General features: G+C 37.0%; 1 pseudogene; it reads right to left on the bottom strand.

Moving 5' to 3' along the window:
- Positions 1 to 19,228: 19,228 nt before the first annotated feature.
- On the bottom strand, positions 19,229 to 64,074 carry LOC143589028 (uncharacterized; annotated as a pseudogene).
- Between the last annotated feature and the right edge of the window lie 8,015 nt (positions 64,075 to 72,089).

Below are 72,089 nucleotides of genomic sequence, written 5' to 3'. Positions count from 1 at the left end.
ATTTAAGTGTAATTTTATCATTTTTTTATTTCTATATTTACGATTATAATTTTAAAAATTAGTTTTTATACATATCTATGTTTTGTTTTACACTTATGTAAATTTGTTAGTACATAAATTTTACACATATGTTAACTTGTGATTAATATATGTAATCAACAATTTATATATAAATTATGATAAGACTATTCTTAAATCATGTTAATACATAAAAAAAATTTAGAATGTTTGGTTGTATAGAGTTCCTAAGAGTTCTTAAATTTTTTAGAGTTCTTAAAGGATACTAACCATATATATATATATATATACATATATACATATATATATACATATATGTTTAAGTTCAAGAAAGAAATCAAATTAATGCGAGAAATGAGAGAAATGAATATGAGCCACTAGTTTTATTTTAGGTTTTAAATATTTAAAAATAAATAAAAAAGATATAAATGTAACAATAAATGCACTCTCTCTCTCCAATTAATACAACTAATATAACCATAATAAATATCACTAATTAATATATCTAACTAATTTAACTATAATAATTAGTAAAATAAAAACACTACTTTAGTTTTTATTTTTTAATTACATATTCTTTATTTTATTCAACATAAATACAATTTATTCATATAATACTATTTCTTTATATTAAAAATATAATTTCCACTCAATATATTAGCATATATCAACGTATTTAAGTTCAATAAATATACAACCTACACAGAGTTATATAACATACACTTGTTTTGAGAAATAAAAACGTACAACATACAAAAAGCATATAACTTACATATGTAATTCGACATCAACAATTATATAAACTACACAAAGATACACATACCCTACACATGCGTAGGTCATATGTTTTTCGTATGTAAGCTATATGTTTTCTTATTCTTAGAACAAGGGTAGGTTATATATTTTTGTGTAGGTTGTATATTTTTTTATTGACATTTAATGCAACCATGTGTAAGATAGTTTTTTGTATTATTCATCACAATGTAACTACGTGTTAATGGATATTGATATGTTGAGTTTGAAGAAATTGGTTTTGAAAAGAAATTAATGTATGAATAAATTTTATTTGTGTAAGATAAAATTTTTGTGTGTAGGTTATATGTTTTTTGTGTGTAGGTTATATGTTTTCGTGTGCGTGTGTATTTTATTGATGATGAATTTTGTATGTAGGTTAAATGTTTTTCGTGTGTAGGTTGTATGCTGTCTTATTCTTAGAACAAGTGTAGATTATACGTTTTTGTGTAGGTTGTATGTTTTTTATTGATATCTAATGCAAACACATGTAAAATTATTTATTGGTATTATTCATCATAATGTAAGTATGTGTTGATGGATATTAATATATTGAGTTGGAAGAAATTAGTTTTGGATAGAAAGAAATTTTAATGTATGAATAAATTATACTTGTGTAGGTTAAAAATTCAAGAACCAAAAAGTAAGTTATAAAAATAAATGAGTTCTTAATATTTTCTAATTATAATAATTTAATTAGTTATATTAATTAAATAAATAAGTATTATGGTTTATTAGTTATATTAATTGAATAAAGAGAATAATAAATAGTTTCTTTATTTAGCTTTAAGCATTTTAACTTAAAACAAAACTAGTGGCCCATACTGATTTCTTACATTTCTTGCAATAATATCATTTCTCTCTTTAACCATCCCCTATATATATATATATATATATATATATATATATATATATATATATATGTATGTATATATATATATAAGGTGTAACACCCCAACCCATAGTGGGCTGACGTGTCACTATTTACAGTAATCAGAAACATAAGACATAATTCTATTTACTTAAAAGTCAGAGTTACAAGCCAGTAGTCCAAAACATTAAGGTCCAAATACATATTAAAGCATTTCACAGATAACTAGCAACTTCAGATAGCATCCTACTATTTTATTTCACTCTCTCCATCCCGCCCAGAGTAACCTATGAACCTGTGTGAGGAAAAATTTACGGAATGAGCCGAATGCCCAGTACGAAATAATAGGCTCAAAATAACGACAACTGTAATTAACAACATAAGCTATAGCATGATCAGTAATATAACAGTAACGAAAACATAATCAGTAATACGATACGATATAGAGCAATTTAAAGAAACAAATTGTACCCGTGAGCCCGAAAGAAACATATAATACATGACGATATACAGGTAGCTACTCATGTATATCAATCACACGAAATGGCGCGGGTTGGCATACCCACAACCATTTCCCGTAGCATAAACCTTAGCATATCTAGAACCGATACATACGCCTCCTAATAGCTATGGGACACACATGCCCTTAAGAGACGTCGTGAACTAATCTCTTCGTCACGATAGGAGCACATGTTGTTTATGCCACAACAACATGCTCGTGGGACACTCCACGAGAAGCTAGAACTCAGGATTACAAAGGAGCACAATCAATCATAACATATATTTAATAAACCATAAATAATAACCATAGCATTGTAATTAGTATCGGAACATGCGATAATGAGCACAATATCATAAAAGATATATCACATGCTATCAAGTCAGATAACAAATCACAATCGGAATATGAATCGAACGGACGGCCAAATGAATCGAGTTGTCAAAGAACGTTAGGAGTTCCAAAGGTGTTTATATATGATATCAATAGGGTTTATGACAAACGAATATAATAACAATAAGGAGGGGGTTTAGGATCCATACCTTGAATGATAATTCACGTTGTTGTTAGACTTGTTCTTTTATGGTGTCGTAATAACCTACGAGTAATTCATGTTTCGGTAAGATTCTAATATTCTAACTTTCAACTTCACATGATCGCAGATATCATCATCGTTATTATTTGTTGTTTACAAAAGAGCTGAATATTAGTTTATTATACCCTATAAAATTTTAGGATATAATTTTTAAGTGTTTCATCAATATTGCAACTTGTAATCTGGTCTGTATTAGGTATTTTTTTTTGTACACACTTATTATATTGGCAACTTATAAATAAATTTGGAACATGCTATATGTGTTTTTACAATTTACGTAAATTTAAAATAATTTAAAAAGAAAAAATAAAATAAAATAAAATAAAGGCTTTGTTTTTAAATATTCCCGTGTTAACCCATTTAGGTGAAAGTTGTAATATGATTGTTTATATTTTGTATTCAATCTTATATAAGAAAATGTTAAAAAGTTTTGTAACTTCTCTTTGAAAAATGTTAGTCTTAAATTACATTGGAACTTCAATGTGAATTCACATTGGGTGGGGTTCTGGAAGTTTACTAGGAATGGGGCTTTAATAGTTGGGATGGTCTACCAGCGTTCTCCCGGATCGCCCTAGTCGATTCCAGGTTTGAATAGTACAGATACTTTAGATTCCATATTAAATAAAAACAAAAACCATCATAATAATTTAGATTCCAACTGTTACCCTAATGTGAAGTCTAAATTTGTTTACTTGAAGAGCCGATGAGCCAAAAGGTCTAACACTTACCACATATATATTAGTAGATGGTTATTTAACATAAAGTTTAAACATAAAAAAAATGATCTTTTTGAAAACAGATAGCAATTAATCCATATCTATGTATTTATACAGAGATTTGAAAAGGGTTTACGGCTACCTGCGGAAATCGTCGGTCCTCAGTGGTGGCGGCTTCAGAAGCAGTGGCGTGTGGCGGCGGCAGTTGTCGTTGGAAAATTTGCAAGGTCGACTACAGTGGTTTATACGGTACTTAAAATGCTCAGATGACGGTACACGGTGGAGTTGACGAGTGGTGACATCCGTTATGGCTTGGTATGTATAAAGGAGGTTGATCGGAGGTGGTAATAAAAAGGTTGCTAGAGGCGAGTCAAGAGTGTTTGAATGTGTGGGTGGTAGGGCCGTCTTTGAGGCATGGCAGGGTAGTCGACGGTCACAGGCCCGACACTCCGCTAGGCCCGAATTTTTTTTTTTCAAAAAAAAATTATATGTATGTTTTATCAAAAACATGTGTATAATCAATGTTTCAACACAATTACATAACCACTAGCTTGGTCTAATGATAAAGGGTATGACATCTAAGAGCATTCTCATCCCACCCCCTATCTCCAAACCAAAAATTACACTAAAACTTACTTTATTTTCTTTCTCCATTTCAATTAAATAATACTTTTTATACCTTTTATCATTACCTTTTCTCTTTCCTTCACTCACAACCACTTTCAAAATATATTAAAAAATTATAGGGGATGAACAGTAACTTTTCAAATATACAGAAAAATCACTATTTTTTCTAAAATATAAAAACTCTTCACTCACAACACCTTGAATCACTCTCTAAATTATAAAAACACCCCTCACATAATATGAGGGGTTGGATGAGAATGCTCTAAGAGCATTCCCATCCCACTCTTTATCCCTCTTTCTATAATTACACTAAAAAACACTATATTTCTCTCTCTTGTTCAATTAAATAATATTTTTTATACCTTTATCATTACAGTTTTTTCCCCCCTCTACTCTCAACCAATCCAACAAATATTAAAAACTAAATAGGGGCAAACAATGTTTCCCCAAATTTACAAAAAATCACTACATTTCTCTCTCCACCCTATAATTTACACTCACAAGCACTCACAACTCCACCCTATAATATGCAAACTCCTCACACATAATTATAGGGGATGGGATGTGAATGCTCTAACCAAAAGGTTGTGGGTTCTAGTCTTATTTGAGACAATATTAGCTTATTTTTATACAAAAGTTTTTTATACAACTTAAATCATAATCAAATAAGCTCATTTATAATTAAATTGTTTAAACCCAACAAAATTTTTCTTTTATTTAAGGCCCAAAAAAAAGTTCGTCTTAGGCCCAAAAATACTTTCGTCTTTTCGGAGCCGGCCCTGGTGGGTGGGGTGAATGCGGTTTTATAGGCATTGCATGTGAGAGTGAAGAAAATATCTAGGGAATCAATAGTCAACATAATGATTTCAAGGGATTGCTTATTTGCTCATCATATCGAGTCATCATATCGATTTGCTTGTAAAAATGGTGTTCAAATCTTGCTTTAGGGGAATTGTTCATCAACAGGAGATATGCAGGTGTTAGGATGTTTTTGGTGTATGAAGATCAGGGTAGTTTAGATTTGTTATTATTATATATATGTTTTAATTTTATTTTATATTATTTTCTTTTCTTTCCTATTATTATTTTTTATTTTGAGATGATAGAATGAGTTATTGCAAAGAAGATGCAAACCACTATAATGTCAAATTTATATTTACACCAAATCTCCATCACTCCTATATTTTGTTTTTATTTATTTCTTTATTATTATTATATTGTTTTTTTTTATTCTAGTGTGTAAGTGTTACTATATTTTTTTTGTTATATTTAAATAATATTTGTATTCTTCGATTGTCTTTTTTTTAAGTTATTATTATTATTATTCGGTTATTACATAAGGGTTCAAATAAGAATAAGGAGTTTCCAAGAAATGATAAGAACCAACAAATTTTTGACATTTGTCATTACAAACTATAGTGAAAGAACAATTCTAGCAAACTACGTCGGTTATAATGGTGAAAGAGTATTTGTAGGAAACTATGACGGTTTTTTGTAATTTTAAATCTCAACCATTGATTGATATGATCCAATGACTATAATTTATTCCTAGTATTCCTACATATAGGGGAGGGTTATCCTAAAAACAAGTAGTTTCCTAGGAATACTAGGAATAAATTATAGTCATTGGATCATATCAATCAATGGTTGAAATTTAAAATTACAAAAAACCGTCATAGTTTCCTACAATTACTCTTTCACCATTATAACCGACGTAGTTTCCTAGAATTGTTCTTTCACCATAGGTTTTAATGTCAAATGTCAAAATTCTATTGGTTCTTACCATTCCTAGGAAACAACTTCTTTTTATTTGAACTCTTTTCTATATATATATATATATATATATATATATATATATATATATATAGACAAAATGGCAAAACTCGTCCTTTATGTTTGCTTGAATTCTCAATGGTCGTCCCTTACAAAGATAAATGCCAACGAACATCCTTTATGTTTAAAATTTGTATCATGTTTTGTCCTTTCGCTCTAACCCAGATAATTTTTCTTGTTAAATCTAGTTATGTGGAGGGTACTTTTGTAATTTTTCATATTATTTAATATAAATAAAATAAAAGAATAAATATTTAACAATAATAATAATAATTCCTCTCTTTTGTTCTCTCTCTCTCTCACACACCCATCGTCCATCCCCATTCCCACCCTTCATCCTCATTCTCTCCATCCACAACCACCACCATCATCACCATCACCATCTCCGGCAACCCTGTATATATACACACAACTCAAACCTATACATACACCATCTCTCTATATCTCTCTCTCTCAGTTTAATTGTAAACCCTAACTTAATGCTGTCACACCCTCAAAATCCACTAACGGAGTTTTACCGTCAGAGAGTGTGAACTAACGGGATCGGAATCATTAGTTATAATCAAACCATAAAAACGTATAAATGAAATTAAGTGCGAAAGCGTAAAAACCAAACGATAAAAGTTGCGTCACGCAAGACGACTCAAAACCCCATAATAACAGTTTAAAATCAGGTTGCATAAACAAAAGCGTTTCAAACAATGCATGATCCTATACCGCGCGCCCGCCTCGGCTTCCTGAGAATAACATACTAAAAGTGTCAACACGAGGTTGGTGAGTTCACAAGTTTATATAAAATAAAGCGTTTTGCGTTTAGCGTTCAGCGTTTTTGCGTTCAGCGTTTTGCGTTCAACGTTTTGCGTTACCAGATAGTGTTATGTCAATTATATATCTATAGGTAGCTAACCTATAAAACAAGTATTACTAAGTGTTCGACACCGAAGCTGATTGTTTATCATTTGCCTTGCCACCAGGTCTATCCCGACCATGGTATGTGTTTAGCCAAGATTACACCCACTCGACCTCCAGTCGAGTTTAGCGTTGGGTGGGGTTTGTCAAACCCAGTAGTACTACTCAACAATGACTCGCTATTATCCAATACTAAACGGTTCGATGTGAATGAAGGACTTTAGTTATTGCGTTTGCCACTTAGTCTTTACAAGTGATATATAATTTATATTAACAAAATCTTAAATGCGTTTTCGGAGTACGTTATCTCCCCAAGTGAAAAGCGTTTGAAAATAGTTTAGAGGGGTAAGTGAACTCACTGTTTGCGAAGAATTCCCAAAATAAATCACCAAAGAATGCGCGTCACAGAAAAACTCTCTCTAGCGTTCTTCCTAGCACCTTAATCTTCAATCAAACTTGAACAATCTTGATTGTATGTGTGTGTATGAGGGTCGATCGCAAGGGGGGGTGGGTCTAGAGGCTGCCGTCGGGTTTGGGAGGAAGAGGGGAAAGAGTTTAGGGTTTAGGTTAATATTAATAATAATAATATAATACACTTTGGTCCCTTAATTTTCAAATGTTACTTTTCTAGCTTAATTAACTAGTTCTAGCACATTGAGTTAACGTTTATAACAATGTTATCACATAACACATAAGTCTAACACATAATTATCACATAATTATTGTTTTGACGTTTTTCGTTTATTCACCAATTGTTTGCGTCAACCCGTTTGCGTTTCGGTGCAATTCCCGAAAGACTACACATGTAGTAAGTGTCAAGCGTCATTTAAACCCTAGTTTAAATGTAATGAGGTGTGCGTTATAGGTTCAGTGATCTAAAGTTTGAATTGACGGAGTTGAGTTAACGGAGTTAACCTGAAATTGACGATTGTCACATCATTCCCATGTTAAAGAATTTTCGTCCCGAAAATTTGAGTCAAGTCGTGATGAGTGTCTGAAAAAGTAAGAAAAAATTTTTCAGTTCGTCATATCATCTCCTAGTAGAAAGAAATTTCGTCCCGAAATTTAATTCATACCTCTGGTGATTTCTGACGGTTTGTCTGGTTTCGCGGTTTTCTGTGTTTGGTCAGCTCTTCAAAAAGGTGATGATACTTTTTCATCATTTGATCCTCGCGTTCCCACGTGAACTCCGGTCCACATCTTGAGTTCCAAAGAACCTTAACGATTGGAATTTTGATGTGCTTGAGTGTTTTGGTTTCCCAATCCAAAACTTCAACTGGTTCTTCAATGAAGCGTAGCTGTTCATCAACTTGCAGTTCGTCCAAAGAGACTACTTGGGTTTCATCAGATAGGCATTTCTTCAAATTGGATACGTGAAAAACATTGTGTACACTGCTGAGTTCCGTTGGTAAGTCCAATCGGTACGCCACCGGACCAACGCGTTCCGTTATCCGGTAAGGACCAACATATCGTGGGTTGAGTTTGTTTCGCTTTCCAAAGCGAACCACACCTTTCCAAGGTGAGACTTTGAGTAACACTTGATCGTTTACTTGAAATTCGAGAGGTTTTCGGCACTTGTCGGCGTAACTCTTTTGGCGATCTCGTGCTGCTGCCATGCGATTTCGGATTTGAACAATCTTTTCCGAAGTTTCGAGTACCAGTTCTGGACCAGTGATTTGGCTGTCACCCACCTCTGCCCAGCAGAGAGGTGATCGACACTTCCGTCCGTACAGCGCTTCAAACGGCGCTGCTTTAATACTTGCGTGGTAGCTGTTATTATACGAGAATTCTACCAAAGGTAAGTGAGGTTCCCAACTTTTTCCGAAATCCAACACACATGCACGCAACATGTCCTCTAAGGTCTGAATAGTTCGTTCACTTTGCCCATCCGTCTGAGGATGGTATGCTGTGCTCATATCAAGGCGTGTGCCTAGGGCACTCTGTAGCGACTTCCAAAAGTGCGAAGTGAAACGGGAATCTTGATCAGAAATAATTGAGACAGGCACTCCGTGTCTAGACACTACTTCCTTCATGTAGACGCGAGTCAATCTTTCCATTTTGTCCGATTCCTTAATTGCTAAGAAGTGTGCCGACTTAGTCAACCGGTCAACGATCACCCAGATGGTATCGCATCCAGTGTCTTAGGTAATCCCGTGATAAAATCCATTGAGATGTGTTCCCATTTCCACATTGAAAGTTCCGATTGTTGTAGTAGGCCAGATGGTTTCTGGTATTCTATTTTGACTCCGGCACAAGTCAAGCATTTGCTCACGTAGGTGGCAATGTCGGCCTTCATATTTGGCCACCAGTAGAGTGCCTTTAAGTCATGATACATTTTATCTGAGCCAGGGTGGATAGAATATCGGGACTTGTGTTCTTCGTCCATCACCAGAGTTCTCAACTCTCTGTACCGTGGAATCCAAATCCGGTTCTCAAAATATCGGACCCCGTCCGATTTGGTTTCAAGTTGCTTGTTCATGCCCCGCATGAGTTCCGATGGAAGATTATCATCTTTCAAAGCTTCAAGTTGGGCATCGCGAATCTAGTCAGGTAAGTTGGTATGAATCGTGAGTTGCAATGCTCGCACTCGCCTGGGTTTATCGGTTTCTTTTCTACTGAGGGCGTCGGCCACTACATTGGCCTTTCCAGGGTGGTACTTGATGGCACAATCGTAATCCTTAAGCAGCTCGACCCAACGACGTTGTCGCATGTTTAGCTCCTTCTGATCGTAGATATGCTGGAGACTCTTGTGGTCGGTGTAAATGATAAACTTGGTACCGTACAAGTAATGCCTCCATATCTTAAGAGGAAATACCACAGCTCCGAGTTCCAAGTCATGGGTCGTGTAGTTCTTCTTGTGAATCCGTAGTTGTCGAGAGGCATAGGCTATAACCTTTTCGAGTTGCATCAGCACACAACCGAGACCTTGTATCGATGCGTCACAGTGTACCTCAAAATTCTCTGTTCCCTCGGGTAGGGCTAGAATAGGGTCGCTACAGAGTTTGGTTTTCAATAGTTGAAAAGCGGATTCTTGCGCGTCACCCCAATTGTACTTAGTGCCTTTGTGAGTCAAAGCGGTGAGGGGTTGAGCAATCTTTGAAAATCCTCGATAAAACGCCGATAGTAGCCTGCCAGTCCTAGGAATTGCCGCACCTCAGTCGGAGTCTTAGGTGCTTCCCAGTTTTTGATGGCCTCTACCTTACCGGGATCGACATGGATACCGTTCTCGTTGATCACATGTCCTAAAAAGTGAACCTCGCGAAGCCAAAATTCGCATTTCGAGAGTTTTGCGTACAGTTGTTCCTCCTTCAATAATTCCAGAATTACCCTCAAGTGTTCTTCATGGTCAGCCTTGTCCTTGGAATAGACCAGAATATCGTCAATGAACACAATCACAAACTTGTCGAGGTACGCCTTGCATACTCGATTCATGAGATCCATGAATACGGCTGGTGCGTTGGTTAGGCCAAAAGGCATAACCGAAAACTCTAGTGACCATACCGTGTCCAAAAAAAGCCGTCTTTGAAATATCTTCTTCGCGTACTCTCAGTTGATGGTAACCAGACCGCAGATCGATCTTCGAGTAGTAACTCGATCCTTGAAGCTGATCAAACAGATCATCAATTCGGGGTAAAGGATAACGGTTCTTGACCGTCACCTTGTTCAACTCCCGGTAGTCGATGCACATGCGGAAAGTCCCGTCCTTCTTTCGGACAAATAAGACAGGGGCTCCCCATGGCGATGAGCTAGGTCGGATAAAACCCTTATCCAACAAATCTTGCAACTGAGTGGACAGTTCCTGAAGCTCCGCCGGTGCGAGCCGATACGGGGCTCGTGCTATGGGTGCTGCACCAGGGTCAATTCAATTTGGAATTCGACTTGTCGTATAGGAGGGAGTCCAGGCAAATCCTCCGGGAAAACTTCCGGAAAGTCTCGCACAATCGGTATATCTTCGATTCGTTTCTCCTCCGCTGGTTTCTCGACAATATGCGCTAAAATTGCCGGATGACCCTTTCGTAGATACTTCTGCGCCTTCATGAGGGTAATAACGCTGGTGGTCATGCCGCTTCTCTCGCCCCGGATCGAAATGATCTCGCCGGAAGGGGTAGTAATGTGGACTATCATGTCATGAAAAATAACCTCTGCTCGGTTCTCGGATAACCAGTCCATGCCGACAACGACATCGAAACTACCAAGTGTAAAAGGTATGAGGTCGATATCAAAAATATGACCTGACAGTTTTAACTTACATCCCGCAAGTACATGAGTCGTTACTATAGTCTTACCGTCAGCTAATTCAACAGGAAACTTCGCATCTAACGGGGTTGGAGTTAGGTCTAAGAGTTGACTAAAGGCTTTCGACACAAAACTCCTATCAGCTCCAGTGTCAAACAATACAAAAGCAAAACAATCGTTCACAGGGAACTTACCAGTCACCACGTACGGATCATTGCGGGCTTGACACGACCCAATAACAAAAGCTCTTCCTTTACCATTGTTTCCACCACCACTGCCACTTCCATTACCTCCATTATTGTCGTTCTGTTTCAGCTTGGGGCAATCTTTCCTGAAATGACCCTCCTGCCCACATTCGAAACATCCCTTCTTCGTCATAGGTGGTTTAGGAGCACCCTTTGCCGCAAGGTTTCGTCTACATTCCTTTGCCTGGTGACCCATCTTTCCGCATCTCAGACACTTGATACGGTCACACGGGCCAGCATGATGATAGTTGCACCTATTGCACTTCGGATATTTCCCAGCATAGCCGCTCGAACCCTGCCCGCTACCGTTGTTATTGTTGTTGTGACCCTGATTGTTGAAGCTTCGGGTGAATTCGGGCTTGCAGTAGTGTTGTTGCTGTGGGGGGTTCGAGGATGAGGATCTAGTATTGTCAAACTTTCTCTTTCCGCTGCTCGGGTTGTTGTTGCTGTTGTTGTCAGTGTTCGGGTTGTCACGGGCTTTAGTGGTTGAACCCCTAGGTGGTAGCGCACCCTGGGTCACTGCTTGATCCGTCAGTTTGTGAGCTAACCGAATCGCTTGTTGAATCGTGGCTGGTCTGGAAGACGTCACCATGCCCTGAATTTGCGGTGCTAACCCATCAATATACATTTCAATCCTCTTACTCGGCGGGTCTACCATCCGTGGACACATCACAGCTAACTCGTGAGAACGGGTGGTGTAGGCTTCGATTTCTGAACCCACCATCTTCAATGACCAAAACTCGGATTCCAACTTTGCAATCTCCTCCCTAGGACAGTACTCTTCTCGCATCATGTTCTTGAACTCCTCTCAGTTCATAGCGTTAGCCAGTTCCAATCCAAGGATCTGCACGTTTGAATTCCACCAAGTAAGGGCAGAATCTTCAAGTGTTCCAGCAGCAAATTTGACCCTACTGGCAGGGGGGCAATTACACATTTCAAACGCCGATTCGGCCTTCTCAGCCCAACGTAAGAAGCCTATAGCTCCCTCGGTGCCCTTAAACGAACTGGGCTTGAAGTCAAGGTAATTCTTGAAGGTACACGTTCCTATTGGACCTCCAGCTTGGTTCTGGACGTGTGCGGCTAGAGCGGCCGCCGCATGGTCGTTCAGCAGAGTTTGGAGTTCTGCTGCAGTCAAGTTGATGTTACCACGTCCGTGTCCAGCGTTTCTTCCTGCCATTTCCTAGAATCACAGCATAAGATGTTGAACATCAGTTTTTCTTTCATATGCAACACGCCATACATGTAATAAAAAGATATGTAAGAAAGAAATAAGAAACAAACATCACATCACAAACACATATTAATCCAAATAATAATTCATGATTAAAACCATTGTATTCGCTACAAAGTATTTAAAACCAATCCTTAAAATCATAGAAAAATAATAGTTTGGATGGAGACAACCTCTCTATCTAGGTGCTATCATCACTGGATGTCATCATCTGAGGACACCTCTGAGTGTGCCTCCTCCTCAGCCGGTTCTTCCTCCGGTTCTTCTTCAGGTTCCTCCTCGGGATCTTCCTCGGGATCCTCCTCAGGCTCCTCTTCGGGATCTTCTTCGGGTTCCTCTTCAGGCTCTGCCTAAGGCTCTGCCTCAGGTTCGGCTGCGTTCTGAGCAATTTGCATTTGTAAGACATCGCAACGCTCTAAAGCTATCTCGGTTCGAGTCCTTGCTACTTGGAGTTGCTCTTGCAAGTCTATCATCTCGGCTTGCATCATTCTCATATTCTTCATCTGTTGATCACTAGCCTCTTGCATTTCCTTCATGGCCGCTGTCATGCGGGAAATTTCCTCCTTAGTTTCGGTTCCATCCTTTAACAGTCCGGATACGTTCGCTCTCGTATAGCGCATGTAACCCACGTCACGCTCCAAACAAGAAACAACAGCTGCGAGCACACGCTCTACAGGTTCGGTTATGGGTGGTAGGGTGTTGGAATAAGCAGGATGGTTCGGGTGAGGTAGCGGGGGAACTTGTTCACGGTAGACCATACGTCTGATCATATTAGGGTACCAATCCCAGCTAACTTCGTTTTCGTACATGCCTCCGGATAAGCGGTACCTCTTCGGTGCGGGAGCTTCTAGTTCCGGGATTACTCGGGGCGGCGATGAGGTGGGTAACTGCGGTTCCTTCCCATGCGCATGAGTCATCTGATCGGATGATGATGATGATGGTGGCGTCGACATCCCTACAGGTAAGCCGTGTACGCGCGCGTATGAGGGAAAGAGGTAAAGAGATAAGATAACAAAGACTACACAAACATATGCAGTGCGTATCATTATAACTAATGGGTCGTCGCGGTTATAGTCTAGCATGCATGCAATTTCTAGTTCGCTATAACCAATGGCTTTGATACCAATCTGTCACACCCTCAAAATCCACTAACGGAGTTTTACCGTCCGAGGGTGTGAACTAACAGGATCGGAATCATTAGTTATAATCAAACCATAAAAACGTTTAAATGAAATTAAGTGCGGAAGCATAAAAACCAAAAGATAAAAGTTGCGTCACGCAGGACGACTCAAAACCCCATAATAACAGTTTAAAATCAGGTTGCTTAAACAAAAGCGTTTCAAACAATGCATGATCCTATACCGCGCGCCCGCCTCGGCTTCCTGAGAATAACATACTAAAAGTGTCAACACGAGGTTGGTGAGTTCACAAGTTTATATAAAATAAAGCGTTTAGCGTTTGCGTTCAGCGTTTTGTGTTTAGCGTTTTGCGTTCAGCGTTTTTGCGTTCAGCGTTTTGCGTTCAGCGTTTTGCGTTACCAGATAGTGTTATGTCAATTATATATCTATAGGTAGCTAACCTATAAAACAAGTATTACTAAGTGTTCGACACCGAAGCTGACTGTTTATCATTTGCCTTGCCACCAGGTCTATCCCGACCATGGTATGTGTTTAGCCAAGATTACACCCACTCGACCTCCAGTCGAGTTTAGCGTTGGGTGGGGTTTGTCAAACCCAGTAGTACTACTCAACAATGACTCGCTATTATCCAATACTAAACGATTTGATGTGAATGAAGGACTTTAGTTATTGCGTTTGCCACTTAGTCTTTACAAGTGATATATAATTTATATTAACAAAATCTTAAATGCGTTTTCGGAGTATGTTATCTCCCCAAGTGAAAAGCGCTTGAAAATAGTTTAGAGGGGTAAGTGAACTCACTGTTTGCGAAGAATTCTCAAAATAAATCACCAAAGGATGCGCGTCACAAAAAAACTCTCTCTAGCGTTCTTCCTAGCACCTTAATCTTCAATCAAACTTGAACAATCTTGATTGTATGTGTGTGTATGAGGGCCGATCGCAATTGGGGGGGGGGGTCTAGAGGCTGCCATCGGGTTTGGGAGGAAGAGGGGAGAGAGTTTAGGGTTTAGATTAATATTAATAATAATAATAATAATAATATAATACACTTTGGTCCCTTAACTTTCAAATGTTACTTTTCTAGCTTAATTAACTAGTTCTAGCACATTGAGTTAACGTTTATAACAATGTTATCACATAACACATAAGTCTAACACATAATTATCACATAATTATTGTTTTGACGTTTTTCGTTTATTCACCAATTGTTTGCGTCAACCCGTTTGCGTTTCGGTGCAATTCCCGAAAGACTACACATGTAGTAAGTGTCAAGCTCATTTAAACCCTAGTTTAAATGTAATGAGGTGTGCGTTATAGGTTCAGTGATCTAAAGTTTGAATTAACGGAGTTGAGTTAACGGAGTTAACCTGAAATTGACGATTGTCACAAATGCTAACTTGGGGGTATTCGAACCATCACCGCCGCCATCTCACCTGCCACTTAGACCAGATTTGTAAACTAAAGGATTTGGCCTAAGGGTTTTCACCTAGAAGCTCATTCGCCAACTGACGAGTGTAACTCCGGCCGAATGGTTCCGACGACATTCTTTTATCCATCTTACTCCAACAGTTTGCAAGTTCCGATGGATTAATTTGCAGATTCCGATGGATTTTTTATCCACTGATGTGGGTCTTCGGCAACAAACTCGTTTAACTGTTGATAATCCAACCAAGTTGCAGGTTCTTTTTCCAGATTTGCAGTTCACGATCAAAGATATTAAAAATGCTCATTAATCTTGATTTTAGAAGAAAAAAGATTTGATGATGATTTATGCTTGGAATATGATACACAATGTACAAGAAAAAAGTTTCAGTTTAAGATAAATTGCTTCTAGATCTATCAGAGTTGTGAAGAAGGGTGACCGGTACAAAAGATTTTGGATCCATATATTTCCCCTTTTGTTGTTGGTAGTGGAGGTGGATGTTATAGAGAGAGAAAAAGATGGAGGCCGGTGGGTGGGGATGGTTGATGGGAGAGAGAGTAAGAATGATATGCAAAATTACAAAAGTACCCTTCATATAACTAGATTTAACAAGAAAAATTAACTAGGTTAGGATGAATGACAAAACATGATACAGATTTTAAACATAAAGGATGTTCGTTGCCATTTATCTTTGTAAAGGACGACCGTTGAGAATTCAAGCAAACATAAAGTACGAGTTTTGTCATTTTCTCATATATATATATATATATATATATGGATTGATTTCTTTTGAGAACCGCTTTGAGTTTTAAGAACTTGAAAGAACTCAACGTAACAAATTTTTCTTGAATTTTTTTTACACATGTGTAATACGTAAGTGTAAGTAATGTACAAAAAATTACAGTATTTTTTTACACGCTAAATCGACTTATTACACATGTGTAACTAACATTTAAACTTGTGTAATCTTAAAAAATACTTAATCTCTCTCCTGATTAATTATTTAATCAAATTTATTCTCAACCACATATTTTATACTCATTTAATTAAATGTGTGGTCCATATTGAGTTTTTTAACTAAGGAAAAAAAGGAAATGAGAGGGAAGGATAAGAAAGGGAAGGGAAAGGAAGGAAATTTTTTTTAATTATGTTTGTTCCTGAGTTGGAAGGAAATTAGAGGAAATGAAATGATAACTATGTTAAAAAATAATTATCTTTAGTAATCATCTCATTTTTGGGAGGATAACTTATTGGGAAAATACATTAATTTAATCCCGCCTAACTCCTCCTACTCATTTCCTTTCCATCCTAAAAAAAACTCAAGAACACCCATTTTTTTAACTATCCTTAGTTTTCATTTATTTTCCTTCCTTTAAAAAAACTCAAGAACAGGGCGTTAAAGTTCTTACAACTTATCAAGGTTCTCAAAATATCTCTCCCATATATATATATATATATATATATATATATATATAGAAAATGGTTAAAATAAAAAGACATAGTTTTGTAGGAAGAGTAGGAATGACATAAAATTTAGAGTTAGGAAACTATGTAGCCTAAATCCTATATCCTAGGAAACTATTTGGTATTTTAAAAACTACCAATCTCAACCACTAGATCATAGATCCAAGGGCTTAGACTTATTCATACTCTTCTTAGAAAACTATTTCTTTTTATTATAACTCACCCTTATATATATATATAGTGAGAGGATCATGAGATAACTTCATTTTATGGAGAGAACTAGAGAACTAATAATGAAGTATTTTTAATTTAATTAAAAAAATATTTTTAAAATTTTTTTTCTTTCATCCTTCTTATATGTTGTTGTTCTTCACCACAAAAAAAAATAAAAATAAAAAAAATTAACGAGTAATGCATATATGCAATACACCGACTTTTTTTATAATGCATATGTGCAATAGTGTGCATTTTAATATTTGAAATAATGTTGAATAGCATATATATAGTTGTTTGTATTGTCTATTTGCAATAATGTTATATTATATACAAAAATTAAAAAAAAATCGATATAGTGCATATGTGCATTAGTGTTGTATTACGTATATGCGATAATGTGTTTTGCATACAATTATTAGTGCCGTATTTGCATATATTCAATAGTGTGTATTGGATAATGCAATTGTGTTGTATTATATGCAATAAAACACTATTGTATATATGCAATAGGCATTAGTGCACATATGCACTACAATACTACACCGACAAGGTTTTTTTTTTTTAAGTATCAATATCATCTTATTATAATGAGGAAAGAAAAAAAATCACAAAATATTTTTTTTTTAAATTAGTTAAAAATAATTCTTTACTAGTTCTCTAGTTCTCTCTTTAAAAGGAGTTCTCTCTAGATCTCACCTATATATATATATAGGATGAAACAACAAATCGCGAATCTTTCCTCCCTAAAATATAATGCCAATTTATATTAATTATACTTGCCAAGTTGCCATAAAATTTTAGATTTTTTTATCATTGCTATTTAACCACTCGTAGATCCAGCAAGTGTCATTTCACTTGTACAACCTAGAAAAAAGTTGAAAACATGAATGATGATAATGTTATCCGCCTTGAGTTTGTTAGATCAAGATTGAACTACTAAACAATCATGAAATGGTAGAAATATTTAGTTATATGGTTGAATATGGGGGTTCAAACAATGGCGGGTATATCATCTATATGATATACACGAATAGCCCTACAAGACGAAACTTTTGCAACTTAACCTTTGTTGAAGCATTTATAGCCATCCGTTAGACCACTTTACTCGGAAACAGCTAGCTCAACCGTATTCATTATGAAAAACAGAACGCACACCACTGTTTTTTTTTTTATTTTAATGATACTCATAAAAAATAATTAAAGTACAGAAACCTCAATCATTGCTGGTGTCGTAGAATTGTCACTAGTGAAACACTATTCCTGCCTGTATGAAAAATGATGAACAACTACATTTGAGTGGAAAGAATGAAGAGATTACAAATCCAATTGTCATCAAAGAAGAACAATGTAATGCTATGTCGGTAGAAAAAAGCCCTCTCATGCCACAAGTAATTCATGCACGCCGAACGAGATCAATCAATCAATCAATCATACCCAGTGGAGTCCCACAAATAGTAAAACTATAAGTAGGGTCTGGAAAGGGTGGGATGTAGGCACACCGTACCTCTATCCAATGGGACAGAGAGGTGGCTTTCAGAGAGACCCTCAGCTCTTGATTACATATGCATGCGGCAATATAAAAAGAAATCAAAGTTCAACTATAGGGTACACGCCGAACGAGATCTGAAGAGTAAAAACCCAGAGGGTACAAGCATACACTTTTAGAAGTGTGGTGCATACTTTCACCTAGTCAGACCAGACCGGGACACATGTTGATTTATAAGTATTCAAGAAAGCCGTCTCCAACAAACTCAAAAGACCAAAGAAGAAATGTTATAGATGAACTATACATCCAGAGGTAGAACAAAATAATCAGGTAACACACTGCGGTAGATACCTTAATGAATAGAAGATTAGATATCAGACCCTGGTTTTAAAAAGCATGAGGCGCTCCGAGACAATTAGGTCCTAAAAGTTGAGGTGCTTGGTTTTAAAAGGCACGCCTCATTTTGGTGAGATGCAACAATCCATAAAGCGGTCAGAAGGCGACCTGCAAAAATCGGTGGTGGACAACTTGTGTTGCGCAGACAAACTGTGCAGGGTCACCGAAGTTGGAGGATCAACGTTGAAGGTTGCATGAGTGAATGAAGGGAGAAGAGTTGAGGTGAGGTAAAGTAGAAAGAATATGAGAAGGCTGGTAAATATGACTGACTAGTCACTTCAGGTGCTTTACTTGTGTATTGTTTTTTGTTGCCAGTATCTTTTAACATGTTTGCCTTGTCATATTCTTTCTAGTTTACATGGGTCTCCTCATGGTGTAAGTCCATCTCCCCTCCCTTACTCAGTGTCTAGTGTTCCAAACCTACGATTTTCTTACTATTAATTTATTGTAAACAACAAGCACATTTTGTATTCAGTCGCACAATTTTCAATCAAGTAGGTCTAAAAGACACATGTTGTTAATCAGAGGTCCTCTAAGAAACAAAGTAATTAGCAAGCATAGGTTGAAGTAAAGTAGATGCAATGATCAAGCGATACCGATTCCCCATAAAGAACATCAGCCACTTTCGATTGCCCACGCCCGTATCCCCTGTATAGGAATTGATCCGATGGGAATAGGGCAGAATGACATCCTTGAGCAAGGAGGCCTGGTGCCCGTTGCTGATGCGATGGATAACCTTATACAAGGGCGGCATTTGGGTCCTGACATATAAAGACATGGTCCCTGCCATTATTCCTCCTCCAAAAAAACGATGATCAACTCCTCCTGCATCTGTTGGTCACTATACACAGAGGCCCCCTCTTTATTATTATTATTATTATTATTACTACCCCCCACGAATCGGGTTGGCCACCAAACTCAAGGAGGAAAAAAAGGGCACGTAAAACAGGTCCGCCTGTTCCGGGTCGAAAACCCTTGTGACATACCCAGAGCTTGATCTTGATTTGTTACTGAGATGAAGAAACAAGTGCCACTCAGCTGCGTGCTGATTCCCAGGGTATTTAAGGGTTGTGAGGTCATCGTCATCGGTGGTGCCACCTCCTCCTCCTCTTGCAATTTCGTAGCTTTTGATGACGCCGTAGGTGAACCTTATGGGCAAGTCGTACATGTAAATACCAACACTTGGGTTGTTAGCTTGTAGTTGGAAGTTGGTGGGTGAGGGTGAATTTGGGATGTAGAAGACGGCGTACAAGGCTAGGATGAACAGAATGGTGCCTAGGGTTAGGTTAACCATGGATCTTTTGCCCATTTTCTGAGAAGATGATGATGATGATGATGATGATGATGATGATGAAGAAATGGGTTTGGGTTTGGGTTTGATGGGTCTTTGGTTGATCAGATTCATGACTCCCTCACTCACTCACAAAGTAATGTTTCTTGTAACTAATAAGTATAATGGGTTATGTTAAGTTATTTTATAATGGTAATAAAAATGAGAAGTGTGAGTAACTATAAATAATTGATATGTGTTAAGTGAGGATCAAAGAAAAAAGTGTATAAAGGTAAATGTACACATTTTTTTTCCACACATGCAAGGCACATGTTAATACCTCCATCATTTTAGAACATTTATAACTTTTTCGTATGATATTTTTTTAAAAAAAAAATTATCATAATAACAAACGTTTTTTTATCTTTAATATGAGTATGATTTTTGTTATATAAAATTTAAAACAAAAATCATGTCATTGTGTTTTTTTGCACACCATTGTGTCTTTTTCGCTTATCACTGTGTCTTTTTACGTCATTGCGTCTTTTGGCACACCATTGTGTCTTTTCGCTTATAATTGTGTCTTTTTTCGTCATTGTGTCTTTTCACACACTATTGTGTCTTTTCGCTTATTATTGTGTCTTTTTTGTCATTGTGTCTTTTCGCACACCATTGTGTCTTTTCGCTTATAATTGTGTCTTTTTTCGCACACCATTGTGTCTTTTCGCACACCATTGTGTTTTTTCGCTTATCATTGTGTCTTTTCTCGTCATTGTGTCATTTCGCACACCATTGTGTCTTTTCACTTATAATTGTGTCTTTTTTCGTCATTGTGTCTTTTCACACACCATTGTGTCTTTTCGCTTATCAATGTGTCTTTTTCGTCATTGTGTCTTTTCGCACACCATTGTGTCTTTTCGCTTATCATTGTGTCTTTTTTCGTCATTGTGTATTTTTTCTTCATTGTGTCTTTTCGCACACAATTGTGTCTTTTCACTTATCATTATGTTTTTTTCGTCATTGTGTCTTTTTTCTTCATTGTGTCTTTTCGCACACCATTGTGTCTTTTCGCTTATCACTGTGTCTTTTTTCGTCATTGTGTCTTTTCTCACATAATTGTGTCTTTTTTCGCCATTGTGTCTTTTCGCACACCATTATGTATTTTTTCGCCATTAATACATGTTACATAATAACTTAAAAGAATTTTGGTTTTTATACTTTTTTGATTTTTGTTTTTTTTATTTTTGGGTTTTTTATGGTCCGAAATGGTTCTCATAGTTTTCAATTTCAAAAAGGTTCTCTCATGATCCTAATCCTATATATATATTTTTTTGTATGAAACCAGAATGAAATATAAGAATTTTGGTTTTTTCACTTTTTAAAATTTTTTTTTTATTTTTTGTTTTATGATTTTTTTAAATATTTTTTTTAAATGTGTTTTTAGTGGTCCAAAATGATTCTCAAAGTTCTCAATTTGCAAAGGGTTCTCTTAGGATCCTTACCCTATATATATATATATATATATCTAAATCTATATAATTACCTAACATAAAATCCTACGTGACGCTCTCACATTGCTCCCCACCCCTCTAAAGTCACCAGATTGCTTGATTTGTAAAATTGATAGCTCTCATTGATTTAGCCCGGTTTGACCCATTTAACCCTCACACGGGTCATAACATCTCAACTAGGATACGAAATCCCTTCAACCTTTCATGTTTCCTTTTGTCAGAACATGTTCATCTCTCTTTCTCGCTCTCAAACAACCCTTCAATCGAAAGTTAATGCTCTCTACACCCCCACTTCAGCCGCACCTCCGTCATTCACGATAATCCATCGATGTCTACCTCCTGCCGCCGTGTCAATGATTTGACAGAGTTGAAGGATGGTGGCTAACCCTCTCGAATTCACAGAGATAGTATATTCTTCTCATCTTAATGTGATTCATATTTGATCACGATCATTCTAATTCGAGTGTTTTTGGTATTGATCGGAAGATTAGGAGGTCAACACCACCACAACTTAAATCGCCACCGGTCATCGTTTCGCCCACTTGAAGGTGAAATTACTTCCCAATTTCTTGCTTTAATGCTTCAATTTTTAGAGCTTTTGTGTGTATGCTACATATACTGTTTTGCCCCAATTAAATTGGTTATTGATGTAGACTTTTTGTTTACCTGCTACTGGTTGTTGATGCTCTCTCCTTCTTTCATGTTTCTGGCAATAATCTATGGCTCTTTTATTGCATGTTATTTTTTGTTTTATCAGCTAATTGTTTACGGCGATAATTGTTTTTATCTTTTTCTCCCATGTATCCGGCAATAATTTTATTTATGGATGAAAATCACCAAACAATTTGTCACACCCCAACCTACGGCGGAACATGCCGGGGCGCGACATTGATTGTATCATAGTTCAGAAGACACTAAGTAAAATACACGTGTCAATATCTAAATTATTCATTCATATATCAAGATTTAAAAGCATAAACATTGTCTCAAAAGAAATACCGTTACATTTAAATATTTGAAACATAAATATCTTAAAGTAAAAGTGTTCTTCATTCATCAATCAACCTAAGGTCTCATCTAACTTCCAATACTTGTTTCATCCGATAAAGCTACTTGCGTCATGCGTGAAAATATATATTTTTGTCAACATAAAGTTGAGCAAGTAAACCACAGTTTTTGAGTATATATAATAATAAACGACAATTCAATGCGATAATTGTAAATCACTACAACCAGTATAACAATAAATAAAATTGTCTTTTCAACCGAATCGTATTGATAACGGTTTACTCCGACGGCGTATGATCATACTAATGAGGATGAGGATGAGATACCAACCATCACAACAAAAAGTAAACACATTGTCACATTCACACATATCAACTAATTGAGCAATTTCAATAACGCATATATTGGAATCGTAGTGTAAATCTATAATAAATTTGGTTGTGAACGTATAACGCCCCCAAAATTATTAAGCGGTAAAAAGGGGGATGTGAATATACTTACCTTATAGAGTAGGATAAACGAGGACGAGATAATAAAAGATAAAGCTAGGATGAAAACGGCTAAGCTCCTTGAGATTCACCGACAAATATTCCTAGATGTTAATAACGAGAATTTAATATAATTACAGTGAAGTACTAATATTTATGACGGGTTTTGAGAGTCGATGTGGTTGTGTGTAATATTAAAATATTACTAGATGCATATTTGTTAATTATAAGGGTATTTATTAATGTTAAAGTTGTTGTGGTTATCCTTATTATTATTAGTAGTAATAGTAATAATAATAGTTGTGATAATAATGATAATGATTTATATGTAATAATAATAATAATAATAATAATAATAATAATAGTAAAGTTAACAAAACTGGGTTTTAGACGACGAGAACACGACTTAAGATTGTCGGTTTTAATATGTAAATGTTTATTAGGGTAAAGGATAAATAATGTTTAAACAATTTAATAAAGTAAAAAGAAAGAAAAAAAAGGCCAAAAATCGGCTAGGTCAGGTTCGAGTTAACTGGTCGGACCAGTGGGTTTGGGTTAAGGTTATAATATATTATTTTAATATCAGAATTTACAGGTTAGACCCCTGGAGTTTATAGATGGAAACGAGAATGGGTTATGGCTTGAGTTTGGGTGGGAATTGTCAAGTTTTTGTAAGTTTGAATAGTCAAACTATTAAATAATAAAACTAAAACAATAAATATACTCAATAAATGTGTCGGTTTTATTAAAAGAGTGACCCGAACCCTTAAACGGGTCGAATATAATTACGAGAATACATAAATGAAAACCGGGTTAATTAGATCAACTATTTACTCTGTTGGTAAGCTATTGGTAAGCTATTTAGATGCTTCATGCTCGAAAATCAAGTTCGGGTTAATTAGATCAACAATTTTCGCAATCATAATCACATACTCAATCCAGTTACACAAGATTGTACAGTTTCACTTCCCGTATATATTATAATAAAGACAATATGCAGATTAACATCAAAGTGTAGGATCTTTAAATACCATTTAATATGTTGCAAGTTTACATTAAATTTAGTACACAAAACATATACTTCTATGGGGTTTTGATTTTGTTTTTTGTTTGGTTCTTGATTAATGATTCCAGGTAATTTCAGCCACCGTTTGAACTGTTGTTGGCTGAGTGAATGAAAAAGGAACAACAGTATCGCAATTGGCAGTCAGTTGACAAAATCATCGCTTCTAATACGGTATTCTATCTTCATCATCCTTTTTAGGTAACTCCAAATTTTTTCTCCGTTGGTGTTTAGGGTTAGTTTGTATACATGCTTGGTGTTTTTGTGAAACGGAAGAGGTTATCTGCCTAATTTCTTTATTCATTTATGCTTTTGTGTTTGGTTACATCCTACTATGTTGTGTATGTATGGGTTTTTGTAGTTACGTTTGGCTCTTGATCACTTCTCGGCATGAACAATTTTAGGAAATTTTAGGCCACCAAATTTAATTCTTAAAACACACTTTTTTGCAGTTCGTATGTTCTGTTATTCATCGTTTTGATTACTAATTTTCTGAATGTAAACTTATCAAAGGCTTTAATCATTTATGTTTTCGATTATAGTGCTAAGGATTGTTTGTATACATGAATTAATTGTTTTAGTTTGTCAATGCCAGCAATATACTATCGTGCACGTCAACTGTTAATTAATTGCCTTTGTTGGTTGCTCATTTTGTGTATTGAGGTTATTTTAAGGTTTGCAGGTGGTTGGTTATATGTGACACTTAGGTACATATTAATACTAATATCAAAAATCATTATTGTTGTTGTTTTACTTTGTGTGCAAGCAGCCGATTCATTGGTTGGCCCTCAAAACAAGTTCTCTTAGTAATAAAAAATAAAACAAAAAAAATTGTGTTAAAAGTATGAAAATGGATAATATGGTTTGGAATATTAGATAATTTTGTTTGGTCCAAATGGATTGGCTCGGGTTTACTACTCACGCTAACTTGGTTTCACCATTATTTATTTGGACTCTCTGATTGTTACAGGTATGCTGATTTTGCCCAATCATAACATGTTTTTACACAGGTTAGGGCCATGCAATGATTTTGGTGATTTTGGTGATTTTGGTCCTTGAATATTAAGGTGCGATTTTGTTCTAACATAATTATAAAGTATTTTCTTTTAGGGAAAACTCCATAAAATAGTAACTAAGTTTCACAACTGTTCCAATTAAGTCACTCTTCTTTTATTGTGTCATAATTAGGTCACTAACTTTTAAAGGCCTTTTAGTTACATCATTTTCACCTATTTAGCAAGTTCTCATGTCAACATTACAATTTTTTTTCTTTTTCTTTTATTTAAATGCTGATGAATTGGAATTTATACATTACTATTACATTAATAAATAATCAAGGAAAATAGATCCATCTTCATTATGCTCTGTATGTTTAACAATGGCTTCTCTTCAAACCCTTTATTGCTTCCAGATTTTGTCACCCATATTCTAATCATAACTCATCCTTTATCCATATCCTTTCAAATAGGCATATCTTTTCTATTCCTTAAAATTGGATCAAACTTTTCTGAAAATCCTTGCAATTTTACCTTTAATTAATATTTTCCGATTAACAAAGAACCAGTGATGCCACCGATGATCGGTCCTTACATATCGTCTTCGAAATCAGGTTCGCATGCTCTTCTGCCTCCGAAAAGTATAAGAAATCAACTTTGGCCTACGATTCGAAGTTTGAGTTCTTCTGGAATGGTGTTGAAAGAGTTTAAAATGGTATTCTTTTGTTCTTAGGTTTTCGATTTGGAAGCTTTAAGAACCCTAACCGTGTTGCAGCATAATTTGAAAATAATTAACAAGGGGTTTCTTAAAAAATATATTCTTTATTATTTTTTTAACCAATAAAATACCAAGTTACAAGATCCTAACTCCACGTCATCAACACTTAAATAAGGAAAACAAATGTGATATTATCATGATAACCTGCTAAATAGGTGAACATGATGTAATTAAAAGGTCATTTGAAATTTAGTGACCTAATTATTAGGACACAATAAAAGAAGAGTGACTTAATTGGAACACTTGTGAAAATTTGTTACTATTTTATGAAATTGTCCCTTTCTTTTACCATAAAAGTATGATAATTTTATATGTTATTTTTGCTATAGGTGGATTTTAAAACAGTACCCATAGAACTATTGGTAACTCATCCAGGATTGGATATCTGGAACTATTGGCCAGTCATTTGGAAATGCAAACAACAACAAAATCAACCATGGAATGAAGCAACTAGCATATTACTAGAAGCAACCACCAAACTATGGAATGAAGCAACTAGCGGACTACAAGAAGTAGTCGCCAAACCATGGAATGAAGTCTAATTACTAATTTTTGAATGGCATCCAATATGGAATACCATGAATAGTTTATGTTTGTAAAAAATACTTTGTATTTTCAAGTAAACGATGGTAGACAAGTATGTATGAACAAAACCGTCATTAATTAATCAATGATATGCCTTCCCTAAAAAATCACCACAACATAAGAAACACAACAAAACATGTAACCTACTCGGTCCGCGGCAGCATGCGGGTACATTTTTTCCATGACACATCTTAACACCGCTATATGAACCAATGATCTTATAGCCATGCAAATCAAATAGTCAATACAGACATTTATCATTAAAACTGCAAGTCAAATAAGATCATAGCCTAGAAATGGTACCAATGCAATCATTCAAAATATCTGAGGGTTATGCTTAGGATTTTAATGCATGTGTTTCATTATGATGTTATTTTTAGGAGAAATTTAATATTTTACCATTTTAGTGCTTGATTTTGCCTTTTAATTTAGTTATGTATTTAGATTATTATGATGAATTAGTCATCTATAACACTATAATTGCTTTAAGGTATGTTTAATGTTGCTAAGAAGCTTCACGAGAGTATCCTCCTAGAAGCTGTGTTGCATACTCCTCATGCATCTAACGATGAAGATACTAAAATTCGTCAAAGTGCATATAACCGGTTTTATACATTGAAAAACACTATGAACATGTTCATAAGTTAAAATTGTTGTATAAATTAAATTAAAATTCAAAAATTATATTCACAATATTAGAAACGACAAATGTAAAACAACCCCCGTAATATAGGGGCTAAAAGCTAGTGTGTGTGTGTGTGTGTTATATATATATATATATATATATATATATATATAATTGCTTACATTTGAAGGCCTCACGTCGCCCCTCTCCCCACGTGCCAGCAGATTGCTTAATTAGTGAATTATGGCTTCCCATTCAACAAATCTCTGTTTAACCAAGGGTTTCAGAAATTCACTCAACAAAGACGATCAATTTCAATCCACCATCACCGGAAAAAAACCTCTGCACCGTTTGCATCATGTCGCCTCTCACTATTACACAAACCCTAATCGTCACCTACCCCTGTTCATTGTTCATTTTTTTGTGGTGATTTGATCTATACCTAACCAGATTCTCTAATCGACCCATCACAAACCCTAACAACAAAAGATAAGGTTTGCTTGTGGTTCGTTTTTAGATATTGTTAATTACCTAAGTTGTAATTATAACCACTGTTTTCTTGTTATGGATTTATTTATTATAACATATTTGAAATAGGGTGTAAAAATCTCACTAAACCTAACTTTAGTTAAATTCATATGTATATTCGATTCCGTTTTTTATGTTAGTTGTGAACATGAAATTGGATTGTGTCCACATATATATTTCAGTTGTAAGCCAAGATTGGGCGAGACTAATGATTAGGTTTATATGAATGTTTGATTATTGTAACTCTTTTTAATAGTTTTGTAAATTGTAAATTAGACAGGTTTTATGCACTTTAGGTGTTTGATGAAATTCTTGAGTGAATATTATGTGATGTTTGTTTAATTTGTTGTCGTGGTTAATTAGATGCGGAGGTCGCCGTACCAAAACATGTTTTTTATCTTACTCAAGCATTAATGCTTTAAAGTACTTAGTTTAATCAGTTCATTAATAAATTTAACAAGTTAATAAATAAAAATATAAAATGACAAGACTTATGTCATAATTGTTTAGTACCACATGATTTTGCAATTTTGGTGTTTAATTAATCAAATGCGTTAAAGTTATGATGTATTTTTTGTGTATTTTAATTTGTTTTTATACGATGGAGTGAAAAATTGAATATGATCATTAGACTAAGTTTGGTTCAGATCTGTTTTGCCAGTTCATTACTGATAATTTATTGAAACATGCCAAGAACCAAAACGTGCTGAATTGCAGCAAAACTGGTCAAAAACACGTTGAAATGAGCATTTTTAAATACTGAAACGAGTTAAAACATGCTAGAACCTACTGATTCGTTGCTAACTTTTTTTTGTTAAAATTTCTGCAAAACACTGTTTAAGTGCTGGACTGCTGATAATTAAAGTGTTTTCTTGCTACGAGCTGAAAACGCTCCGAAAGTGTTGTTTTTGCTGATAAATGTGTTGAACTGTGTGAAAACGTGTTGAAACGAGCAAATTTAAGTGCTGAAACATGTTTAAAAGTGCTGAAATACACTATTTATCTGCTGGATGTTGCTGAAACAAGTTGTTTAACGTGCTGAAATGTACCGAATTGCTGAATCGGACTTATAAACGTACTGTTTTTGCACCAATTTTGCTGAATATGTTGTTAACAAGCTCATGTTTGCAATAGTTCGAGTTCTGAAGTTGTTTAAAGTTTGTTGGTTAACTAGAAAATGCAAACGACCTAAACGAAGAAAAGCCTGACATTTTATGTAATGCAAAACCATAGATGTATGATAACGGATTAATGGACACCACCAAAGGCACATTAATATTATTTTAGGAGTTATAAAGACCAAATAAGAAATGAATAATTTTAGTTTTTTTGCTTTGCATATCGTATGCAAGTTCGAACCATGTATTTCATTTTGAGTTTTATGACACTTATGATATCTAATGTTTTTCTTTTCCTATTGTCGTTATACTGTAGTTTGCAGTTTCCATGTGATTAGTATTGATTATTCTCCAATACTATATTAGATATCGTTATTTTGATTCAAATTTCAATTAGTTTTCTATTGTAACTATTTTTTATAATAATGACATGTTTTGCTACAGGTAAGTCAACTTATGGAGAAAACAGAAAAACTAAAAATTCTGATATCAAATAATCAAATATATATACAGTGACTCATTTCATAACAATATGTTTTAAATATAAAGTTCATTTTCACATAAAAAAATATAAAATATGAAACGTTAGCATTTTAAACGAAATACTTAACTCGAGTGACATAAAAATAGAATGAATTTAAGTAAGGTATTAAGTGGACAATAACTTACCTCATATTCACATGGTTAAAATATTAACATTCAAACATAAAAGTTCATGAGACGGATCGAAATCATATTACGATGTTAACGAACTGATTCTACTCTTTAATGCATCGAGCGGAAATCGGTACAAGATGAAAAACACGATAATATCTCGTTTAAGGCTAAAGTTTATTAATCCAAGTCACACAATTACAAAAGATATGCAAGTTAAGCACACGAGACTTAATGGATCGTAAAATACAACAATAACAGAAAGTGATCCAAAAGCCTAACAAACTAACAAACAAAACAGTAGTAACCCAACGTATAAGTGTATATCAAACGTATAAGTCCATTTCCAACATGCACAACGTGTAAGATTATCCCCGTATAAGTATGACCATCCCCGTATAAGTATTCAGATCCTCCAATCAACATATTAGCCATGCAGATAATATATCAATCAATGTATAAGTCAACATCACATCAACTATATGCCGCATAAACCATATATATTATCACTAATACAAAAATTCCATCACTTATGTGTTAAACCATAGTCGCATAAGTCTAAAACATATACGTACAATCATTATGCAAACTTATACGTGAACAGTAACCTTCAGCTTATTCGGTACACTCAGTAAATCCCGTTAGTTAATCACAATTATCAAACCGACTGTTTTGGACAAAAATCTGCTAAGGATAATGTATCCAAATCTGTTGTGTGAGGTTTAGTGCTAAAATGATAACAACGATTATATGAACGAAATAGAGATGAACACCGTGATTTGATCACGAGGGAAAAAGCCCTTAATTACGATAATCTTACTTCGGTCAAAACTTAACAAGGAAATCTTTAATAAAATGACTTCGGTCAAGGATTAACAAGATAATCTTTGGTCGAATCACTTCAGTCAAGGATCAACGAGGTAACCGTTGGTCAGATAGTATATGATTATAGTAATCTCCGGCACAAAAAACCCCCGGACGGTGAAAACTATCACCATCAAGTTTATTAATGGTAAAAATCGGTTACAAGTGTTGTGGAGATTAGATCGATGTTACAAGAATTGCTAATGTGTACAGAGAGTGTTTGGTTCTGCTCTGAGTGTGTATGTATACAGTGATGAATGAATCTCCTAATCGATCATAATCTCAGTATATAAAGAAAATAATTAATAACTAACTAACAAACAGGTCCTAAAAATCCGCAAATCCTCCACTATCCACTCCATATCTTTGACCACGTGCATAAAGGAGTCTTGTAGCGAAAGTTTAGGCAGACTTGGACCTTGGAGCCGTTAATGTTGATAAATATCAACATTCATATGAGAAACAACCGTTAACAGCATCAAATACCGAGGATCCATGATCCTGACATAGCTCTGGAACTCTTCAGAAGGATAATTGATCCAGACATGTCTTCAAGAATAACATATCCTCAGTACTCAGTTATTTGTGACACAACAAGAAGTCCTATAAATCCGCCACTTCTCCCACTAAAAGTGTTACAGCCATTTGACCACGTGTTTGATAAGTCCAATAGCGAGATATCCGGTGGAATAAGTCTTGGCGCCGTTATACTTATTAAATAACAACCTACACACAAGAAACAATTGTTAATAATACCAAGTACTGAGGACCACTAATCCTGACAGGATCTGTCTAAGGATAACTGATTCTAGAACATATGTCAGGATAACGTATCCACAGTGTCAAATTTCCGTGCCCTAACAATTGCCCCCAAAATGGCGGTTGTGATAAGATCACAACTGTCATTTTGCCTTTGAATTCAAACTTCCTACAAAAATAGATGAGATTTGACAAGCTAGATATAATTATTATATATCAGTAGAGTTTCCATGGGAACTTCCCTTCAAGCTATATATCCGAAACCTCTTATTCTTCCTGCAAATCATGAACAACTAATAATACTTGTTTAACCCGGGTAGATGTTCCATCTTTCGAATGGTGAAATCCGGGTTAAGATTTTTGGTAATTGCAAGTAAGTTTAATAAATAGTATCTTTTAACTATCTGTTGATTGTCTGTTATTTTGAAAGTTTGTCTGGTATAGCTTTAGACTTGTTGAAAGTTTTGAGAAATATTCTTTAGTAAAAAGTTTTTAGGGTAAAATATCCTTGCAAAAATAAACCAGGATCTCAAATCCTTATAAAAATAGATTGAGAATAATGAATCCTTATATCTATGAATATATAAACTGAAATCAAATAAGTGTAAACCGATAAACAGAAATCATATCGTAAGGTCTGGTTAGACCTAAGTTACCAGAAGTATTGAACTCTTAATGTTCCTTACAAGAGTAGTTTTAGGATCCGGGATCCTTAGTTTCTCGATCTTCAGTAATAACTTAGAAAATTCGCTGCAAATAATTCATATTATTAATTGGGATCAAATCCGTTAAGCTGGGGACAAGCCCATAAAATAAACTGGGGACAAGCCCAACAAATATTCTGGGGACAAGCCCAATAAACTGGGGACAAGCCCAAAAAATATTCTGGGAACAAGCCCGTACAACTGGGGACAAGCCCATAAAATAAACTGGGGACAAGCCCAACAAATATTTTGGGGACAAGCCCAATAAACTGGGGACAAGCCCAACAAATATTCTGGGGACAAGCCCAATAATCTGGTGTTAAACTGGCGACATGGCCCTTGAGAAGAGGTGAAAACCCCTTAAACCTTAGGATTAAACTGGCGACATGGCCCTTGAGAAGAGGTGAAAACCCCTTAAACCTTAGAATTAAACTGGCGACAAGGCCCTTGAGAAGAGGTGAAAACCCCTTAAACCTTAGGATATGGTACGTCTACCATAATTCGTAGGATCCTCCATATAGTCGGAGACAACGAAATTGTCAGCCACTAAGCGTGTACTGGTCCCGCTGCCCCAAACTATACGCCGGATAGCGTGCGCAACTGGCGATCGTGAGAAAGGTGAAAACCTTTAAACCTTAGGGGATATGACCATCGGGGGTCATACCCAATCGTGGGCAAGGCCAAGGGAAATAGTAAAGTACCTTATATGTAAAGGAGAGGTGGCCAACCTCTTGATCATTGAACATTTGAGTAGATCCCTGCATTATTACTTAAAACTTGGAAAAAATAGATGTTAAGAATATATTATCCTTAAATTAATAATAAGAATCTGAAATGAATAAGTGATCAGATAGATATTACCAATTTTAGGATCCTTGATCCTTGATGAATGCTTGATTTTCTAAGGATACTGGATCCTGACTAGAGAAAGTACTTCTTGAGATGGATAGCATTCCATGCTCTTGGTAATCTGCTGCCTTCCATTGTGAGCAAATGATATGCCCTTTCCTACTTCCGACTCAATCTGATAAGGTCCTTCCCATTTGGGTGCTAACTTTCCATCGGCCGGATTGGTAGTATTTTGGAAGGCTTTCCTTAAAACTAGATCTCCTTCTTGAAATCTTCTTATTCTGATATTTTTGTTGTACGCCCCAGCTACCCTTTGTTGATATGCTGCCATTCTGATCTTGGCTAGCTCTCTGAGTTCTTCTATAGTATCCAAGTCTTCAAGAAGGATTTCTTCATTGGCTTCAGGATCACGGATGCTGGTTCTCGCTGTAGGAACCACCATTTCTGTGGGAATTACTGCTTCTGATCCAAACACCAAAGAGAAGGGTGTCTGGCCTGTTGCATTTTTGGGTGTAGTTCTGTCTGCCCAAAGAACATAAGGAAGTTCTTCAGCCCATTTTCCCTTCTTGGATCCTAGCTTCTTCTTTAGATTGTTGATGATGATCTTGTTGCTAGACTCTGCTTGGCCATTGGCTTGAGGATGAACCGGAGTTGAAGTAATCATTTTGATGCCCCAACTGTCACAAAAGTTAGTGGTTCTATTCCCGATAAACTGGGAACCGTTATCACAAACAATTTCAGCGGGAATGCCAAATCTAGTTATAATATTTCGTTTAATAAAAGATATTACTTCCCTTTCTCAGACTTGTACAAATGCTTCTGCCTTAATCCATTTGGAGAAGTAGTCAGTCATAGCAAGCATAAAGACCTTTCCACCTGGTGCTTTTGGTAGCTTGCTTACAATATCCATACCCCATTTCATGAAAGACCATGAGGAGGATATATGATATAGAGGCTCCGCTGGTTGGTGAAGGATATTCACGTGTCTTTGACAAGCATCACATTTCCTTGAATACTCCACTGCATCCTTCTTCATTGTTGGCCAGAAGTATCCAGTTCTAAGTATTCTAGAAAATAATGCTCTTCCACTTGTGTGATTGCAGCAATCTCCTTCGTGAAAATCCTTGAGTACTTCTTGGATCTCAGGATCCTCAATGCATCTCAAATATGGATCTGCAAGAGATTTTCTGTATACCATATCATTTAACAAAATATATTGGGATACCTTGAGTTTGAAGGACTTGGGATTTTCTGTGGCTGAAATTTCTCCAGTCTGAATATAATTCTTGATAGGATGGATCCATGATCCTTTGTTGTTTGAGGATAAGGATCCCAGAGCACGATTTCTTTATCATTCGTTATCTCCCCAACTTCCTGTTCTCCTATTGCTGGCGCGAGAATGTGGATTATTGGGATCTTCAAATCCTCAGGAATCTTTAAAGATGAGGCTAAGTTTGCCAAGGCGTCTGCCCCAGCATTTTCTTCCCTCGGTGCCTGTGTAATACTAAATATTTCGAAGGATTTCGATAACTCCTTCACAACATCTAAATATTTCATTAGTTTCTCACCTTTAACAACATACGAGCCATTAAAGTGGTTAGTTATCAATAAAGAAGCTACATAAACTTGAAGATACCTGATCCTCATTTTTTTGGCTAAAAGTTAACCTGCGATAAGTACTTCGTAGTCTGCCTCATTGTTGGTGGCTTGGAATGCACATGCAATGGACTGGGATATTATGTCCCCCTGTGGCGATTTCAGTAGGATATCCAATCCTGTTCCTCTTACGTTGGATGCTCCATCTGTGAAGAGGGTCCAAGGATCCTTTGTTTCTTCTAGTTGCTAAACTTCCAAATCAGCTTCCTTCTGCATGTCGCTACTGAAATCAGCCACAAAGTCTGCAAGCTCTCGTGACTTAATGGTTATTCTAGGCTCATACTGAATGTCATATGCACTCAACTTCACAAACCACTTGGCCACCCTTCCTGACAACTCTATCTTTCTAAGCATATCCTTAACAGAATAGTTAGTTCTCAAATTAATAGTATGGTGTTTAAAAATAATGTCTCAACTTGGTTGAGGCAATAATCAAAGCAAGAATTAATTTCTCAATGTGAGAATACCTGACCTCTGCGTCTAAGAGGTTTTTACTTACATAATATACCAGATGCTGTGGACCTTCATGATCCTTGGCCAGAACAACACTGACTGCATTACCTGAAACGTCTAAGTATAGAGACAACGGCTCACCATAAATTGGCTTCATCAAGGCTGGTGCTGAAGATAGATAACCCTTAAGAGCCTTTAGCGCATCCTCATGATTTTGAGTCCATTCAAACTTCCATGGTCTTTCCTAACTGGTCTTTGAACATCATATTGACCAGTCCTTGATATGTTGCCCCTGTCATGTCTGAATGCTTAAAGGCAAAGGTAGATTTTCTTCGCCCTAAGAAGGATACCAAATCCTCCTCAATCTTGCTGGGGATACTGGATCCTAGGAACACCTTTATGTCTGGATCCTCGGGATTGAAGGATACTTCTTTAACGTCTTTCTCCCGAGCTTCCAGAACGTCCCTAGGATGTTGCTGTGGTTGTTATGCCACAGTCTGCTTGGCTGTCGACTTCATTGACGAAGAATAGTAGTTCTTGGCTTCCACCTGATCACCGTCTATCCTTACTACTCCCCAAGGGGTAGGAAGCTTGATGCACTGATGGTATGTAGAAGCCACTGCTTTCATTCCATGTAGCCAAGGCCTGCCTAAAATAACATTGCAACAAGAAAGGTTATCAATTACACAAAATCTTTGATAAGAATTTAACCCTTCAATGTATATCGGGAGGTTGATGTCCCCCAATGTTTTCTTGGTTTCTCCACTAAAACCAACTAGCACCGATGTTTTTGGGATGATGTCTGGATCTGGTATGTTCATCTTCTGAAGTACATCATGTTGGATGATATTGACCGAGCTACCATCGTCAACTAGGATCCTGCGAACATAATGGTTAGCAATAAATAAAGTAATAATCAAACCGTCGTGGTGAGGATCCTGGATGCTTGATTTGTCTTTTTCATCGAAAAAGATTCTTTTGTCAGTGGTCAGAGTGGTGAATATAACCGGTTGGTCCCCGCCATCCAATTTTATTTCCTTGGCTAGCCTGTTAGCTGCAGAGAAAGAAGTGCCGCATATGTCTGACCCTCCGGAAATGAAATTGATCATGCGAGCATCTCGATGAGGATCATGGATCCTTATACTATCTTCTTGTTTAAAGAAGATTCTTTTATCAGCTATTGACGTAGTGGGGATAAGCGGTCTTTCCCCATTATTCAATTCGGTCTTCTCAACAAGGGTCTCTGCTGTCAGAGAGGAACTTCAAAATATATCTGCACCTATAGAGACGAAGTTGATCACGTGCGCATCTGGTAGTGGTGCTGCTGCTTTCTAAGGGGCTTCTTCAAGATCCTGGATCCTTGATTTCTTACCGGGTGACTCCTATTTTGTTGAAGTACCTAATCTTTTCTAGATCCTTTTATCATCCTCTAGTCTTATGAATCTGAGTGCCCTGTTTCTGACTTCATCTAAAGTCCTGCATGGAGTCATCACAAGATCGTTATAAAATGGGGAGCCCCTTTGAAGTCCCATCTTGAATGCTTCAACAGCTGTAACTATATCAATATTAGGAATCTCTAGGGCCTCCCTGCCAAACCTTGTAACAAAATCCCTAAGGGACTCATCATAAGGTTGGACAACTCTATATAAGTCACTAGTTAACTTCTCAAATTTCCTACTACAAGAAAATTGGATGTTGAACAAGTTAACTAAATGTGAGAAAGAAATAACAGAAAAGGGAGAAAGACTTAGCAGCCATTTTAATGCAGATCCTGTTAGTGTGGATCCGAAACTCTTGCACAGACAAGCCTCCTTGAGTCTCTCGGGAATTGGATTGATCTCCATTTTTTTCTTGTATTGGGCTACATGCTCTTCAGGATCAGTGGTACCATCGTACACTTTCATGTTGGGGGTTCGAAAGCGTTTTGGGATCTCCGCGTCACAGATTGGTGGAGAAAATCTGGAAAGTTTGTGGCTTCCTTCTGGTATTTCAGGAATTGGACGGATCACCCTTGGTACGCTGGAATCATATCCTTGAGTTTCTGTAGTTCCTTAGCCATAGCTTGGTTGATACCTGCATCCTGCATAGGACCACGGTTAACATCTAAGGATATAGGATCATACAAGTTACCTCTTTTTTGCGTGAAAGTCGGCATTCCAGAAGAGTGGCTGATGTAACAAGCGTCTGCTACAGGAGTTGGTCCACCATAAGCTATGGTCTGCATGGGGATTATATCTCCTTCATGGATTTCAGAAGATTGTTGGTGTTGAACTCCTAAGGATCCTTGACCCTGATAGAAGGATCCTTGAGGCTGGAAGTTGTAGGATCCTTGAACATATAATCCGGAGGATCCTGGTTGAAGGATCAATGGTCCTTATTGAAAGGTTGAGGATCCTTGAGCTGGTTGACCCACGGACCCCTGGTGAAGGATATATGATCCTTGCTGAAAAGTTGAGGGTCCTTGAGCTGGTTGACCCATGGACCCGTGGTGAAGGATATATGATCTTTGCTGAAAAGTTGAGGGTCCTTGAGCTGGTTGACCCATGGACCCGTGGTGAAGGATATATGATCTTTGCTGAAAAGTTGGGGGTCCTTGAGCTGGTTGGCCCATGGACCCGTGGTGAAGGATAGATGATCCTTGCTGAAAAGTTGAGGGTCCTTGAGCCTGTTGACCCATGGACCCCTGTTGAAGGATAGATGATTCTTGCCAGAACTGAGCCATGGATCCTGGACTGGTGAAATCCAGCACCCTGGGCATAAGAGGAGTGTGATCCTCCGCTGGCCTCTTAGTCTTCTTGAGATCTTCTATCTCACGAAGGATCCTCTGGTTGGTCTTGTTCTGTTGCTCCATATATGCTTTAACTTGAGAAAACATAGATGAAACATCATTTTTAGTATTAATCACCAGGGCTGCAGCATCGGCTTTTGAGCTCTGGAAGACTGGTAGTTGCGTCTTGCTCCCAGCAACAGCAGTTCGTTGTACTCCCGTGATTGGCGGAGGCATCGGTGGCAAATTTCTTGACGAGAGAGAAACCGATGATGGCATGGTTGATGAAGCAGAGGTTGATTGAGAGGCCATTGATAGTAATATGGGTATGAAAAATCGAAAATTGATGGGATTAATATGGATTATAGCACCAATTGCCCACGGTGGGCGCCAAATTGTTTTGGACAAAAATCTACTAAGGATAATGTATCCAAATCTGTTGTGTGAGGTTTAGTGCTAAAATGATAACAACGATTATATGAACGAAATAGAGATGAACACCGTGATTTGATCACGAGGGAAAAAGCCCTTAATTACGATAATCTTACTTCGGTCAAAACATAACAAGGCAATCTTTGATAAAATGACTTCGGTCAAGGATTAACAAGATAATATTTGGTCGAATCACTTCAGTCAAGGATCAACGAGGTAACCTTTGGTCGGATAGTACGTGATTATAGTAATCTCCGGCACAAAAAACCCCCGGACGGTGAAAACTATCACCGTCAAGTTTATTAATGGTAAAAATCGGTTACAAGTGTTGTGGAGATTAGATCGATGTTACAAGAATTGCTAATGTGTACAGAGAGTGTTTGGTTCTGCTCTGAGTGTGTATGTATACAGTGATGAATGAATCTCCTAATCGATCATAATCTCAGTATATAAAGAAAATAATTAATAACTAACTAACAAACAGGTCCTAAAAATCCGCAAATCCTCCACTATCCACTCCATATCTTTGACCACGTGCATAAAGGAGTCTTGTAGCGAAAGTTTAGGAAGACTTGGTCCTTGGAGTCGTTAATGTTGATAAATATCAACATTCATATGAGAAACAACCGTTAACAGCATCAAATACCGAGGATCCATGATCCTGACATAGCTCTGGAACTCTTCAGAAGGATAATTGATCCAGACATGTCTTCAAGAATAACATATCCTCAGTACTCAGTTATTTGTGACACAACAAGAAGTCCTATAAATCCACCACTTCTCCCACTAAACGTGTTACATCCTTTTGACCACGTGTTTGACAAGTCCAATAGCGAGATATCCGGTGGAATAAGTCTTGGCGCCGTTATACTTATTAAATAACAACCTACACACAAGAAACAATTGTTAATAATACCAAGTACTGAGGACCACTGATCCTGACAGGATCTGTCTAAGGATACCTGATCCTAGAACATATGTCAGGATAACGTATCCACAGTGTCAAATTTCCGTGCCCTAACACCAACCATTAACAAGACGAAAGCTAAAGACGCTCGTGTATCAACAAAACAAGAGTTTTATATAAAAGTCCACTAACATAAAAAAAACAATCCCAAAAATTTCTAGGCCTAAATATATAAAAGCCCACAAACATAAAACACTTATTAACAAACTTAAAAAATATATAACTTAAACCATAAAGTTAAAAGATATCTTCTCAACCTCCTCAGAAATATGTTAAGTATGGAACTCGAGCAAACCACACTTCGGGCAAGGTATTTGGTATCTTATTCGAGTAAAGTTAACTTCAAGATATGCTATGGAACTCGAGCAAACTAGACACTTCGATCAAGTTATCTTATTCGAGGAAGGTTAAGTGTCAAGTTTCGACCAAGTTGCACTTAGTCGAGCAAAGTTGTTCTTCAGTCTAGCACAGTTTGTGTTAGAGCAAACACTTTACATATCAAAACTTAATAAGTTTTCAAGTGATTTGGTGGGTCGAGCAAAGATACAATAAGATCTCAAGCATACTTGTGAGAAGTTAAATAATTTATTATAAGGACTTCTACGAGCATAGTTCAATCTCAAATAAAGTACAGTACCCGAGTATACTATGTTTGCTGGAATAAGTCTTTATATTTTGAATTAAATTTTAACTAGTTTTCTGTTGTAACCATTTTATATAATAATGACATGTTTTGCTGTAGGTAAGTCGGCTTATGGAGAAAACAAAAAAATTAAAAGCAACCCGCGTAGCACGCAGGGATTAAACCATTATACACTATTTACTTCAAACAACAAGAAGATTATCTAGATCTAGCTCGAGTTCGTAAAAGATACGTTCTCTTGTTATGGTAGATTGGGTCCTCTGTATCGTTCAAGTAGCAAACTTGAGTTTAAGCGAGCTTAGATAAGAGATCTCACAAAAAATAAAATCCGCACCTAAGATCCATTATGAAATTGAGTTCAATAATGAAAACAGTTTATCCTGCAAAATAAGTTCAAAATAGGAAATTAAGTTGAAGTTGTAAAAAGGTCCGGTTTTTAAAAGAATGTCATGTTGCAAATTGGGGTTCATCTGCGAGAAATGGTCCGGCTTACGAGAAATAACCCTTTTCCAAGACATGAACTATTTTGCAAGATATAAATTGTTTTGCTACAGGCAAGCCTTTTTGCGAGACATGAACTTATGCTAGATGAGGGTTCATTTGCGATATAAGAATCTCATGTGAGATAGTGTTCATCTGCAAGATGACCCTAGCCTACGAGAGTGTCATATCTAGGAGATAAACCTTGTTTTTGACGAAAATGACATTTTGAGTTTGTTACTTAGATCTATTATTAACATTTTTATCTTAAACACTAGTTCAAGTGTTCGATACACACGAATGACTCTTAGTTAGAAAATTGTAAGGGGATCAAGTGACTTTTAGACCCATTCTCTTTCTTTTTGAATATTTTGGGGCCGGTGTGCATATGTGTTAGGTAAGATAGAGTTAAATAGTTATTATATGTTAAAGCGACTGCTCTATCTTTGTGGCGCGTGTCTGTAATTGCAATTACGTACCTAGATGACTTTGATCATGTCGTGGTCAGGAAGGTTAGATAAATTGACAATATTGGATTGACTTGCTTTAGACATGGTGAAGGAAAGATTATGTTTTGTGCTTCGGGCCTTCAGATGTTATTATTTTAATATAATAACTATTATGAATGTTAAGCTAGAACTCTCTCAAAGTGAGACTAACTTTTGCATGCACATCAAAATAGTAGATGAGAAGTCGGGAGAAGAATAAGGAATGGATGGGACACTGTGGGTTATCCAAGTACAAAGTGGGCATCTAGCGGTTCACTATTGATATGTCCGTACTCCAAATATTCATACCTGTGCATGTTATTTAAGAACCATATATTATGTTTTATTCCGCTGCATTAAGTTAATTCATGGCTTTTCATATTTATAGGAACCACAAACGTTCGTAGTTCGTGTTAGAACTTGTCTGATATGCTAACTATTCTCCTATGTCCTGTCATTTGACATGTATTGATAAATAAGTTGTGTTTGTATTATACGATTTTAAGTGTCTTAACCGATTAATTATTAGGTATTTAACACACATAGGAATTATATTTAAATAAGTAGTCAGAAGATGGTTGTTAATTTAGGCCCGGTACCTAGGGGTGTTCAAAACAATCCGTATCCGAATTATCCGAAAATCCTAATCTGAACTAACCGAAATTTAGCATTTCTGTGATTTTTCAAATAGTTCGTATATCCGAACTATCCGAAATATTAAATTTAGTATTCTTAACTATTAATTTTATTAAAGTATATCTACATATATCCTTCTAATAATACCCAACACTTCTTACTAGTTACTATTGCCGCTCATTTATATTCCCAAATCCTAAGTTAGGTCAAAGCACCACCACCAGATTACCTCCTAGGTTCCGAACCCAAACCAATGCATCACTTCTAAATATCAAATTCGACCCCGAAAACCTTTTCTTCCTCATATGTGGTTTCATGGTTGTGTTCATATTAGTTTGGTGACTTCGATTTAAACATTATGTCTTCATCTGAAACGGAGAATGAGAGGAAAATGAGGTAGTGACGACGCTTGGTGGTTGCCAGCAGTTCGTTGCCGAAGATTGTGGTGGTCGTCAATGTATTGTTGTATTTGAGATAAGAGAACGTGGTGGATCCATGGAACTATGAAAGTCCTTTTTGAATTTGAGATGAGATGTTGTGTGCTGTTTACTCTTGTTTTATAATTTAAAGCTATTTTTAGAATTTTGGATATCCGGTTCACTATCTGAACGGATATTCGAAGTTCGAATAGTGAAATCCACTACCCGATATGTTCGGATATCCGAATTTCGTGTAACAACTCGGGTTTTCGAATTTATATTTTTACCCGACTCGCGGGTTATTTCATTAAATAAATATATTGCATTATTGAGTTTAAATTGATTAATATATTATTATTTATTTAATTATAATTATATCTTTATTATTTTGTCATTTTCAACCCAAGATATAAAGATTAATCCCTTTATGTGCCATTCTCAGACCTCAGGAACTTAAAATGAATATTTTGTTATAACACATCTTCAAAATCTGTATAACAAACCCTTTAACCCGATCCATATTCAGTTACTTATACCCGATTGTTCAATTGATTACTTGGACCAAAATTTTCGCTTTATATTGGACAATTTATCTTGTAAATATCGTAGTTATATTATTTTCGGCCTAACCAACGATCTTAACGTGTTAATAATATCAATTATGATTCGTTTTTTTTCCTAAATACGTGACCGACATCTAAAGGATCTGGTTGAACACGAATCATTGATAATTATTCAATTAAATTAGCAGTTACGATCTCCAAAACCTAGCCGACATTGACCCCATATTTAATTAAGTTTTCGTCATTGTTTGATTATCATTCATCGCCTGTTTTGGCCAGCAACTGTGTTACACATTACACCCTCTTCTGGTCATCCTCTGAGGTAATTAATAGTTGTCACACCCGGCCCTGAACGGCGGAAACAGCCGGGCGCGCGCGAGTGGGGATTGATAATTAAGCACGGGCCATTGCAAACATTCAAAGTAAGATTTTCATTGCGCATGAAATGTTTAATACAAATACATTACATTGTTTAAAAAATTACATAAAAACATCCAAGTATAAAAACTGTTGAAGATTTCCACGCCATATCCCCTTGCGCGGCGGGAACAACCACGCGCATCGAAGGGATAGAACTAAAATCTTCCAAAAAGCTAGTTTTAGATGTTCAGCGTGAGGTGCTCTAAGTGTGACTCCATGCGCTACCTAGTTATCTCCTGAAAGACACGTAAAACATTTGAATCAGTATAAACTGAGTGAGTTCACAAGTTTTAGTAACTTGATAAATCGTATTGCATCATAGTCTTGGCGAAAATCATATTGAAACACATTTCTGATTTCATGTCTAAACATATGCTTGATAAACCGTATGAAAACATAGATCTGACAACATATTTCTGATAGAACCGTTCCGCGGGTTACGCGCGAACGTTTCTGGAAAACGTGCTCGTCCATGCAAAGTGGCGCTGCCACTACGAGCTAAAATAATGTAATACCGTCCCGCGGGTTACGCGTGGACATTTTTGAAAAACCGTGCTCGTCTATGCAAAGAGGCGTTGCCCCTACGAGCTAATCAATAATACCGTCCCGCGGGTTACGCGCGGACGTTGTGCCGGAAAACAAGGCGCTCGTCCATGCAAAGAGGTGCGACCCCTACGAGCGGGCTCAATCCCATAGTACTGCCCCATTCTAGGCACTCGTCCATGCAAAGAGGTGCGACCCCTACGAGTGGGTGGATCAAACCAGCAGTCCCTACCCTTAGAGTTCCACTGGTAAAGTGATCACTTACTCGAATTCTGGCGCACATACATCGTAAACCATAGATAACCGTTTGCATTGCTCATCATGAAACATAATTTAAACACAATCGTTTGCATAACTTGTAAGTATACCATGATAAATCGTAATTTAAGTACGTGTCCCTCGCCCCGAAAACAGTTTAAAAACAGTGAAAATAGTGAAAATAGGGGCTGTGAGACTCACCTGTGGTTTTTGTTAAGGGATTAATCGAGATTCGGGTTTTCTTGGTGTTGGCCTCGGAATTGAAGGTCTAGAATACGATTAAATAACAAGAAGTATATAAGAATTAGGAGAATATAAGGGTTGGAAAGTAGATCTCAAGGTTATAATCTCGGCTTACCTAGTAACAGGAACGGAATTGAAAATCAAACGGATGCTTGGGCGATGATTAGTGCAATTTGCAACTTTAAGAGAGAAGTTTGAAGTGTGTTTTGGGTGATAATTTAGGTTACATATTTATAGGCAAACTCAAGGGAACACAATCCCTTGCTTTAGGGGATTGTAATCTTTTCATATCTAGGTGTAATGATGATAAAGTATGGAAATTATTATTATTTATTTAAAAGTGGAGGAGTGGATAAAAGATTCTGATTTGATTTGGACAGGACATGCAGGTCTGTGGTTGGTGGGAGTAGGGTGGCTGACAGTTGACTTTTCATGTTACAGTGTGCTTTTTCAGGTGCTTTTGTCAGTTGTACAGTAAAAAGTGGAAATCTCTGAAACACGCTACTGTTTCCTTTTGGGCGGAAATAATCTCCTTACATCTGGAGAATAGACTAAGTGTTCTGCGCGTATACTTTGTGCGCATAGCTTTCTGCGTGAAGGACATTTCTTTGCTGCGGGTAGGTGCGTAACCTTCTCGCAGTTAGGGACATTGAGTTTCATTTGTAGATTCTCCAGGTGGTCTTGGTATTTCAACATAGTGATCAGTCATGTTGAAGTCAATTCCATCTTGGAGCTTCAGACAAACTAGCTCTCAATGTTCCCGCCATGCGGGGAGGTTAGTTCCCTTTCCGCATGCGCATAAACGTTTTGGGATGCACCCGCCTTAGCATCATGCGGGACGGTCAACCCATTAGACAATATAAAGTTATGGAAACATAAAACCAAAACACTCGCGCATGGCGCATATAACATATGCCCACGCTGGTTCTTAACATGGCGCGCTCGCGCAGGGTGCACATAACAAATACCCGCGCTGATTCTAACATAGCGCGCTCGCGCAGGGCGCACATAACATGCCCGCGCTGACTAACATAGCGCGCTCGCGCAGGGCGCATATAACAAATGCCCGCGCTGATTCTAACATAGCGCGCTCGCGCAGGGCGCATATAACAAATGCCCGCGCTGATTCTAACATAGCGCGCTTAAAATTCACAATCACCTAATTTATAGGATTGGGAAATTACCGGGTGTCACAATAGTGCATTATGATCACGTTAACGTGATAATCAAAAGCCTTAAGGTTTAAACAATTAAAGATATCAAATTGAATCAATTATAATTGTTAGGGTTTATAATCAAATCATGTTCGAATCAAGTTTGTATTTATTTAACAATCCTGATCCTTGTTGCACGTTGCTGGTTAGCCCACCTGGTTAAGACATGGGTTAGAGGATGGCAGGTCGTGGGTTTCGAACATGATATAATAGTACTAATAATTATTAAATAAATTACTTTATTAGAAACCGACTATAATATTGGTGTTTCTCGCATCTTTCGTCCGTGTATGTACGTATATGTAAATATATATGTATATGAATTTATTCCTATATATATATACATATTGATGTATATAAAATTATACATCTTTTCAACATCAAATAATCTCTAAAAACTGCAACTTCTATCAAAATAAACTAGCTCAAAAGGCTACTTATCACACTAAAATGAAATTTCAGGTAAACTCAAGCCTTAAACGAAGAAACAAGTGAAAAGACGAAGAAAAACGAAAGAAAATCCAAGAAAAACCTCAACCACGCCCCATGCTCCTAGAACCACGCCCCCATGCTTTTAAACACAAGAAAAGACAAAAATCTACAAGAAAAGACAAATATTGGGAACAAAAGCACGAGCCATGCCCAACCAACCACGGGGCCGTGGTCACCTTTAGATAAGAAAAAAAGTAAAAGCACATGTCATTAAAAAGCATGGGGCCGTGCTTCAGAAACACGCCCCCGTGGTGAGTCATCATGTACGATTTGACAGCATGCAACTGGACACCTGGACACGGGGCCGTGCTTCTCCCTCCAGACAGCCTATAAATAGTGGCTCATGTTGACTCATTTGGTGTGCTTTAAGAAGATCTCTAAACGGTTTCTCTTATAAAAACACCCACATTACACTTGTATTGAAGATCTTGTGAGGAGTTTGAAGGCTTGGAGGTTACCATCATCATCCATCATCATCATAATCCATCATCATCATTAAGGAGGGAGATTCATCCATATTTGGTTAGATTGTTCTAGTTTAATCATGTGTTTGTTATATCTTTTATAATGTTCATAAAAATGCTCATTATGAGCTAAACTCCATTTACCATCTAAAATCTATGAAGAAGCTTTGTATTACTTGATGAGAGGCTATTTCCTTTTATGTCATAGGATATGCTCACTTAGAAATGAGGGGCTATTCTATCATATACTATCACGACAGGTTTATCACATGTTTACTTTATAATCATCAAGGATAAATGGAATGGATTCTTGATCTTAGATGGTAACCTTCATATAATTGAACTACTCGTTTAGAACTTCTCTTCTTGTCACCTATACATTATTTATAAGTTTTTATATTTTATAAAAAGTTTGAAAATCAACCCCAAAATGATTAAAACTCTCCGATTGAACTAAAACAAAAATTCATTATTAGAAACATTTGTGTCCACGGATCGATACTTGGTTCTTACTAATAGTATTCTACGTATACGATAGGTACACTTTCTTATTCTGTGTGTGTTTAGTTTTAGTAGAAATCTCTTTATAAATTTAAAACATGAACTTGTGCAAAGCTAAAATCTCCCATCCTCTAACCAGTTATAATATTTTACCACCTCACTAGCACACACACATCAAATTTTTGGCGTCGTTGCCGGGGACACCGTACGTTTCTAAGAACGATCCAAGTTTTAATTTAATTATTGTTTATAATTGTACAAAGTTTTAAGTTTTTTTTTTTATTTTATTTTCTACTATATTATTTTATATATTTTTAAGGCTAGCATAACCTTTACTTTACCTTAATTAATTTATACTTTAATTTAGTTTTAAAATACATTAGACTAACTTTTAGCTTAACTTTAGCCTAACCTTTTAATTTAAATAGTTTAATTATTGATTAACCCCATGTATGTCCTCTACATTCGGACCTGAGCTTGTTTCTCCAACTTCTGAACCGAAATGACTCTTTCGTCGACGAGCACGTAAACAGACTCTAGAAATCGTCGAAACAATCAAAGACGAGTCAGTAGACGCCACGACATCAGGAGGAAATCAAACCGAAGAAATGATGGAAGCACAAAACAATGAACCAAACATGAGCCAGTATGCGAAGCCAATTTTCGAAGGCTACAGCATTGGAGTGGCTCCACCCGATATCACCGAACATTTCAAAATCAAATCAAGTGCCATTCATATGGTGAAATAATCAGTTCAATTTCATGATCTCCTCGACGAAGACCCTCTTTCTCATATATCTCGATTCTTATGAATTTGCGGAACCTTTAAAATTCAAAACTGTTCAGAAGATTAGATCAAACTCAAATTCTTTCCTTTCTCTCTAAGGGGTCAAGCCTTAGAATGGATAGAATCTCTTACCTTTGGCTTCATCACTACTTGGGACCAGATGGTTGAACAGTTTCTCCTCTATTACTTTCCGCCTGATAAAACTGCCCAATATCGATCCAGCATTTCCGGATTCTGGACCGATGATGATGACTCATTACACGCATGTCTTCTAAGAAGATGCCCAAAGCATAGACTGAGCGTATGGTTACAAGTACAAACTTTCTTTGATGCACAATCCAGTTAAAACAAACAGGCCATCGACCAAGTCGCCGGTGGAGACCTGGGATCCAAATCACCTAACGAAGCATTTGAAGTTATGGAGAAGGTAGCAAAGAAGAGTTTCGCTTATAACCCACCAAGAACTACAACTACACATAAGGGATTGCACCACGTCGATTCTAACACTCTTGTCACCGCATAGCTTGAAGCTCTTTCTAAAACATTCGCACAATTTCAAGCTGAACTATCCAAGACCAAGATCACCTGTGACACCTGTGGAGGAACTCATAAGACAAGTGATTGCAAACAAGTCATTATGGCTATGGAAGAAGTCGACTTCATCGCCCGTCAAAAAAACGCTTTTAGCAACAACTACAATCCAGTTTGGATAAACCACCCACCCAAATTTCAGCTGGAAAGACGGAAGTAACACTAAAACCTTACCCGGATTCGAAAAGAGACCGATGAATCAATCTTTCCAGCCTAAACCACAATTCCAAGACCAAAGTTCCAGTAGCCATAAAAACCTAAGCTACTCGAAAATTGAAGAAATGTTGATCTAAATCATGACCAAAACAAATGAAGCAAGAAAGAAGGCCGACTCAAGATCTGTTGATATCAGTGGAGTCCTGTTGAAGCATGAAGCTGACCTTAAAAGTAAACAAGCATCAATATAGAATATAGAAACTCAAATCGGACAAATTGCCCAACAATTATCCGAAAGACCACCTGACACCCTTCCAAGCAACACAATCACAAATCCAAATGCAACAGCTAACGCTGTTACACTAAGAAGTGGCACGACCACTGTTGCCTCACCAATTTCAAAACCAACTATGGAGAAGGAAGCCCCTGACAAAATACAAGATATACTGATTCCAACAGGCACCGTACAACCTAAGGAACCAGTCCGAACCTATGTTCCACCTATTCCTTACCCTAGACAGCTGAAGTAGGAAATATTGGAAGCTCAGTATGGGAAGTTTTTAGAACTCTTCAAACAACTCCACATCAACATCCCTTTCATCGAAGCCATTCCTCAATGCCAAATTATGCTAAGTTTCTCAAAGAAGTGTTGACCAACAAGGGGAAGTTGGAGGAGCTATCACATGTCACCCTGGTGAAGAATGTTCAGCATTCCTCCAGAATAAGCTGCCACCGAAAATGACCGATCCAGGGAGCTTTACCATCCCTTGTCTCATAGGAAATTTATCTGTAGGCAATGCCCTGGCCAACCTAGGAGCTACTATTAACTTAATGTCTTATGCGGTTTTTACAAAACTAGGGATAGGAGAACCAAAACCCACCCGCATGAGCATTCAGTTAGCTGACCGATCCGTTAAATATTCTCGGGGCATTGTTGAAAACATGCTTATCAAAATTGACAAATTTGTTTTACCAGTGGATTTTGTAATTCTAGATATGGAGGAAGACAAAAGTGTACCTTTGATTTTAGAATGACCCTTTCTAGTCACTGCAAAGGCTATCATTGATGTTTGCACTGGCAAACTCACTCTCAGGGTTAATGACGAGGCTATCACTTTTTGACATAGGAAAATCTATGCAACATCAGCAACATCACGATGACACATTATATTGTGTTGACATCATCGATTCTATCGTGAGTTGTTATGCGCGGAAATCTTCCATTAACACCCCATTAGAAACACTAATCATAACTGATACAAACACTAAACCCTCTTTATAACATGATGATCTCGATACTATTGATAACTATCAAGAAACAACAAAAGAATTATGTGAGATCACCGAATGCGACGAAAAATCAAAAACATCAATCGAAGAACCACCAGCCTTAGAATTAAAAGAACTCCCAAACCATCTCAAATACGCTTTTTTAGAAAAAGACTCTCAAGTCCCAATAATTATTTCATCTCACATTTCTAAAGAAGTGAAAGACGAACTTCTTAAGGTTCTCAAAAACCATAAGAAGGCCATCGCATGGAAGATCATGGATATCAAAGGCATTAGTCCTTCCTTTTGTACGCACAAAATCCTCATGGAGGAAGAATACAACCCGTGGTCCAACATCAAAGACGTCTCAATCCCAACATGGAAGATTTGGTGAAGAATGAAGTAATAAAACTTCTTGATGCCGGATTAATTTACCCAATCTCAGATTCACCTTGGGTTAGTCCAGTTCAAGTAGTACCCAAGAAAGGGGGAATGACAGTTGTAATGAACGAGAAGGACGAGCTAATCTCGATGAGGACCATCACAGGCTGGTGAGTTTGCATTGACTACCGAAAGCTTAATGACGCAACAAGAAAAGATCATTTTTCACTTCCTTTTATCTATCAAATGATTGAATGTTTATCTGGAAAAATGTTCTACTGTTTTCTTGATGGATTCTCCGGATAATTTCAAATTCCAGTTTCTCCTGAAGACTAGGAGAAAACCAGCTTTACATGTCCGTATGGAACCTTCGCCTACTGAAGAATTCCTTTTGTACTATGTAGTGCTCCGACCACCTTCTAACGTTGCATGGTGGCCATATTTCATAATATTATCAAACACTCTATGGAATTTTCATGGACGACTTCTTAGTCTTCGGAGACTCATTCAATCATTGTCTGAAAAACCTAGACAGAATGTTAGCTAGGTGTGAAGAAGTAAATATAGTACTCAACTGGGAAAATGCCACTTTATGGTTAAAGAAGGCATTGTTCTCGGTTATAAGATATCTCAAGAAGGACTAGAAGTTGATAGGGAAAAAATCGAAACCATCTCTAAACTTCCGCCACCAACTTAAGTAAAAGTCATTAGAAGTTTTCTAGGTCATGCAGGATTCTATCGTCGTTTTATAAAAGACTTCTCCAAAATTGCTAGACCCATGACCAAACTTCTGGAGAAAGACACACCATTCGTCTTCTCTGAAGAATGTGTTGAATCATTCAACACATTAAAATACAAACTTGTCAACGCACCAATCATGACTACACCCGATTGGTTCCTTCCATTCAAAATCATGTGCGATGCAAGTGACTTTGCAGTTGGAGCCATACTTGGATAACACAAAGAGAAAGATTTTCACCCAATTTACTATGCTAGTAAAACTCTTAATGATGTATAAGAAAATTACACCACAACAGAGAAAGAGTTATTAGCAGTAGTATTTGCCTTTGAAAACTTTAGATCTTACCTAGTTCTTTCCAAAACCATAGTTTACACCGACCATGCCGCCATAAGATACCTCTTCAACAAGTAAGATACCAAACCCAGACTTATCCGATGGATTCTCTTACTCCAAGAGTTCGACATAGAAGTCAAGGACAAGAAGGGAGCAGAAAATGTAGCCGCAGACCATATTTCACGCTTAGAATGCCCAGCTTCAAAAGAACATCAGGAGGAAATTATCAACGATAATTTTCCACATGAAGTTCTCATGCATATCCAAGCAGTCATGCAAGAGGAGGATGAAAGTCCTTGGTTTGCCAATTTCCCAAACTATTTGTAAGGCCCCGTTATCGGTGCCTCACTTTAACGTTGGATTTACTCATAAACACAGTTTTAAATATCAGAGTTAATAAAAAAATTCGCGGAATAATAAAAACATTCAAACCATTTCATTACATAACCATATTTCTTATCTTAACGAGCATTCCAAATCATTTAACATAAAACATTATCTTTAAAATAACATAACATTTCCTTGAGATGCCAGCTTCTTCAAGTCCATGCCATGTGCCTCCCCTCAAGCGATCTTCCTCATTCTACTCACTTGCGTGCATACTAAAAGTCAGCTACGCTGAGTGAGTTCTAGTTAATCATACAACATACAATATGTTCTCATACTTGCACATGAGCCCGAAGGTGTGTACGTTATTCATACCTTGCTTTGCATACATAACTATCCATACTACTTAAAGAGCCTTCCGCCATTAATCTCACAAATATTATAAGGGTCTGGTCCCCAACATCACAGATATTATTAGGGTCTGGTCCCTACCATCACATATATTATAAGGGTCTGGTCCCTATCCTCACAGATATTATTAGGGTCTGGTCCCTATCATCACAGATATTATTAGGGTCTGGTCCCTATCCTCACAGATATAATCGGGGTCTGGTCCCCTTTAATTCATGCTACTGTAACATACCTGTCTTTTACATATTTTCCTTGACAATACGTGCAATCTCCGAAGAGCGTTCACGTACCGTCAACATACCATACTTACTTCGTACTTATTCATTCATACATCATATATATTCATACATACATCAGTCATACATCATATATATAAATCATCACTTTAACTACCACCTGACGGTACATGCAATATCTGAAGATCGTTCACGCACCGTCAAGCAATCATCATTCATACATCATACTAAGCATACACTTACCATTTAAGGTAAGTGTATTAACTATCACATCGAGTATGCACACAACCCCAAAAACATAACAAGGAAGTGGGGCAAGAAACTCACCTGAACGCGGTTACGTTCACCGTAAATAGTTATTCCCTTCTTTAGCTGTGCACGATTAACTGTATAACAATTACACGTATCAATTATCTATCGCTACCCTTATCGTATTTCTAGTTTAACTATAACCCCCAATGAAAGAGGGTCCGGGGGCAGCGCCCCTGGCAGTGGGGTTCTAGGGTCGTTAGCCCCTAGCAGGGTCCAAGGGGTAGAGCCCCTGGCTGGGGTCGAGCTGATAATTAATTTGTCTTATCACATTTTCCATTAACTGTCTTATCACATTTCCATTAGAATTTTGAATCGTTAATTAATTTGCTAACTTAAAAGCCCAATGACTTCTTTGTAATTAAATCATTTTTTTCTAAGTCCAGGGACCATTCTGTCATTATGTTAAACTTCTAGTTCGTTACTTGGCTCTTTAACGAATTGGCCTATCATAAAGAACTGGTTCTTGTAACGAATTGAGCCCTCTAACGAACTGGACCCTTAACGAATCAGTCCATAGCGAACCAGTCCATGTAACGAATTAGTCCATCTAATTCGTTATCTCTTCTAACGAACTGGCTATAACGAATCAAGGGTAATTCGTTACCTTCCTCCCTTAACGAATCAACTAGCGAATCACCTCTAGTTCGTTAACTCCCCGTTAACGAACTAAGGTCAGAGAATGTCAGAACATTCTCTGACATTCCCTTATTCTCGAATCATTTCCGGCGCCGCCTTCCGGCACCGTCGCCGGAAAAACGCGGTTTCGCCGGAAAAACGAGTTTTGACTCGTTTTCACCGTTTTTCTCCCCGTTCGATCCAGATCTGAGCTAGGGTGATCCCTAAGCTCATCTTAGGTTCGGTTTATACCCGATTCCACTCGAATCTCGTGACTTCAATGGTTTAACGGTGTCGGCTCGTCGTTTCGTGACCATATCTAACGGGTTTAAGCTCATACAACATCATACTATAATTACCTTGGGTCGGGATCGGTTCTTCTTCTATGTTTTGGTTAGAGAGAAGGAGAGAAATTAGAGAGAGAGCTTAAGTGTGTGTTTTGGTGGTGTATGGAATATGTGTGAAATGAATGATTAAATGGGTGATTATGACTTATATAATTATGGATCATGGGCTTAAGCCCATGGTATTTCCTTCTTTCTTTCATAACCCAAGTCCATAACCCATATCCATTTAACCCAACACTAGCCTGTCCCATAGTAACTCATATTTTCATTTTATTAACCGAACTCGAAAACGGGATGGTACACTATTTGGCTTGTAGAATCCTGAAAAAAGGGCTAACTCATCAACAGATGAAGAAATTATTTTCTGACCTTAAGTTCTATTTCTGGGAAGATCCATACTTGTTTAGGATAAGTGTCGATCAGGTTTTTCGTAGGTGTGTATCAGGAAAAGGAAGCTTTAGATATCCTCAAACACTATCATAAAGGACCTACTGGTGGGCACCATAGTGCCGCCACCCACGTTTAGGAAAGTGTTTGATGTAGGATTTTTCTGGCCCACCATATATAAGGACACACATGCTTTGATCCAAGCATGCGATGCTTGTCAAAGAGCCGAAAATATCTCAACCAAAAATGAGATTGCTCAAAAGAGCATTCAAATATGTGAGGTCTTTGATGTATAGGGAAGTGATTTCATGGGCCCATTTCCTAACTCATTCAGAAATAAGAACATCCTTGTAGCAGTCGACTACGTATCTAAATGGGTAGAAGCACAAGCTCTTCCAACAAATGATGCTCGAGTAGTTGTACGTTTTCTGAAAAAAGTTATTTTCACGTTTCGGTACTCCGAAAGCCCTGATTAGCGACAGAGGTACTCTCTTCTGGAACGCACTAATGGACAAAGTCTTAGCAAGATATGGAGTTAACCACCGATTGACAACACCATATCACCCTCAGACTAGTGGGCAAGTAGAAGTCTCGAATCGGGGGATTAAGAGGATCCTTGTAAGAACTATAGGAATGAATCGCAAAAAATGGGCGGAAATGTTAGATGACGCTTTGTGGGCCCTTAGGACAGCCTACAAAACCCCCATAGGAACAACACCTTTCACACTCATTTATGGGGAAGCATGTCAGCTACCCGTAGAACTAAAACACAAAGCTTATTGGGTTCTCAGATCAGTGAATTTCGATCTGAAATCCACCAGTAAAAACCGGGAAGATCATATTCACGAGCTAGAGGAACTTAGGACACTGCCTATGAAAACTCTTGGGCTTACAAAGAAAAGACTAAACGTTTACACGACGCACATTTGAAAGGAAACAAGAAGTTTCAAATAAGCGATCGAGTGTTGTTATACAACACGCGTCTACGCCTTTTTCCAGGAAAACTAAAATCTCACTGGACAGGTCCATACGTAGTTGAATCAGTCTTTGACTATGGGACAGTTGAGATCTCAAATTCAAATGGCCGCTGGTTCAAAGTCAATGGACATCGGTTAAAACCATACATCGATGGCCCATTCGAAGAAGTTTCGGAGGTATTAATCCTCCGCCCAAACCAATAAAGATACCAATAGAAAGGTCTGGCCAAGACCTTCGTTAAACTAGGCCTTGTAAATATGTTCCGTTGTTTTCCTAAAAAAAATAAAAAAAATGTGTATATATATATATATTAGTGTTTCTAAAACACGGGGGCGTGCTCCTAGAAGCACGGTCCCGTGCTACAAAGTGCGGGCCGGAGTCTTCGCTGCAAAAATCTTAGTCAGACTGGTTTGTAACATAATTGTCAGACCAAAAACACGGGACCGTGCTTCTACAAGCACGTGGCCATGCCTAAAAACTGGTTGGCTATAAAAGGCCCCCTTTGCCAAATCATTTCTTGCACCAACCTAAATACAAACACTCTCACAACATAAGCTACGGTGGCCACCGTAGCTTACGGTGGCTTCCAAATACCCTACGGTGGCTTAAAACTGCCATACGGTGTGCTTTCTTCAGATCCCACCGTAGCTTACGGTGGCCACCGTAAGCTATGATGGCTTCCATTCTTGCATCCTTGTTTTCTTCATAACTTTTTTTTTGGATCACAATATCCCTTTTATATTTCATAGAAACATCCAAAAGATTTACAATGAAGTGGCAGGTAAGCGGGCAACAAGCTGCGCCACAACCCCCTTTTGGATAGCAAACCCAATCAGACTAAAAACAAAGTTTTGATTCTTATGGGCTGATACATTACTATACACAACTTTCTGAACCCTATTCAAAAGGTCCACGGCATCCGGAGCTAAGAAACCAAAAGTGTCAAAGGCGAAGGGGATAAACACGTGTTGATAAACACATGTTCATAACTTTGTCGTTTCAACTTCGTTTTCTTTGCCGTTTTCTCTCACGTTCTCGTGATTTCATCCTCTATCTCCTTCTACCTGAAATTATATGAGTAACCACGGTCAAATAGTTCAACAAAATAAAACAATTATATGCATGATTATTAAAGGTCTTATATCACTTAAGGGTTGTCCAATGGACCACCCGTCACATTCCCACACTTACCCGTTGCTTGCCCTCAAGCAACTCAATCGTTCAAAGTTAAACATTAACCTATTCAACCAAATGCATTTCGATTAAGGTCCCCAGTGATATCCTATTCCCACATGTTTCGTAATTTCACTATTAAGGCATTTATTTATCAAACCTAGAAACTCAACCATACCTAACACGTTTCCTGTTTTTCTTTCACGCAACACACCCTTCTCAAACTTTCCACTCAATACTTTTCTCAAAGCTAGCATGATGCGCTAGTCCACCCAAATGCACGTGTGCCAATCTACAATAATAAGCTTGTGTAACTATCGAACCTCCACCTAATGAATGTATAGACACTCACACAAATCAAGAGGGCTTATTATGGGTTGTAACGGGGCCAAGTGTTCGGGTACGGAATGGGAATATTGAAAGTAGCTCAGGCATTCGATCCGGCTTATTACATACATTCTAAGAAAACATAAAAATAAAATAAACAACTATATACACCACTAACCTTTTTTTTTCTTTTTCTTTCTCTTTTTTTCTTTCTTTCTTTCTTTTTTTTTTTTGAATCTCCATACTTTAAATAATGAATCTCATTATTTTTTATTGAAATACTCTCAACATTCTAACAAACATAATACCAAATACTCATATCAATTACCAACAACAATACAATTACAAGAAATAACCACTAAGTCGGATCGTTTCGCAAATTTAACAACGGGGTTGATTGATAAACAATAAGTCCAAGAAATGGCTTCTAAAGGAACCAACCCCCCGCTCTGTCGTTAACGACGCTCATATGTATAATGTATGAGGCCAAACCCCCAAAACCACACTCGCACTCATCTAGACGAGGCTATACCTAAAGGCCTCTATCATTTTTGCACTAATGCCAAGCTAAGGTCTCGGAACGCATTCATTACACAAGTTCTAACAAGAAGGGTCACACTGCTATCTTCAAATAAATCCAACCATGAAAACCCGTGGAATAAAGTTCCAGCCTAAAATTTGTTACCGGCATGTTACGTGAAATAAATAACCAAAAACATGTCACTCTTTGCTGAAAATCTATTACCATTTCTTTTAAAACTTGGCAACACTCGCACACGGGAATTATGACCATGAAAATAAACCTTTATCTCAACACATATTTTGAACCACAGACAAAAAATTTCTCAAAAATTTTGAAATTTTCTCAAAAATATCTCCACATCCCCACCTTGGGATACATTGTCCCCAATGTATGGTTTTGGCACATTTTTTTTATTTATTTTTTTATTTTTTTTAAACATGAAAATTGCCCTACACCCAACACAGTGTCGAAGAGAAATCCATAAGAACTTCCCCACACTTGGTTTTTGCTAAGATGGTACGCTTAAAATATCATTAATATCAATCAAACTAGAAATTATAATGCAAAATAAAAATAAAAATATACAAAATGCACAATTACCACCTTTTTGAAACTTTATGACATTCAAGGTGGGTGACTGGCCCACTCCCGTGCAGCCTTCTCGTTATCACCATGCTTTTTTTCAGGCAACTGTTGCCAGTTTTCCAGCAAACCAGGGTCGGGCCCGAACATCCTCAATCTCCACCCTGGATCATTTAGGTTAGGTGGATGTCTAACTTTCGTCTTCCTTGGTCAGCCACCTTTTTCTACCACATTCTCAGTCTGTTGATGCTCAACTTCTTTCTTCTCAACTAACCTATCAATCACAAAACACTCCAATTTTGTGTGATCCTTGCTCAAGGATACACACTTGGTAAAAAAAATCCGCCTTCAGGCTTTCCTTGTCAACAATAGTGTCAGTAGTATTTTCAAATAATAATAACCGTTTATCACGATTCCCAAATTTAATTCCCAATATCCCTTTAGCATAATCAATCACTGCAAGTGAAGTGGCAAGGAAGGGTCTATCCAATATGACCGTGGGTTGCGTGTTAGTTACATTTTTAGCACAATCAAGCACTAAAAAGTCAACTGGGTAACATAAATCTTCCACATGTACCATCACATTATATATCATGCCTCGGGGAAGTGTATGTGTATGATCCGCTAATACCACGGTGGTTTTTACTTTTTTTAGCAGACCAAACTCATAGCAATCATATAATCTACCGGGCATGATACTAACACAAGCTTTAAGATCTAGCAGTGCCCGATCAGTTTTAAATTCACCAATTTGGATTGATAAAAGGGGCACTCCTGGGTCTTGAAGTTTACTCGGGATAATATATTATCAACCCTCTCATCCCTTATTTTGGTTAGTTTGTCATTTAAACATTTATCAAAAGAACAATTTTCACAAAAAGATGTTTCATTCGGTTGTACTTAAGAGTTATTTTGAAAAATTGTTTCATAATTACCCACATTTTCAATCTCATCACAAATATCTTCCACCACCCTCTCAACAAAATGTGGTGTTGGATCACTTTGAACACTAGAAATTTCAAAATTAGGTAAAAGACTTACTGCGTTAATATGCACGTTGTTCCCCTTCTTTAAGCTCGAGCTGTTTTTCTTCTGATTCACCACATCAGTTGCAAGTTGACCCAATTGAGTGGTCAAGGATTGGATGGCTTTGTTCCAGATTTCATCCTTTTGCATGTGCACTTCATCAAGTTGATTTCTCCGTTGCATATCTTGTTGCATCATCTTCACATGTCCATAACTTCATTTCCACTCAATGAACCTTGACCCGCGGACCCACTTTGACCTTGGAACCCTTGATTATTCCTGCCATGAAAATTACCTTGGTTATTATATTGTTGGCGAGGTACATAATTTCCTTGATTTCCTTGAAAGTTCGGGTTGGATTGAGTAGCCGGATTTCCATAACGAAAATTTGGATGATTTCTTAACCCGGGGTGGTAAGTATTGGAGTTCATGTTGTAATTCCTACCACCTCCCCCTTGAAGTGCATTCACATCTTCTACTTGTACTTGACCCACCGCACATACCTCCGAAGCATGACCCAACTCGTTACAATTCGTACAAACATCAATTACTTGATTAGTGGTTTGTACCCCTCCTTTTTCCACGGCTTGCACTTGTGGTCTACCAATCGTCGGTCTTGCTCTTCTTCCGGTTTGGGCCTTTCTCTTCGATGTAACCGCCATTTGTTCCAAATATGCCCAATCATCTTGTTCATAATTGGTACCAAATGTACCATTTGTGATCGACCTCAAATCCCGTTCATCCTCCATACTCAATCCCTCATGAAAAGCATTTAACAACACCCAAAGCGCAATACCATGATAAGGACAATTCTTGATCATCATATTGAACCTCTCAAATGCTTCATGAAACATCTCACCTGATTGTTGTTGGAAAGTTCTCAAACTCCTTCTCGCATAATTGGTCTTTTGAGCCATGTAGAATTCTTCCAAAAATCTTTGTTGCATTTCGGCCCAAGTATAAATAGATGCGGAAGGCAAAGTGTAAAACCATCTCTTTGCCTTGTCTTCCAACGAAAACTGAAAGAGGACCAACTTAACTTCATCCGATGTAAAACCTTGACCCCAAATTGTATTGCAAATGGAGTCATATGCCTCCAAGTGAAATTAAGGTTCCTCCGTTGCTAGACCCTTATACTTCGGGAGACTTTGAAGGGAATTGGTTCTCACTTCAAATGTCCTCCCTTGTTGATTGTGAGGAATAACCACCAGGGATGGATTATTAGTAATTACCGGTCATAAATGAGCTTCAATACCCCTTATCATCTCTCTTGCATGCCTTCTTGGTACCCCCATTGGTACTCTTGGTTGACCCATTTGCCTGTAAACGGGACTTGGAGGTGCAAATTGTTGAAATTGTGGTTGGGGCATTTGTTGTTGAAACTATTGATCTTGTTGTTGCCCTTGTTGTGGAGCTTATGGTTGTTGAATAACTGGTGCGGTTGAACTTGTTGAACAACAACCGATTGTTGTTGGGCTTGTTTTTGAACAACAGGTAATGGTTGTCTATTGAGCTCTTGCAACGGTTCTGGTTGTTGCTATTGACCATAACCAAAATTTTCCGGATTTACCCTTTTGCTTCCATCACCTCCCACGTAGTAACTTTCCACTTCATACCCCTCAAATTCACTGTCAAACCCATATCCGTATCCGTCACCTTGTGTTCTTGAATGTTGCATGAAAGGTGGGGGTTGATATTGGTAGCTTGATTGTGATTTTTGAAAGGTTGGTTGTTGGTTTTGTTGAGATGACGATGCACCAATGGTAGGAAAAAGGTTGGAAATAGATGGCAATGTGGATGATGTTGAGTAAGTGTAATGAGCAGCTATGGGTTCGATTGTGTGAGTTTGGTTCAATTCGCTTGATGTTGTAGGTATAGCAGTAGTGATCGGTGGAGGTGGATTTGGTGGAGGTGTGGTTGGGATTGTTTGACCCGAAGTGGGAGCTGGTGAATCCATGGTGCTTTTTGATGTGGTTGGAGAACCAAGAAGCTTGTTCTCTCTATGTAGGACTCAGTTTCTTCGAAGTGTTCTGTCAATCTCATGATCGATAACTAGTGTTGATGACTTGTTAGAGCCTTATGTATGCATACACCTGTAGGTACCTGCACACTAACACAACCAGCGTAAACCCGAAAATAACAAACAAAAACTACTAAAGCTAACACACGTTGCGCACTACTCCCCGGCAACGGCGCCAAAATTTGACGTGAGGTCGAAGACTCACTCAAAAATAAACCGAATACAACTAATTAGATAGTGGTAAACGGGTATCGAACACATAGAGTTTATTGAAAATGTGTTACTAAGTAGCTTTGTAATTAATCTATATTAAACTAAATGCATAAAATAAACTCAAGTATTTTGTTGGTTGATTTGATTAACGAAAAAAGAACTGAAAGCAATTTAACGAGTTTTAAAACAATAAGAGAAAATATGCCTTCCCTCGGTTTCAAGTTTCTATGAATGCCAAAGTTAATGTTTAAACTGAGATGAACAATAAATAAAGTTCATTCTTATGTAAACGATTGCGATAATTGAGGATCAAGTACTTGGATTATACAACGCAAGGTAATCACTCAAAAACCAATTAGTTTATCCTACCCTGAATCCCTCCCGATTAATCTCGATTGCGTAAAGCACCAAGAACTGACGATCTAGAATACGAATTCAATAAACTAAGAATCTATCAATCAATGCATAACCACCATAATAATGAAATCAATAAGATCAAACTATTATCTCAGAAGTTTCATAAACATTCAATCAAACATTCATGAATAAACCTTACAATCCGAGGGAAAACACAAAGGGATTGTTTGAACACGGATCTAATACGTTAACTATAAACAGATCTCAGATCTGTATGAATAATATTAATCCTATATCATGGATCTAGCACATAATTACGTTTGATTATATATGTTATATGTTATATGTATTATCAGTATTAGTGTATATATGTATGAATAATGTTAAGATGAAGATCGAGAGCGATTTGGACAGAGTTTCGTTAATTATCTCTCAAAACTTAGATTAAATGTGAACAATGTTCACCTATAAATAGAGGATGGGGTTAGTTCGCTAACATCCCCTAACGAACTAACACCCAACTCATTACATACATTAAACGAAATAAATTAGCAAATCGCCTCTTGATTCGTTAAACATTCTTAACCAATCAGAGGGATATTACTTATATCTAGTTTGCTAAACATCCTTAGCGAACTAGGCTACTAAATTAGCGAACTACAAGATATATAATATTTTATTACATTAAACAAAAAGACAAATACGCTAAAGATAAATACAAAGACTCGAGACGCAAAACCGTGCGCTAATAGACACCCCCTCATCTTGAGCTCTTTATCTATAAATTACTTGAAGCGCTTGGACTGCCAGTCTCTGCAAATATGAATTCCATTTTCATAACAAACACGCACAACGCGTTGGAATTGCATAGCCAGGTCATAGTCTTCACTTCGCTCAATCAGAATCTGATTCTTGTGTAGCACATCATTGTCTGTCTCGGTTAAATTCACCAACCACATCGGGTCAATGATCTTAATCAGCTCAGTCTTCAAACCCTTACCCAACACAATGACGACCTCGCCGGTTTTGTTGTCACAGTACCAGCGGTTGAAAGATAACCACATGTGTTGGTTCATCATCTTCACCGGTACACGCTTCATTGTTTTCGGCGGTTTTACCTTAAGAACCAACTTCTTCCATCCAGTCTTTGGGTCAATCTCATAGAGACGCTTGCGGATTGGAATCTGTGGTTTGAAAAATTTGAACCCGTGATTTACTTCAAAAAGCAAGTGTTGGTGAAACCAACTGGCCTGGTTATTCCCACCACGATTAATAAATGGACGATACGCCAAAGTGCGCACATCCCATATCGGTAATGAGAGAAGGTCAGACATCCTTTCGTAATACTGGACGCCCTTCTCCCATTTAACAATGCATACTTTTAATTCAGAATCGTAAAGCCAAGAAACGATATCACCTTGAACTTTCGACAAGGCCTTGAAAGTAGTCTTTTGATTTGCTTTGGCACGTGCGATGGATTCTTGCGATTCTTTATCAACATACCTGTGAGTGTTGATAATCTTTCCAATCCTTTGGTCTTGATGAACAAACCAACTGTTAATCTCCTCAATAGATGGGTCAATCTTTGGGTCGAATCTTCTATCAACAAAGTCAGCAACTTGTTTACCCTTAGATTTCTTCTCGAGATGATCTTCTGCTTCTTTTACAATCTTCTCATTAAACACTGGAGCACCTTGATCAACATTTTTATGTTGAAACAAGTCAGGATACTCCTCAGCAGTCACATCCTCCATCTCAACTTCCTCATTGTCATAAATAAAATCCGTACTCATTTATCATCTGTTATACCTTCCTCATTCACCACCTCGATGTCAGGCTCTGTCTTTAACACGGTCAACTGTTCATCATTTATCCCTAGCAGTATTGAAATCTTTTCCCGTGTAAGAGATTTATCAACAAACTCACCAACCTCAATCTCATCCCTGTTCACCACACTTCTAACCACCCCCGATCCATCTACAAATATCACAGTGTTGGCTTCAATCATTTCAATTGGCTTAACAGCAGTTGAATCCTGATACTCAACAATCTGTTTACTCGAATCATCACCGCCACTTGTACCAGTACCAGAAGATGAGCCGTGCGTTTGTTTAGGCTCACCTCCTGCACCAGACTTGTCAGGATCTTGTTCATCATTCTTGAGTTTCTTTAAGGCATCCTCTTTTCAAGTCAACTGCAAAATTAGATCCTCTTGCTCCTTCATTTTCACCCCGTGAGACTCAACAATCGCACGTAGCTCTTTAGTCTCCTTTTGACAAAATGAAATATAACTCATCATCCGTCTTTGATTCTCCAATAAACGTTCTTGATTCTGACGGTCAGCAGACATTTGGTTTTCATACAGATGAAGAAGATTTAACAGCATATCTGTCTGATGGTTCGGTGGCATGTTGTACAGAGATGGATGAACTGGTTGGATCGGTCCTTGAGGCCGAGTAATTCTCATAAATGAGAGAGCACTAGGTGGAGGAGGCCTCATTGACGATGTTGGAGGAACAGCAGATGGTGTAGCAGAAGGCATCGGTATCTCAGTTAAGGCCATCTGTGGAATCATACCCAACTGCTCATGAGGTACCATTGTCGTTGTCAATGTAAGCGCCGAAGTGCTAGTAGTAGTTGGCACAACCGGGCGTTGAGGAATTGCAGTACGAGGCGGTGGAACACCAATAATTACACCAACTCCGGCTGATACTCGTCTCTTTGCCGGAACTTCAGAAGCTGGTGCTTTACCCTTTTGTTTCCTTTCTCGTTGAGCTGCAATGGTAGCAGCCAACGCAGCTTCAACAGCAACCTGTTGTTCTCTCAGAGCTACATCACCATTACCACCATTTCCACCTTCATTACCACCATCATCTCCATCATCACCATCGTTCCCACCTTCTCCTCCCTCACGCTTGGAATCCGAATCATCATGGATCCAGCGATCCTCGGGAAGACATACATAATCCAGGTTAATGATATGACCAATCATTCGTTTGTCCCGTGGCCTCTCCTTACGGTAAATCGTCATTCGTCGTAAAGTGTCGACCGTCATGTGTTCCATAGAAAGCACATCATGCACCAGTGATTGATCAATAACTAAATTGGGTATCAATTCTTGAATGATCAGTTGTAGAAAGTGCGGATACATTTGAAATTTCTTCTTCTGAGTCGTTTGCTTAACCTGTTCTTTCAGATGATCGAAGACAAGCTCAGAATAATTAAAAGGCTTGTTGAGGATAAGTGCAACGAAAGCTGATTGCACACTGCTTCTGCATTGATCAAATCCACCACGACGACCACTCATACAATGAATCAAGACATGTAGAAGATACTTGTATGGTGGGCGTAGTCCATTCTTGTTCAACATAGATTCATCAATACCCCCACTGTAACGTAAACGAGTAAACAAACCCTTGATCAGTTGCTTATCAAATTCACTTGGGTTGTCATCATTGTCACCAAAACGAAGCACACGGCGAATCACTTTCACATCAATTGTAATAACTGTTTGATTTATCATGGCTCGAATGTGATTCTCCACCTCATCATACTCAGAAGTATCCCAAAATTGCCTAATAATGCTCAGATAAACTTTAGGTCGAGTAGTGATTGCATAATGTATCACTGAACGTCTTAAGAAAGTTAACATAGCTCCAAACGCAGCAACATCAGCAACATCTTGATCAACATAAGCACAGATGTTGGGCTTTGTGTCATATGGTAATAAAATAACTTCTTCCTGTTGTGCTTGAGGTGGTTGTTCTTGTGGTGGTTGCTCTTGTGGTGGTTGTTCTTGATAACCTTGATCAACAGCCGGTGGATCTTGATTCAATTGATCAGCCATTTTACTGAATAGAATTTAAGCAAGCATAAGTAATGTGTAGATATAATTTACAGTTAACATATATATATATATATATATGTATATATATATATATATATATATATGTATCTCTATATGTTGTGTTTAATTTTATATGTCGTGTGTAAATTAATACATTAACGCGTTTAGACGGTTGAAACAATTTATTAATTAATTTTAATAATTAAAAATAAAATGTCATTCGTTAGATTATCACTATGATTCGTTACAGGCAAGTAAAGAATCAAGTGATTCGCTATCATGTAAATAGGTAACGAATTAGACCAAGCGAATTACATATAAATATTAACGAACTAAATTCCATTTCGTTCCAATTTTGACGAATCCAAACTTGATTCATTGATAAAATGATTCACTGAGCTAATTCGTATGTAACTTTAACGAATTGGACACGAAGCAGTTCCAAATCGCTAAGGTTAACGAATGGTCAAATAAAGACTTGATCTTTAACTCTCATAGTCAAAGTCAAAATTAGATTAAGAACACTGAAAGGCAACAATATGAACTCAGTATCAATTAATCCATAATTATCGTTGGATAGCCGAATCAACAGTCGTAGTAAACTCGGAAAAAACAACATGAAGCACATGATGTTGAGATTGAGGCTAAACACCATGATATAAGTTAAGTATACTCGGAGTTTTAACAGAGCCTAAACCCCCAACAACATAACCCTTTAATCAACCCAGCAAACAATAATCAGACACTAATTAGAGTCCACCAAGAGTCTCGGAATCCCATTCCGACAATAATCAAGCCAAAATCAATGAAAATAACACAGTATGATGTCGATTAAGCAGAGGCTTTAAAACTCAAAACCCTCATAACAAAATTACATGATTAACCTATCAACCCAGTGTCATTATTGACGAAAATCACAAAGAACTGATAATCTATACCTTACGAACACAGTGATCTACTCAACAGTTTAAATTTCGAAGGTCGAAAATTCAGAGAAAAAATTTGAAAAGGGTGTCTTTTGATATAAGGAAGAAGATGAATAGTGAAAGACAGTTCGTGGAACCTGTCTTTTATATTATTACACGCTTCCCCAAGTACCCTATGTACGAATCAAACAGATTCGTTAGATATTTAAATAACGAATCAGCTGATTCGTTACCCTTATCTTAATACGTGGCATAACGAATCAAAATTCAAATCATGTCTTGATTCGTTAAATATGCATAACGAATTAAAATTCAAATCGTGTCTTGATTCGTTAAATATGCATAACGAATTAAAATTCAAATCGTGTCTTGATTCGTTAAATATGCATAACGAATTGGATGTATTTCGTTACAGAGTGCTGAAGCAAATTAGAGACACGAACTAGAGTGTAGTTCGTTAAAGGATACTCTAATTCGTTATCCATAAATAACGAATTAAACATTATTTAATTTTAAAATAATAAATAACTTAATTAAATGAATTAAATAAAATAAATTATAAGAATAAATAATTTTAAATTAATTTTAAAAGAATTACCGAGGACCTTTATCCCTGATAATCAAATACTTTAAAAATCCGTTTCACCTTTTGAAACCGATAAATTATTTAAATAATATAAAAAAGAAATGAAAAATATTTTTGATATTTTGTAATATGTAAAGAATGTATTTTAATGAAAAGAATCCGAAATAAAATAATAAAAATAATAAAAATATATAAAATCTTTTTGTGTTTTATATGTATTTCAAAATCAGAACATATTTTTGGTATTTTTGTTGAGTTTGAGTAGAGAATCATATTGACCAAATTGCCCTTCCATCGTAGTTTTATATTTCAGCGATATTATAACTGGTGTTAAGTCGGTCATTGGTATTGTTGTCAACTAAATCTAATAACAACTTTTCAAGTGTTTCTGTGATATGATTAATTGGTTCAATTAGGGCACAGAATGTCAGAAACTATCAGCCTCTAATCACGGTTCAAGCTTAATTTGAGTTTGCCATATCACCCCAACTTGACTTAAACCATTATATTGCTGATCAAAAATTGTTTTTATAGAAAGTTATGAGCAATGCATTGAATTTCTGTTACTATGAGTGAATGTGCACGAGTCCATCTATCGGCTTACATACATTGTATCCCCTGGGGTCCGTTTCTTAATGGTATTAAGACGCACGTAAGAGAGGAATTGATCAAGTCAGTAATTTGAAAATTTGTACGAAGTACAGCAGTGATCAAGTTTAATGACTTTGGGTTTGCTCTAAAAGAGAATGAAATATTCATGCATATGACTACCCAGATGATTAAGCCGCATAAAGATTCACAGTGTCCAGAACCACAAAGCTTGTTATTTGCTTTATTTTATTTTTGGTTGATCAAACAAGTATAAGGCTTGAGTATGACAGGTTATTACATTTCTACCATCCTCACCGAGACTTTTCTAGAGACTAACACCTCTTTCAATTTGGCGTTTCTTTATGTTTATATCACATAGTTTACTCTAATTGTTTGTTTTAAGACCTACCAATGCACCAATGCAATTAAGCACACAGTCCTTTAGGCTTACTTCTTGCTGGATTTGGAGTCAAAATAGTCAATGTACTATCATTTTCTCTTTTTGCTTCAAAAACACAAAATTTTGAGGAGCATAAAATAAAAATAAAGATAAATTTAATCGCCCTAGTTAACTTAAGTCTATAAATAAATGGCTGTTCTATCAATTCAACAAGTGAATCATAAGACCAAGACATGCAAGCATGCTTCACAAACTTAAATAATCCGACATAATTTTCAGCGAGAAAATAATCTAAAAAACACATAACAAACGGCCCAACTATTTTCCATTATCAGGTGAATGGCTAACCCAATCATTTACAAGTAAATGTCAGGACCAAACATATACACGTACATGCCCTTCAAATATAGATAATTGACATAATTTTCAGCGAACACATGCAAATTTTTTTTTTTTTGGTTTTTCTCTATACATACTATAAAAACACACTATTTTTGTCGTTTTCAAATTTTCTTATAAACAAAATAAACTTCACAATCTTTTTGAATTTTCAAATTTTAAAATGTTTTTTGTTTTTCAAAGAAAATTTTAAAGAGAAAACATTAAAGAAACGAAATCACAAATTTTTTAATTTTTCTAAATTTTTAATGTTTTTGAATTTTCTAGATTTTCACCCCCTAAAGCCAAAATAAATTTTAAAAGAAATAACAGAAAAATAAAGATAGTCATCCATGTTTAAGGATATCAGCGAGGGTCTACAATCCATTTAAACCAAGCAAAAATTGAAAACGTGTTTTGTCAAAAGCTTTGGTAAACAGATCGGCTTTTTGAAAGTCAGTATGTACTTTCTCAAGGTCAATCAACTTCTTCTCAAAGCAATCCTGTATAAAGTGATATCGAATTTCGATATGTTTTGTTTTCGAATGTTGTACGGGATTCTTTGTGATAGAAATTGCAGCAGAATTATTAATCAAAATAGGAGTAGTAAGAAACTTCAAACCATAGTCGCGAAGATGTTGTTGTATCCACAAAACCTGGGAACAACAACTCGAGGCTGCAACATACTCAGCTTCGGCGGTTGAAATGGAGACCGTTGTCTGCTTATTACACTGCCTGGAAACAAGCTGGTTTCCTAAAAATTGACATCTTGCAATCGTTGATTTGAAGTTGATCTTGCAACCTCCATAGTCCGAGTCTGAATAAGCAGTAAGATCAAACGTATCATCCTTGGGGTACCACAACCCGATGTTTGGATTTCCCCTCAAATACTGAAGTATTCTCTTAACCGCAGCTAGGTGAGTCACTCGTGGACTTGCTTGAAACCTAGCACAAAGACAAATAGCAAACATAATGTCAGGGCGAGAAGCCGTTAGATACATTAAAGAACCGATCATGGCACGATAGAGGGTAGGATCAACGGTATCCTCCAATTCATCCGGTGATAAATTGTGACCCACGGGAAGAGGAGTAGAAGGGATTTTTCCGGCAGATATCTTGAATCGGCTCAAGACATCATTCACATACTTTGTCTGATTAATAAAGATTCTGTTAGCAGACTGGTGAACTTGCAACCCTAAAAAGAAATTCATCTCTCCCATCGAGCTCATCTCGAACTTTGTTTGCATGGACTTCTCGAACTCCTTACACAACGTGTCGTTTGTAGACCCAAAAATAATATCATCGACATAAATCTGAACTAGGAGAAGATCATCACCAACAGTTTTATGAAATAAAGTGCAGTCGACAGCCCCTCGTTTGAAGCCATTATCAGTCAGATGGTCGGAGAGCGTGCCATACCAAGCTCTCGGGGCTTGATGTAGGCCATATAGGGCCTTGTTTAATTGGTAAAATCGGTCCGGATAATCAGGATCTTCAAAACCAAGAGGCTGTAAAACAAACACTTCCTCGTGTAATTCACCATTGAGAAAAGCACTTTAACATCCATTTGATAGACCTTGATATTCTTGTAAGCAGCATATGCCAAGAAGATTCGAATCGACTCCAATCTTGCAACTGGAGCATATACTTCTGTGTAATCAACACCCTCTTGCTGATGAAAACCTTGCACAACCAAACGTGCTTGTTTCTGACAATCACCCCTCAATCGTCTTTCTTACACTTAAATACCCACTTAGTCGGAATAGCTTTCTTACTCGAGCAGGTTTGTCGATTAAGTCTCAAACACCCAAACGTGCAAATTGTTGTAATTCTTCTTGCATAGCTTCTACCCAAGACGGATCTTCAAGTGCCTTTATGAGTCGTAGTTGGCTCAACTTGAAATAGAAAGAAAGTGAATTTTGCAAGATTTACAATTCCCGATGAATGTAAATCAGCATATGCACACAATACATTATTATCACTTGACGAAGCAATTTGATGACGTGTACGAACACCCACATCAAGTTCTCCAATGATGTTTTCCTATGGATGATAACCATGAATCCGAAGAGTAGGATTCTCAGGAACAACAACATTATCAAATAAGTTAGTGTAATGTTAACCAAGCTCAGGGGATGAAACATTGTCACTATCAAGTTCAATAACTTGATCATTAACTTGCTCATCATCAGAAAAAGTAGATACATTATCAAAGGTAGCTGGAGAAGCAACATGAGGTTCCTCAGTTGGAGCTATAGATGGAGCTTCAACATCATTAGAACTTGAAAATCTTGGAATGGCCAATTGATCTTCCAAGTATGCTCGAACCAGATCTTCGTCTATGTGTTCAGTCAATGGAGTAAATGAATTAAATAAACTATCATAGTCAAACATCCAGTCGGGACCTTTCCCTTGAGGAGGAGTTGTATACTTTTGACAGTCCACATGGTACCATTCCTCAACACAACCAGACGTGAAGTTAAATACCCTTTTCTTTGGAGATGCATATCCCAAGAAATACCCTTCGATAGCCTTTTCTTCAAATTTACCCGCATCCTTCTTTAACATTGTACACGGACACCCAAAAGGTTCCAGGTACTTTAAGTTAGGTTTTCGATTATTCAACAACTCATAACTTGTCTTTTTGAGTCGTTTAACAGTTAGAACCCGATTAAGAGTATAGCAAGCAGTATTCACCGCCTCATTCCAGAATTGGACGGGAAGCTTAGATCGGCGTGCATAGTTCGTGTAGCTTCAATTAAGGTTCGATTCTTTCTTTCAGCAACACCATTTTGTTGAGGTACATAAGGTGCACTGTATTCTCGATGAATTCCTTTTTGAACACAAAAGAAATCTAATATAGTGTTTTTGAATTCAGTACCGTTATCACTTTGGATTCTCCTCACCTTTTGTTTGTATAGTGATCCAATCTTGGTGATAAGGTTTTGTACCAAAACCGGTGTTTGATCTTTCGAACTCATAAATAACACCCATGAATATCTTGAATAATCATCATTTACCACAAGGCAATACCAATCCCCAGAAATACTCGCATGATTCACAGGACCAAACAAATCCATATGAAGTCATTCAAGAGGAGTATTAATGGAATTCAATAACTTAAAGGGATGTGTCTTCTTCTTCTGCTTGCCCTTTTTGCATGCAACGCAGTGGTCAGATAATTTAAAATTCTTCAATGAGACACCTTCCACTAAATCATTAGCCATTAAATAGTTCATCTTTCTAACATGTATGTGGCCCATTCTACGATGCCATAGAATCGAATATTTCTCGGTTGCTTTTGAGACAAAACATGTTTCGATCGATGTGGATACTTTAGAGCTCATGTTTAAGACATAAATATCATTCGATCGTGGTGATCGCGTGACAACCATGTCCTCGGGAATTACATAACCTGGTTTCAATATAAGACATTCTTTATCAGTAAATATCGTTATGTACTTTTTATCGCAAATCTGTAACACACTAAATAAGTTATGATCTACCTTGTTACAGTAGTTAACTTTCTCAAAAGTAATGTGCCCATTCGAAATTTCACCTTCTTGTGTGATCATGCCCCCAGAATTCCCATCAAATGCTACATAACCCCCTTGAATATTTCTCACGTTGGTTAATAGGTCGAGATTCCCAGTGATATGACGAGAACATCCACTATCCATTATCCAGTTTTCACCAGACACATTCTTGGATGAACCCTACACACAAAGTAAAGATGATTAGTTCAAAAAGGCACCCCAGGCCTCAGTCTTGGGCACCTTTTGGTTTTCTCTTTGATCATTAAATTTAACAGACTTCAACTGTTGTTCAGCCACTTGTGAATAATTTACCGGCTTCTTAGACTTTCGTCTTAAGTAAGCTACTTGAACCACATTTGAATTTTCATTCTTACATAACGGTGCAGTTGGAATAAACTTGGGTTTCACTTGACCATGAGTCTCATTAACTTGTTTCACCTTTTGAGGATTCACATTAGAGAACATAATATGAGTATCATCAGCATATGACACAGGTCGTTTCAGAATCTCTTTTACCAAAGGAACCGGTTTGGAATGGTCTTTGATAAAAGGATGAAGATTCTGATAGCTCTTCTGACTACACCACGCTGACCGCAAAGAAAACAACTTCGCATGTCCACACGATGATGTTGAGAATTAGTTGAAGCAAATGATGCAGAAGATTGATGATGGCTCACATTTTTGGTCATGTTCTTAGCAAACTCATCAGATAACTCAGATTTCTTTTTTGCATGTGATAAAACCTGCTTAGCTTTAGTCAATGGATCAGAAGAAACTGATGTTTTTGCTTGAGCATACAGACGTTCAAGTTCTTGAACCTGTGATGTTTCATTGTGAAATACACTCTCAATCAGTTCTGGTTTAATGATACTAATCGGAATGTCTTTCTCAGTAAACATTGTTTCAATTCCTTTCAACTTGAAAACTCTAACAGATGATGGCTTAGAAATAGGAGGATTAATAAAACACATTAATTCCTCATCAGAAATCTTTTGTTTATCTGACTTTGTTGCCTTCATTGGTTTAGGTTTCACGGTTTCTTCCATTTTCACTTGAGACTTGAGTGAACCATACACAGCTTCCTCAAATTCTTGAGGCTCGCAAAGAATATGATTAGAACTTGGGATGTTCTTATTCTTGTGTATTACCTCAGGTTCAAACACATCTTCGATAATTACTTTGTCAACATTCTCATCGAAGACTTTGTTGCTTTGAACATGAGGTTTTTGAGGAGCAACTTGGGTGTTAACAGTTTCTGTTTTAACTGGTTTAGATTTTTCAGAAATCACCGATTCGTTTTCAATCAAATCCTCTTCTTTTCTAGCAAAAGGATTAATTTTATAATCATTGTGAAAAGGTGGCGGAATTTCAACAAAACCAATGCCTTTCTTTGAATCCTTTTGTTTTCCAGACACTTCAATAATTTCATTCATCAGAAAAGAAGAATTTCTAAATTTACCCAGTTTGTTCTTCAACTCAAGATTCTCATTCTCAAGCTCGGTTATCTTTGAACGATGTTTCAAGATTTCTTGAAACTTTTGGTCATTAATTGTCATTTTCACAGATAACTCAGCTTTGAGATCGTGGTTACTTGTCGA

This window comes from Bidens hawaiensis, unplaced genomic scaffold (assembly GCF_021521415.1).
Source record: "Bidens hawaiensis isolate Kalapana, Puna unplaced genomic scaffold, B.hawaiensis_p1.1 tig00037167_1, whole genome shotgun sequence".
NCBI classification, from domain to species: Eukaryota; Viridiplantae; Streptophyta; class Magnoliopsida; order Asterales; family Asteraceae; genus Bidens; species Bidens hawaiensis.
The sequence above is the reverse complement of the archived record's forward strand: the minus strand, read 5'-3'. Positions and strand labels throughout refer to the sequence as shown.